Source organism: Venturia canescens, chromosome 4 (genome assembly GCF_019457755.1).
Source record: "Venturia canescens isolate UGA chromosome 4, ASM1945775v1, whole genome shotgun sequence".
Lineage (NCBI taxonomy): Eukaryota > Metazoa > Arthropoda > Insecta > Hymenoptera > Ichneumonidae > Venturia > Venturia canescens.
In genome coordinates this window covers 5,978,222-6,050,310 of record NC_057424.1, presented here as the reverse complement: position 1 = coordinate 6,050,310, position 72,089 = coordinate 5,978,222, and the positions used below count along the sequence as shown (strand labels likewise).

Genomic DNA, 72,089 nt, shown 5'->3' with positions numbered 1-72,089 from the left:
TTTTCAAGCCATAAAACACTCTGATTTTGATTCACGAGGCTACTCATACCTGGAGCTATGAATAGAATCGGCAAGAGGGTCTTCGAGACTCGAGCAATTTCATCCGAATGGCTAAATTTATTGCTTCTCCATGAATCAAGGTTTTAATGTTTGACAATGTAAATATACGCTGCGCGGGAGTGGGGAGACGCGTACTTAATTAAACACCGGTACACCTGGACTACCACCGGGAGCGTTTGCTTGCGCAATTTCTCCTCGAATAAGTTAATAAGTGGACGTTAGTCCGGGAGAAATTATTAGCCGTCAGAAATTTATTGCTCTGCATTATACCGTGGTACGTTCCGCTCCGAAAAGGAAGAGCTCCGCTGTGAAGAGCTCAAGGAGCATCAGCCAGGATTCGAGAGCAAGGGATCATCCTTCCCTAGGAGCTTCCTGAGCAGGCGAAACGACTGTCAGCGCCATCGTGATTGATGCTTTCGAAGTTCAACGTACTCGGTGGATGAAAGAGGCAGAAAACTGCTGTCGGCAAGGCAGACATTTTGGCTTCCTGTTGTCGGTTGCGGGTAAAATTCTTCTTTAGTTACCGTCGGTAACTCATCATTTGAACATCGGGAAATGGCAGCAGCGTCATTTCCCTTCGTCGGTAAAATCATTTACCGATCGAATCGTTTCACGATTGGCCTCTTTATCATCCGAAGCATCTGTAACAGGCCCCCCCACCGGGTCTGTCGATACCATCGGGAAGCAATCCACCTCACAAGGTACACATTTATCCATTCCAGGCAATGGTTTTGCTCGACAGTCACCAAAGCAGCGATCCAAGAAGGAGACGACGGGTGTGATGGCCTTCCATCTCCAAATTTCATCATCGTCTCTCTGCTGTATCATGAAAAAAAAAATGAGAATTCAGCAAAAAAAAGCATAGCTGTAAGTAAAAACATGCAAGATTTGCATAAATGTGATCCGCGTTGTCCTCCATCGAGCTAATCACTATAATCGCCTCCAGTGAATTACATTCAGATCAAACGAGCTCATTGAGCTTAATTTCCCTGTGACAGCTCGCAGAGTCATCGATAAAGTGGGTAAAAATTGGTGGCCTTGTGTAAAGAGTCTCATTTAGGCGAACACGCACGCAGACGCTAAGTCTCGCTCGAGTCCGGTCTCTTTCTTTATCGTTGGAATGTTAAAAGGCCACCTCTTCGTCAACTTGAATTTATACGAATTAAAACGGCGCGCGGGGCCGTGGAGACTGACTCTTTTAAGATAAGACGGCTTGTTGCAAACCGGACTGTGAAGCAACAGCTCTTGTGGCTCTCATGGTCTTACCTGATCGCCTTTTCTTGTGGCTTCGTTTTTTTTCCTCTTCCTCCTCTCACTCTGTGCCTCTGGTCCTCTTTCACTCTCACGCTTGTTCACGGTCTCGAATGCCCCTTCGCATGCTGCCCCCGTGGTGGACTTTGCTTTATGCGGACACTTTATGCCCCCGATTGCGAACGACACCGGAACCCTCTCAACCCAATACTGATCGCCGGGATCCCTTTACCAATCACAAAACAACGAGCAAAACAACGTTTAATTTAGGGTTCCACGAAGCACGGGTATTTTCTCTCGGTCGGCGATAGTAGCATCACCGCGACTGCAACGGCATCACCAACAGAAACTAAAAGAATCCTTGCACCTCTGTGAAACGTTTAGTAATCCCGTTACACGCGGTCATCGTGCGCAAGAATGCTGCATTGTATTTCGCGTTCAACTCGCTGCGCACTCATTGAACCTTCGCAAAATGGTAGTGGAGGCGACTACCATCTTATGCATTAAAACCTTCCACGCACCGCGAGTCCCCGTTTTTTCCTGCACTCAGAAAAGGAGAGTTTAAATCAGCCGCAGTTCTTTTCCCCCCAATAATTCATTGAAATCCAGCTTCGAAAGTAATAGCACGTTTTTTTCACATCGAAACAAAGTTTATTCTCATATGCAGTAACAATGCGAGCCAACCCGAGCTGCGCTCGCTCGTAGCGTGCCAATTATTATTTGCCTTAGTAAAATATAAAATAAAGAAATTTAATAATCCCTACCGTACTCGAGTACGTCGATACGTACAAAAATAATGTAGGCCGCTGGTTATCGATAAGTTACCATTATAAAATCCCAGTCTATTACCAAACTATATTATCTAAGGAGAATCGTCCAATGAGAAAACGTTGGCAAGACTGTTCTCGGCTGTTTAAAGAACAAACGATTACTTCAGTTTTATATTCCGTATTTTGCTTGTTCGGATAATTATTCGCATGATTCGAGCAGACGGTGTAGCGTAGTTTATTACTGTGGCATATGAGAATACTACAGTAATAACACAGTACAACAGTATGATCCGTATATATATATATACATATATATACACGTATAAAGGTAGGAATTATACGTTCACGAGACTCTTGGATAATACACAATTGGCTACATGTACGCGGCTATATGGACAATACAATAAAAAGAATAAAATAACCATTATGTACCTACCTACCGCTCTATCTTTCGTTCTCTTTCTCTCTGTCTCTCTCTCTCTCTCTTCCGCGTTGCAGCCTTTAAAACGAAGATCTCGAAGCCTCGGTGTCCCTCTCCTTCTGTCTCTATCTTTTCGCCGACGCATTTCGATTTAAACGTTCCGTTGAAAAGGGCTGAATGCGATTTACCTTTGATTGCAGACCCATGGGGTTCAAAAGTCATCGGGGGGAGAAATGACTATCGACTTTGTATTCGTGTCTCTGTGTGTGCACATCTATAAAAATACACTCTCGAGCATAAATATAAATGCACGAATAGATACATAGGGAATCGAACGAATCGGTATTATGGATAATAATATGGCTCTGGTCGATGTCTCCGCTTAGCAACTGCACACGAAGTGGACAAAATTATCCTCCACCTTTTATCCAAACGCGGAGGTATGAACCTGAACGGTAAAATTGTGAAGAATAAAATGTGTAACGATCTCGTGGGAAATGATCTAGACGAAAGGTTTTCTTCGGACAATGACGACCTTAATATTTTGGCTACGACTATTCGGCACTCACTATTTTTCTGTATAACGAATCAGCTCCGCTTGAAATATGCACGAATCCATTTGACTGATTAGCAACATCCAGCACGTGTGTATTCCTCTTTACAAATGCAACATTATTTTATCACGATATTATCCACCTCTCGCATCTCTTACGGATGTGTGCGTTCTCGCCACGAGGCTGCATACACGTATCCGTGGTATGCATACGTGCTATACGCATCAGGGATCCTTTGCTTTTTGATACAATACCATATTCCAAGATGGCCGCGAACCTGCACTGCCTCATGGAGGCTGGCTCAGAAAAAACGATGAACGTAATAACGTAGTATCGCTAATGGCCGGGCAATTTCAGCGGATACGAATGCGCCACGCTTTCGATCCTTTACTGGTGTTTCCTCCCTTTTTTTGGCATTTTGTTTCTTTTTTTTCGCGACTCTTCCGAACTCACCTCTCGTATCTCCGCCCTGCACTGATCTTTCTACGCGCGTCTATACTATTTCATCGTATATTATACCGATCCCTTTGCCCGTATCGCATCCTATCTCTAGACTCGAACGAACCTCCACAAGATCCGGCCAAATCACAAAACTTAAGCGCTCCTAAATGGGCCTCAAGTGGCGCGCGCGCGTGCTTTTTTTATCCTATTATCCACTCCGCCTGTCTCTACTTTTCGTTCTAGCAGACTCTCTATCAGAAACAATCTCCTTTCTCCACCCCGAATATTGTCTCGATAGGATATTGTTTTCTCGAGAGGAGATGACCCGGCGACCGAAAATCCTCCTCGGACGCACATTCAAAGATGCCAATCTTCGCTAATCCGCGAAATTCGTCCCGCGGCAAAAGACAACGACTTAAATGGAGCTGAAATCTCACTCTCCGAGTGATCTAACTCTCCGTGCGGTTTTAGGGATGCTGCGGCGGGAGGCTCGGACGTGAAAAATTAAAAGTTAAAAGTCCTTGAGAAATTCGATAAAAGAAGACGCACGGTCGACTCGAATGTCGTAAACGGAATCAAGGGACGATCGAGATGCGCGATTCATGCTTTCATTGTTCTCGCATTAATGATCGGCATCGCTCATTTATTTTTCTTAACGTCACATTATTCCTTACATAATAAAAAGAAACACGACGGTATAACTGTTTTTAGCAACGCTGCAGCGTGTTTCGGTTCGCTTTTAAACTCCGCTCGGCTCGAAATAGCAGAAACTCATGAAAATAGGGCCTTGCGGTCGACGATTTAAACGTCCGAGAGTAGTCCGGACTGCTCGGAGTTCGAACGATTTTGAAAACGAGTCACTTGCTCGGACAGCCGCGCGACGTCTCGTTTATAATCACAGAAAATAAAAACCGACCGCAGATCCGGGGGAAATTGAGACGAAAGTTTTAGAACGACCGATGGGAGTGACAGATGTTCTGGAAAACGATTTAGAAAAACGAAAATTTCATCCGCGGTGGCCTTGTCTTCCGTCCCCACTTGCTTTGATCTCCTTTGGCTAAACGTCTATATAATTTGAGAAAAAGGTATTTTCACGCGCTCTCTATTTTCATAGAGTCAGCGCGGAAGTGGACTCGGGCAACCTGCTCGATCTCAAGACATCTGGGCAAGGTTCCGACAGTACGGCCGAAACTCGGGTGCGTTTTTCGTCGATCTCCTGCTAATATCCCGAAAATTGAGATCGGCCCAACAAATTTGTGTCGTCCATAATGCAACCTCCAATTATAGAAGACCGTTGATCAATCGAGACTTTTATATGTGGCCTGAGCGGTCCTCAGAAACTAATTCTTTCAACTTTTACTCCTGACCTTCTGTAGCAAAATTTTTCTATCGGTGTGAAATAAACTTATATCGAGGCGTGAATTAATATATTTTCGTCGAGGTAGGACCGATTGTAAAATTTCGTACATTTTTATGTGTAATTTTTGCCTATAAAATGAATTGATGAAACTACAGGATAAACGGTTTCAATGTTATTGAGAAAATAAATTAAATATCCTAGTTCTATGAGAGTATCTATACGATTTTTCACGAATTTCATCGTAAATATACCCAAGAAAGAAAACACCAACTTATGATATTGAGTGCACGAATAAAGCAGTGGACGATGTGAGAACAAAAAAGTTATTTTAGTCTTGAAAAATATGAAATCCACCATCCGAAGACTGGGTTATGTGAATCGAGTGTGAAGTTTGGCCTCTCAAAGTTGCACAAGCGGAAGTACGAGTCGAGAATTTGTCTGCGACATGTGTAGCAATTTTTAATGCAATCTAGATTTACCTCGAGGACCGTTTGGAATCACCCCGGAGGTTCGGGGTAAATCCGAATTTACGGAGTGTCTTTTTTTTTTTTACTAAATATCTAACAATTTTCTTTATCTGTCAGTTAAAATTTACATCGGAAATCGTAAACAAGATATCAAAGAGTAAAATTCATCGAAAATATATTTTGTAATTTCATCAAACTGTTCGCTATTTATCGCATATTTTGCCACACGGAGGAATGTATAAAAAAGCTTTGTCATTGATCCAGGAGAGTGCGAATCTCGAATGAAGGATTCGAGAACTCTCGAGATGTTGTTTCCGCTATCACAGATATTTCGTCACGCTCGTTAATGTTTCATCGAACCTGAGCGCGCGAAAACAGGTGTATGTGTTACGAAACACGCCTCAAAACGTTCGGAAATGAATTTTATATATGTCTGCTGCGTATGTGCGATCCTCTTTCGTTAGCAGTTGAACTAGTGGCCCATCTATTGCCTGCCTTGAATACTTAATGGGTTACAAATTCGCTGGATGTTCGTTCAGGATTTTCACGTTGTTCGAACATTTATAGGCTGTACGAAGCTTGGCGTATATCGTGATGCGAGCGGACACAAAAAGAAGGTACACGAAAGGCAGAATAAAAAAGGCAGGAGGGAAGGATGGAGGGGTGGGGAGAAAGATGTACGCAGAGGAGTTACAAGTATTAGTGGTTCGGTCCATCCTCACGTGGCTCTTTGTACTCGCCGCCTTACCTCCATGCAAACACGTTCGATGGTTTCAGCTCTTTTCTCATGTTGCACGCTCGCAGATTCACGTTTCGCGCTTTTACCACGCTCATAAGAAATGAGCGAGAAAAAATATTCCCTTAAACCTCCGAGTCTCGCTGCGGGTCTTATTAGAGAGCAGTTGCAATTTTTTATCGTCATTTCATGCGTCATTTTCATTCATATAGGACGCCAGGGCTTTAAAGGATTTACGTTTACACGAAAAAAACACATTTTTTCGCGAGATCTTAGCCAGGGGGAAGCGGTTTAATTACGTTACAAAAGACCTTTTTCAAGTGTTTTCTCTCGCAGGAAATGGGTTTGGGAAACAATGGATGTTGGCGCACAAATTACATCGGCTATACAATTTCCTCAATCTTCAATTATCTCATTCTCGGCCGTTTTTTTATCAGGCGAGTATCTTCCAAATTGTGGATTGAGCTGAAAAGTAGGCGTTGTGAAAAAAATGAGCTCGAAATAGGGGCGATTCTTATCAGAAGAAAATGTAATGGACGGTCCCATGTTGGTGGCTCATTCGGCCACGGGAGATAATTGCTTGACTTCAATTTTTCTTCATTTGAGCAGTGAATTTTTATACATGCCTCGAGTTAAAAACAGCCACGTCTCCGCCGTTTCGATTTCTTCAATCGCGTCCTCGTGTTTTCTGCTCAAATAAATTTCATTTCTCACATATCGCGAAATTGGCTCTGCGGTCACCGGATTCTTCTCGTAAGAGGTGCAACCACACACGCGTGCGTGTTAGTTCGCCATGCGCACTCACGCAATTGGGCTCGTTGCATCACCAGCCTCGAAGCGATATGCGCCTCCGACTCTTCGACGGTATTCATCAGTTTCGATAAATAAAAATTGCTCAATCGTATCATTACTGCAACTCCTTAACCTGCGCGTTTCTCCTCTGCCCGAGCAAATTAACTCAAGTTACAGAGACTGCCACTTACCTTTTGCCTGAGATGCCAACCAACGGGAAATATCAGGAGAAAAAACGTCCCACTGTCTCGTGTCATTTAGATTACGAACGAAGATCATTTCAATTTCCTCGCACTCACCCTTTTCCGCGTCTTCCACATACATTTGAATAATTTTCACATGCGCGAAGCTCCTTCATTTCGTGATGCCTCGCGTACAAACCCCTGCAATCATGTAATTCATCAGTTGAAATTGAAAAAAATCGAGGAATTACCATTTCATGAGATCGTCACGTTGCGTCCGTTGCTGTGGTGCTAGACTACAGTATACAATTTATAACGCATCACATTTCTCGAGCGTATGAATTAATCAGTGTCTCGTGTTTTGGCGAATCTCAAATCAAGCAACAATTTGGGTCATGCAAATTATTTAATTCCGAATTCAACGCAGTCGTGCACCGCATTTTAGCGTTGTATTCCTGTGTAGAAATGAGTAGAGGAAATACAGCAATAATGTAGATGCATTTGTCTCGCCGGCAGAAAAAACAGGAGAACGAAACATAACGAGAACGCCCCACTCTCATTCATGAATCTCTTAATACGCGGATTCCCCGCTCGCGTTCGCCCCGAAATTCTCGGCGGATTTCTATCGCGCAGACAATCAGCTCGAATCCTAAAAATTATGTTCACACGATGAAACTCGTGCGGTACAAAATTTCGTACTTTCCGCAATACCATTTTCGTCCGCGACCGTAATTCCTGATTTTTCGATTTAATGCTCCAATCCCGGAGCACGTCGTAGTGACTTTCCAATCGTCGTACGATTCGATAAATCACAGTGAAAAAGGATCGCTCGGAGCGTGCGCTTTTGTCAATCGGACGAGCAATCATTCTTCGATATCCATAAATACACGTTATGCTCACAGTTTTTGATTCATCCCGAGAGACTCTGGGTAATGGCATCCCTATAAATTCGAGTGAATAACACATTTCCGAAAAGTAATCAATCATTTGACAAGTTTATTGGGGAATTTAGAAGCAAAATCGTACCGTCTCGTCGATAGCTGCAAGTCGCGATTCAAAATTAGCTTTCATTCGAAATATAATTCAACACGATCCGGATACATAATGCATCTCACTTCCTGCTCGATTCCACGAATACCCGAGTCAAAGTTGAGCTCGAAATAATTTCGGCATAAACGAAACTCCAAAAAAAAACTCTTTTCTCGTCTTTATTATCTAGCAAATCATAAAATTTGGTAGACAACAAATACTCGGAAATGGTCGAGCAGACGAAAAAGAATTTCATTTATTTACGAAGAAAAAAAAGACCGACACGGAACCACCCACACTAATATGTACGCAGAGATTGCTGCGCGACCGCTGGAATTGCACAATGTAAGAGGAGAGAGACGAAGACTGGAATCCCGGTACAGCAATCCAATATCCATTCTCCGAACGATTCCGCGGCCAACGAGCCGCTCGTCCATTTCAGATTCGTTTACTTACCTCGTCCGTTGCTGCTCACCGCTAACAAAATCGTGTTTGTGTATGTGTCTGAGCACAGCCGTGTGCCTTTATAGCTGCGGCGATGGTGAAATAACAAAAGCGCAAGCGCGCACTTTCATCCGATTCTGTGGCCATTTAGAGCCGCGAATGCAAGTGTTTTACCGGCTACATCGAGGGACCGATCCATCTACATTTTTCCGAAGTATACATTTAGCCGACAGGATCATTCGACGTTTGAATTCGGAGTAGAGATAAACTTCTTGTCTACTGGTGCGATTGTGTATTCAATTTATTGAATAGGAAATAGGTAAGCCGCAGGATATGCGTAAAATTTCAATAACCGTGGAGGGTTTCCAAGGGAGAAAAATATCCGATGAAAATTGATTGCAGTGTCGCCATCTCGGCAACTCCAACGTTCCCATTTTCCACAATTCCAAGACCCGAGGAGTGTTGACGTCGATAGTATTTGGCTGACAACCGTACGACGAAAATTTCTCACGGGAATCCCTCGGCAAAGCCCTCTCCTCGATCGCCAAATTAGGAATTGAACTCGAGCTAAGAAATCGGTTGGGATTCGCAGAGCGAAAAGCATCCGTCTCAGAGGCCCGGAGCAGTGAGGAACGAAAGAACAGAGACAACCGTCAGCACATATATGGAAGACTCGTATTAGCTCGTTGTGGATATGTAGTTAGGAGCGCTGCTACGAGGTGAGCCCGCCAAACGAAGATTAAAACGTGGAGGAACGATTCCATTTCAGGAGATTCGGATTGGTCGGGTGAGCTTCGAACGGCATGGGCGGAGCAAACGTAATGAGTTTCTAGCTCAGTACCCAGGTCGGCTTCGTTCTACGCGGCTTGCCACGGCAAAGCGGCTGCCCGCACACACTCGATCGCTTCGTGTATTGTGCACATGCCGGACTGGATGTGTGTTCAACGGCGTATTACGGCTCGTCATTCTTACTGGCCGTACGGCTTCGAGTGTCCTGTCGTTTCGTTCAGCCCTCTTTCGTCGTTCGACACACGCTCACATGCGCCGCAGCAAATCCTCACGTAACTACTCCACGTCACATTGATATAAGTGCGATTATGCTTGAACATGAAATTCTGTGTAGTGGAGCATTAGACAAAACCTTAATCTTGTGTAGAAAATAATTGCGGGCTTGAACCGAGCACACGCACGCGGCCCAATTCTGTTTGTTCAGACTTTTGATCTCATTCAGCGATAAACAAGCATCGTGTACAGTTGAATCCTAATTATTCAGCAATTACGCATATCTCGTAATCACTGACCGCCGTCATCTCTTTCGATGGACGTTCTCTTTTAATGATGATGATGATTTTTTTCCTCGGTGTAAGCTTCGTATTAGGCGTTTAACGAGCGTGACATGTGCCAGCAGGTTGACATTAGAAGAATGGCGTCGTTAGATGCGCCTGGTGAATGTTCCGAAGCTGGAGGCACCGTGTTTTCTTGCGTGAATGTCACCCGAGCTCTTCGATTGCTTTTCGTCAACGATAATGGAGCTTTATCGCGAATCCGCATTGAACGTTTTTTGTCAAGACAATTTCAAGAATGATCCCATCAGAACTCGTTCTTTGTACATATTTACAAAGCTGCTGCATCGAGCCCTTGTGAAGCTGCTCAGGAACGCTGATGAAGATGACGAGCCCCGTGCATCGCGGGCCCGAAGAAATTCAGACGCTAGGAGGATGCGCTTTACTCGAGGATATTACCATGATGAATACTTCGATGTACATGGCCTCAATTCGGCATCGTAACTATAAAGCATGAAACAATTCTGTATCGCCGTACGTGCGTGTGCAGGTTCGAGGGAGACGGAAGAGAAAAATGCACAAAACGTCGAGAGGGGGGTCTAATCGCGTTAGCCGGAGAGCGAAATGAGCAGCTCTGGTACGAGAAAGAGAAAGAGAGACGAAGGAGGAAAGGGCGTCGCGAGTTGTGCCGGCCACAGGGCCAAAAGCGCCATCTTGCTTTCTGGTCACGTACAATCGTAAAACAAAGGAACATCAAGATAAGAGAGGGCAGGGGGCGAGAAGGACGGAGAGCGTCGGAGGAAGGATAGACAATGAGGCTGGAATATCGCGGGGAGCGCGAGCAGAATACGCGCTCACCTTAATATTTAATCCCTCATTATTGGAGCCGTGCGCTCGAGCTTTTGAGACAATTGGCAGTTTTAGTGCCCAATAACGTCTCGGGGCCGCCTGGGAGCTTCGCCGCCAGGATAAACCGTAAACATGTGTATTCGTACTTTCGTCTCGTGGTCATACTCCCAATCTAGTCCTGCCCGCTCCTTGCACCGTACACGACTCACGTGCCCCCGCCAACGAGACCGAATAAATTCTCATTCTATGAAAAAGAAAACAACTGCGGGATCAGCATTCGAGAGTTGCATGGATAACTGCATCGAATTTCTAACTACTCCGATCCCTGCATTGGAAAATTTGAGTTGCCACGAGCCATCGCGAAGTTTGGCACAGTCGGTTATTATCTCGTCACTTTCGTCTTTTAGTGAGTTTTTTCTGCATTGCAGAAATTACTTTATATAGGACAAACATCATTGCAGACATTTACGAAAGTAAAGAATCGAATTGCACGTTATAAATATAAATGAAGCGAAAAACTGGAGAGCTCGTTGGCCGACGCTCTCACCGATAGTTAACAGGCGAATGAAACATTTTTTGTCCCATATCCCCCTCGTTTTTTGCCGTCCGGAACTGGCTGAGCTCGATAAAACCGGAAGTGAAATGGCGTAAAGGAAGAGAAATACGGAGATACAAATAGAGGACCGCGGGGCGATGCTGGAAGAATCGAGGATATGAGAAGCACCAGGAGAGAGGGTGAAGAGTTACCCGACACAAATGAAATTAGAGTTGCCACCGGTCTAGGGACTCGAGTGCCCGACAATGTTCGTGGCCATTTCACTGCCGGTGGTTATCCGTTTGAGCCGTGTGTTGGAGAGAGATAAACTTACTGCCGTTGAAAAATCACTGCGTTCTGGCCAACGAAACTACCGTGGCAATGTCTCGCGAGAGTGTGAGCGAGAGCGGAAAACCAGGCAAGACATTATGATCGAGTGCGGGACATTGCGGACTGTAATGAAAACATGGCCGCCATCCGGTCGTACCTCGGATAAACCTGGCTCAACCTCTGATTCGTGTTGACTTAAATATTTGTGTTGCTCCTCGCTTGTTACAGCGCACAAATACGGACCCATTCCGATTCTATTTCCTCCGTATCTTTGCTGTGTTTCCTGCACTCTCGTGTGTATTCTGAAGCTTCGAAAAGTTTGCTCATTGTGCTCAGGTCATTTGTTTTCCCACTAGCGACGTTAACGCTCAACTCTCCGTGGTCATTTGTTTTAATCTGGTAATCAACTTTCCTCTTTACTCGTCTTATCTTCATTTCAACGACCAAACATCCGGTGGAAATATGCTTGATGGAAAGAAACATTGCCCGATCCATTTTGTACGTTTCTATACGAATCGGGGATAAAGCGGAAGATTGAGATTGAAGCGAAGAGACCTTACTTTTAGAGCGTTTAATTTCCTACGAAAATACGCCGCACTCATTTGACAATAGTTACTTTACTGTGCAAATTGTCGTCGAAACTTCAAAGCAGCTGCAAAGTTTTGATTGATAACGAATGATCATTTTTTCAGATTTGAGATTTGACAAATATTCATTACGATAAATATTTTTTCATTCGTGTATAAAATTATTTGTGTGAACATAATTATGGCGCTGAATGAGCAACTCAAAACATGAAATTTTTTCTTGAAAATATGAAACTCAATTGCTTGTTCTTCAATCACAGTTCCAAGCAAGCAACTTTCCAAACTCTTTTCAAAATATTTAAATGAACTTTTTTTTTTAGATCGCTCTAAAAAAATGTTGAACATTATTTCGATTTCTCATTACAATAGAGTCCAATAACGATTGTCAAAAATTCGTGTCTGCAGTCGATCGTAGTGAAGGTTCTTCCGCTTATTTTCGTTGAAACCGCCCTGGGAGCAGGACTCGTTTTATCAACTAGATTTTCGTTGTGAAATCATTAAATTCATGACGTTAACGAAAGTTCCGTTTATTCATCCGCCACACCGCGAATAGTAGATTTAACAAACTTTTGTTTTTTAGTCCATACATTTTTTTAGCGTCCATCGAAAATCGGAGTTGCCACAAAAGTAAATTCGCAGGGTATCATATAAAATAAGATTCTCGATGGAAAAGGTGTGCTCGCAGGCGGAGACACCCACATACAGAGTCTTCTGCACGGCTGTGAAAAATCACCAAGCACCGCGAGCCGTTCATCCATTATTAAATCGATAAAAACCATCGCTCCCCCCGTCCAAGTGCGGGCACGTATATATTTTTTCCCTTGCATTGTTAAAGTCCCTAGCCAATAGGCCTCGAGCGGTGTGGCGGTTTTGTGCGGCCTCGGAATCTCCCCGCCCACGCTATGTACACATGCGATAAGTTTGTATTGCGAGCCGATAACTTTCGGCCCTTTTTTCCGATTTTCACGATACACAGGGGGGATAAAAAGCGTGTGACTTGCCGCCTTAAGAGTGTGAGAGAATGAGAGGTACGCACACCTTAGAATTTATTTATTCTAATAGCACGAATCGCACTGGGATTGTTTGTATGCTGAAATTATTTCGAGGGTAAAAACACAGTGGCGTAATCGATCTCTTGATCAATACATAAAAACTCTCTCCAGACGTAAAGCTTTTTCGACTTTCTCCGCGAACTCGAGCAAATGAATTACCGGTCAGAACTTTACGATCACGACGAGATGGCCAATAAAATATACATCCGAAATCTCGATTAAGACACACAGAACCAATGGCGACTGGCATTGCTCCGTTGGGATTTCATCTTTTCCGGAATGGATTCGTGTGATTCGTGCCACCGTATCAACAGACCGAAATAGATACGTTCGAATCATGAAAAAAGTATAGATCAGTTCGAACGAGTCGACTAAAAAGTGAGTAGTTTTTATGTTCGTTCATTCGTCTTTTCGAGTTTTCACTTCAATATTTGGGATTCAACAACCTACGCTGTAGACCTCAACGTATTTTCCAATGTTTCTTTTCAGAATATTTTATTATCAAGTATTATTTATTATCCTAGAAAATATCGTTGGAGAATTTTTATATTGCATCTGTCGCGTTTTCCGTGGTATTCGAACTTAGACGCAAATTGTTTTTTTTATATACAAATTTCCTATCCTTCAACATAGAAACTGAAGATTCGTTTAAAGTGCGATTACATATTGAATCGAATTTGACTAAACCATTGAATCGCGTAACAGAAAGTCGTGCAATAAATAGTTCCCCGAGGAGGCGAACCGCAGGAGAATCCTGACTCCAGATACGTACGACAAAGCCGTTAGATCGATCGCGTCGAATTTTCCGGAGTCGGAAAATTAAATCGAATTTAATCACGGGTCGGAGAGCACATGTAGAAAAGAAAAGAGAAAAGAAGGATCTGTGAGGAGCGTATCCCGTAGCGCGAGTCTGGTTAACGTCGAAAGCGTAACCACTTAGCGTATTGGTGTTTGATTTATTTGTCGCAGGTTGAACTGCCGCCTAGGGAGGGTGCTCGAGCCCTGGCCTTTTTTCGTCCTCGCCTGCCATCCATTCCCTCGTTTCTGCTCGCCAGCATGCCATAGAATTAGGCCAATAGACCCTAGCGAACTCGCACGCGCACACACACACTCGTGCAGCTGACAGACTTCATCTATTGTATTTCTATTAAGTTGAGGACTCACACCCCTGCTGCGACCTCGGGTGTTCCTGTGGGATTCAGCCATATTTCCTGATTTGTCTATCCGTCCTTCCCTCTCGTTCAAATTGCTCCCTGGCATGAGCACGTAGCAAAAAAGTCTTCGGAACAACGACGGTTACACGATACACAATAGGGGTCGCGTTGTGTATGATTCAGCGATGAGTAGAGCGAGTGTTCATTCGATTTCGTAGGATATGAGATCGTTCGTTTATCGAGGAGGTGCGTGGGGCTGGGGAAAAAAGCTGAAAACAATCTCGAATCAGAAAATATGAATATTTCAAAGCGGAATGGCAGATGTCAGCGACGATACGACGATGGTTCATGGCTAGCGCTAAGATCGAAGCCAGCACTTTCGGATCGATTCATAAGCAGCTTTCTCAAGGCTAATCATGAAACTGTAATGCGGCAGGTTCTCAGGAAAACCGAATTTCGTGTGGCCATTACTTTTTTTTTGTTCTCGCCCAAGCCCCAAACCGACATCAGAATAATAGCTTATCAAGGCTTTTATTAATTATGATGTCTCGTTTCGGGCGGGGATTTTCCGCGTCCGCGTCTCGACTCGGTGAAAAATTTCCAAGCCACCGTTGTTCGCGAATTCCCGCGCGATATACACAGTCCTCGACTGGTTCGCAAGAAGAGAGGAATCGCCGGCTGGGGAATCCCGGGTCGTGGCCGTCGAGCCGTAAATTTACCGAGACGGATTAATTTCGTCGTAACTCGAGAGCACTGATTATTTATGCCTGTTCCCCGCAGAAGCTAGAGCACTTTTCGACTAACTCGCGCAACTCCGAGGCGACGTGGCGCTTGCTTTTTTACGCTACGCTTCTTACGGTTAACCATTTTTTTTTTTTTTTTTTTTTCAAGCACTCGCGAGGTCTTTTTGGCTTTGAGCCAAAAACTTGAAGAAAGAAGACGAAAAGGGGGAGCTAGAAAGTAGGGCTTTGGAAATAGATCGCAGCTGAAATTACTTTTTTAAAACGGAACTATTTTCCTTATCAAAGGCGAATTCGCTCATCGATACAATAACTCACTTGTTTCCATCGGAATGAAGAGTACGAAAAAAATTGGTTCTGGTATATTTCACTCGTTTACTTTCCGCTTCAATGAGCATGCCGTAAATTACGTTTTGAAGCAGGAAGGGAAGAAGAAGGGAATTGAGAAGATGGTAGTCCACGGTTTGATCTTTATGTGCTTAAGTCATTGCATGGTGGTTCAAACTATGTTCTGTTACGAGGAGAAAAAATCCGAGGATTGTGCGGAGCGAAAGAGCCGGAGAGATAAAAAAGCATAGGACTACATAAAATGAAGAAACTGGGGTCGTCTGGAAAGGAATGAAATTTGAGGAGGAAAAAGGCAATAATCCGACCTCGGATAAAGAAACGACGGCGAGGATAACGATCGAGAGTTCCTTTTCATAGCGCGAGACGCAGCGGGGAAATTAATTTCTCTGGAAAAGTGGAAGATCGCAAGGCGAGGTGAGGAAGTTCCTTCTCAGAATGAAATATTCTTTTATTTTTCGTTCCAGATATTATGCTTGGTTTTTCGTAGCTGTCTGAGCACAAACTAGCTGTTAATCAATCAAAAGATTGAACGCTCTCCCCGTCTGCCAGGATAACATGAGCGTATTTCAAAGAAGAACTTTCATATTTTATCAACTTGTTCAGTCTGAGAAAAATTCTATAAAATTGTTAATCGATTTTGAAGGCGCTGCTTATAACCAAATGCTCAACCGAGGATCGAAAACCTCCGATAATTTCGGAGCTTCTTCTTCGCATCTTTTGAATTCAATTCGACTAGAAGCTCATGCATACAGACCAATGAGATTCGTTCGATTGTATCGTTCACCTGTACTTTCAATCCGAAAAACGATACCTTTAAGAGGCGGTAGACGGAAGCGACTGAGAGCGTGTACAGCAAGCCATGGCGAATCGAAAAAGAATTGAAAAGGCAGGGGAGAGAAGCGAAGGAGTCTCTCGGCTCCCGGACAAAACAATACGAAAGCGTAGCAGTGTAATAAACTCGTCGGTAGACAGAATACAGATCGGAAGTCGGCCGGCTAACCGAGTTATCGCGCCCTCAAGAATACAGCTTCGAAACCCCACTGTGAACGTATATACAGTGGCAATGCGGGAACATCCGTTTACCTCCCATCTTTTTCCCTCTCCGGCTCGTTCTCCATCTTTTTCCAGCTCCCCCTGTTCCCAAAAATTCTCTCCGAGTGAATAAATGTTTCAGGTCGTATCACCAACGACGAAGTATACGAATAAACTCTCATGCGGTGAGCGGTTATACCACGCGATTCCTCTGCATGCTAAATTTGTCGATTTCGATCCTTTGCCATTGCTACAATGATCTTAAATCAAGTGGCATTTATTCGTTGATTTGGCCAGAGGAATTCATTGGCAGGAAAAAACATGTACACTTGCAAATATTCTATCTAAAGTTGTTTATTTTTTATAAATAAATATTCGATCGAAAATAGTTGATACTTTTCTTCTGATGACAACGTTTGCAGGGATGAGTTGAGAGAAGTTCCTCGGAATGGTGGAAGGAATGTGCAATCGATATAATGTTTTTGTTTTTTCTTTTTCCATGGTATTCATCAACTATTCGGTTCGGAGAACGATACATAAAGCATTGAAAAGGACGAAGATGACGAGTTTATGCGGTGGCTTATCACACTTACCTCAAATGCATTTTTATGTAACTGAATGATGCAAGTGATAAATGCGCTGGCTGGGCAAGGGTAGTTTCTTCGGTGAAGCTTCGATCTCATCCACACCTGAAGCGTGCAGACTCCGATCTACGTGCGGTATCTCACACGCAAACATACATTTTACACTCGACCTGTGGCCTTACGGAGTTGGAATCCCTCAGGGCGATCCAAGAACGTGCCTTCTGTGGACGCATGCACACACATCCCGAGCATCGTGTCACCAGAAACTATACGAAAGCGTATACACGATCACGGCATCTTCCATTCCACGGGTAGAGCATGCCACGAGTTTAAAGTTTCTTCAACGAAGAGATTCGCGAACGATAAACCACTGGGGAGACGAACTTGGCTCTTCGTTTTCTTGCCAATCCGAGTTGTTCGTAGAAAATCTCTCGAGACCACTGCCACGAGCTTATTTCGATATATAAGCTCTCGGTACTCCCGCCCAGCGAGAGAGAGAGAGAGAGAGTTTATCGTGTCAACTATTTTATTTTACCGTCCACCCATTTCGATCCTTTCCATTTTTAACTCCCATACGATGGCAGCCCAAAAGCAAATATAAACTTCAATAAACGGTGGAATTTCGGGCGCTGGTTCAACTCTCCTCAAGTGCAGTTTATTTTAGAGTTTCAGGTATTATCTTCGTTTAATTTCGATACTGAAATGAGTACGCAGGCCCTGAGGACTCGCGTCTTGGAAGGATTGCTGAAGTTCCCTGGTCCAACTACCTGAAAATTCAAAGAAAATCGATTAACCTAAATGAAGCATCTGAAAAATCATTCGTTTTAGTTAAAGTCTAAGATTCATCTAGAAATTTTGAAGTGAAAGAACGTGACGAAGGTTTTCCACGACAAGCAACGAGGACGAAATGTATCGCGTACATACGCTGTTGAAAGTCTTCGTAGGATGGTGACTGATGAAGATCGAGGAGGCTCAGAGTTCTAGAATGTTGTTCACACGAGACGAGTTGTGATTCCAGTTGGTGGAGTTCGGGGGTAAATTTGAAGCATAAGAGCACGGATCTCATATTAGATTCTCACTCGAGCCAAGGTTGAGTTTTAATGAGAGTTTAAAGCATTTATTCCAGAAAGATGTAGACGGAGAGAAACTGCACGAGTGGCGAGTACACGAGGCGAGAGCACCACTATTATATTAACAGCATGGAAAAAACAGATTTAACGTCGACCGGAGGTCGCTACTTTCACACATTATGCGTCTGGATGTAGGTTAATCCTTGCAACTCTTCGGTACGCGTTCACGGGCTGCTTACCCGCGCCCATCCGCGTGGGAGTTCGCGTCGATTCACGTAATTTGAAAGAGCACTTCGCCAGCGCGCACAAAGACCGGTAAAACACGTGTAACAGCAGAATTGATGGATAGTTACAGTAACACAACGGATCTGGCGATACGAAGATCGTGCGAACATTTTTTTCAAGCGTTTTAAGAGTCTCTTTTGAAAGCCTGTTAGATGCTCGATTTGGAAAAAAAAACTGATGAAAAACGACGAGGAAGAAAGTTCCGAGAATATGTCGCAAGAAAGAACAGTAAAACTTGCAAAAAACTTGGCACCGACGTTTGTTTGAAGAAGAAAATGGTGAGAACAGAGCCCTTATCAGATGGATCGTCAATATTTACAATTTAGAGAATAAGATAATCGCTTCCGAGAGATTAATTCACCCTTGGAAACACGCTCCTCGGGGGATTACTTTTCTATCGTTCCAACATTACTGATCATCTCGAATAACAAACAAGTCACCTGTAACCGAGACCCGTGGCATCCGAAGCCCAGCAGTCGCCCCATCCATCGCTTCTATTTTCATTCACATTTCATAGTTCCCGCGCACACTCACCCTCGTGATCGTACATCCAAGGGTGTTACGCGCCTTCAACGACACTTGCCACCGTGAAAAATAGCAATCGCCTCTCCCTCCACTCCCCGACCGATTCAATTTCACAACAAGCCAATCGAGCCATCTCAGAAGGGCCCTTCTCCGTCAGCAAATGCTCTCTGTTTCAAACAGCAAGTGAGATCACAAATATCCGCAACCCTCGATACAACCCAGATGTGAATATTATATTAATGTATAAATGAGAGCCTCAGACGTTCCAGAGAAAAAGCGATTGCACAGTTATTGGCGACAGCGAGGAGTCGATAGCAATTCAAGAGGCTCATTGGATCTAATTCTTTATTTTTGTACACTCGAATCCTTGAAATGACAGAATAACAACCATCCTTTCTATGCCTCTACTCGAAAACGGCTCTGCTTTTAGAATCTTTATTCCGAAATTCATAACGTCTTTGCGTCTACTCACGTACAATCCATGATCTTCAATATCTTCACTCACGATGAGAGAATGTTCTGAAATCATCACGAGTAGAGATACTGAGGATTAAATATCGCACCGGAGTAGATGTGTTAAGGTAGACGTTCTCTACGTAGATCCGCATTTATTAAGGAGCGGAGTTGTCATCGAAAATGGCTACCGATAGAATTGTTAATTAGCAGCAACGTATAGCTGTACTCGTCACAGCTCTACCCGATAACAACTCAGCTCTGTAAGCATGTATTTAGAGGAGAACTGTTGTTGAATAAATTTACTGAGAATAGAATTGTTGACTTGCTGCAACATAACTCGACTCTTATAAATCTACTCGATAACATTTCCACTCTAAAGATTTTTATTTTATGCGCGAATAACGTCTCTACTCTTTAACGTGTCTAGGCGGATAACACTCGTTAATAATGACAAAAGAGGAGACATATTGGATTGTATTGATTTTGCAAATTTGAGAGTAGGCCTGTTTGGAGCAGCGTTGTTTTTGAGTAAAGCCGCAAAGAAGACGGTTGTCATTCTACCCTTGAAATGAAGCAACGATCCAACGAACGACAGGGACTGATGATAATGATTGTCGAATGGCCAATAACTCGACCTCCTCTACGAGCCATATTCATAGATGCGCATCCACGTTTGACGGATATTTTATAGAGCACGCCTGGTGCAAGTGAACAAAAGAAAGGGATGAAATAGTCTCCGGGGGATAGGGACTCTGGAGCGCTCTGATCCGTTGAGAAACTGGGAGCCTGGATATCGCTTGTAAGCTATTCATACCGGTCGCACGCCCCCGGTTTATTCCCTCGGGTTTGTCGTATCGAGAATTATGAAGTTCTCCGTTAACACGCGGCAACGACGAGGTGTGTCCTGCAGTCATCGAGGTTCTCATGAGCGTTACTGCCATGTACGCAGAACGACAAACAAGATCCCAATGACCGAACTAAGCGATGAGAAAAATATCGATCGCTCTGATTCTCGTATCAGATAACACGATCTCAACTGGACCCTAGCCTCGGAGTACACTTTCCTGAGAAACTTGCTTATGACCCTTTCGTTGCCGCGATACGATCTCGCGCAATGAACAGTACAATCTCATCTCTTTTTCTATTAAGGGATCTAATTTAATTAGACGGGCAAAAAAACACTATTTTCACGAATTTATTTTGACCGGTATAAATTATAAATACGTATATAAAAAGTGTTAAGGATAAAAAATACACTCTTGAAATACAGAACAAATTTTTTAATATTTATTTTACTCAGTTTTCGAACAGAAAAATGGGAGAGATGACAGGTCCAAAAAAAGATGGGTGTGTAAATAGCTATAGCGCATATCGTACGATTTTTTATTTTTTTCAAAAATGTCAAAATGGCGGCTACTTTTCTAAAAACTCCCACTGAAAATTTCAAAATTCGTATGATATGCGCTGTAGTTTTAGTCATAAAGACTATGTGGTCAAATTTTGGTAAGAATCGATTGAATAGTTTCGGGGATTCAATCAACGAGCCGTCCAAAAACGTAATTTTGAGAACAAAGCGTTTAAACAAAGGCACCCCCGAGTGAACGTCGCTCAAAAGTACACTTAGACTGCTCAGATCTTTATAAAATTTAAGTACGATACTTTTAAATATGCAATTTCGAAAAGTGCAATAAAAAACATGGATTTTTCGGAAATTCTAATTAGGGTAGATCTCTCAAGGGAATTACGTTGAGAGTGTGGAAAAAACTTACGCGATCGATTGGTACAAATGAAGATAACGAGAATGGCGTTCATTGCTGCGAGGCCTGGGAACGAATCCTCGCATATTCCAATCCAAGATTTATATCGGTAAAATTAGATTAATCTGATATTTTCTACTAGAACATCATACTAATACAGCGACAAATGGATGTCACGTCTAATAAGTTAAGCGTGATAAATAAATTCATAAATTCGAGGCAAAAATACGATTTCATGTAGACACGAGCTAATCCATAAGGCAGGCGTTCATGCGTGCTCTCAACGTGCCTGGTAGGCTAAGTAGCAAGAGTGTAATGAGTTGACTCCATAAAACATTGAGCGCAGTCCTCGCTACTATTGGAAGGATATTAGTTGTATACTCTACATAGGTTTTCTGAACGTCAGGGGTTCGTAAAGTTACATGCATGTTTTAGTTTTACTCGTAATTTGTACCTCGCGTGATAACTGCGGTAAAATTCATGCTAATATTATGGGTGCCTATCCATGCTGTCATTTCATCGTTACCCCAAACGCCTGCTCAGTTATGCTCTGCTCAAACAGTTGCGAGAATAACTTTGTTGTTGTTCGAAGTAAAAAATTCACCGATGAGAAGCTTCGTGGAATAATGACGGATCCGAGTGAACAAATACTTTGGAGAAATATTGAAATTTGTGTAAAATATATGATTTTTAAACACGCCCACCAATCCACACATGTCGTCCCATCCTGCCAGAGGATTTCAGCACCCATCGCATTCTCGTTCGCCGGAGGGTTGGTGTACAAATACCGGGGGATGGAACAGACCGAAAAGCTTGAACCAAGGGGATTTTTTGCCACTTCCGAGAATCACTCGTGCCTCTCCTGCCTGCGAGCTTTAAAAAAGTCGCAAAGCTCTGAATAAATAATTATTTTAACGTGCAGCGAGCATGCGAACGGAGGGACCTGCTGCTGGCGAAGCTCTGTCACCACGTCTTTCGAGATTGGTCAACTCTCAACCGACTTCATTTATTCTAGTGCTCCTGATGAAAGTGGAGTTTTCTGTGTATCCTGCTGTGACGGGGGTCCGCACCGGTGAATCGGCTCTTCCTGTTCCTATGAACGCCGTTACTTTGCTTTTCGTTTACATTTTTATCAGCCGCGGTAGGAGCGGCGTATACTAAGAAGCCAACCTGTCAGTTGCCGAGCCGACATAGCTACATCACGACGTACATGAACGAAACATTTACATCCACGGGGTGCTTCCCCTTCAGTTTCTCCTCCGACCTCCCACACAGACGTACGCATTTTCATACAGTTCCTCTGCCACGTTCCGGATTCCCAGAGCAACCCAAAGGGTGTCATGAATTATTTGGATCACGGTGAAAACGCCTAAGTGACGCGGGGATTACTGACATCTAAATTGATCTTCGATCGGGGACGAGGGAGAGCTTGAGCGAATCGTCAAGGGCTTGGGAATCGCAAGCCGATTTTTCATCAGGACTCGCACCACTTCAGAAAGCCACGGCGTTACCCGTTGAGGACATTAACCAGAGGATGAACTCTCTTGCATTATTCCAAAGACTCTGAAACTCGATGTAACCATTATAGCTGGGCGAGCGCTTCACCGCGTTGAGGGGAGAAAACGACAGCGGTAGTTGGCTCCGTGTCGTTTGAAATTGAAACAGGTGCATCCGCTGAATCGACTAACTGATGATTCGAGGGTCTCATTCCGTCCGCGTGGCGGATGAGCACCGTGTTTGCATGTTACTTTCTCATCCGCTTAACTCAATTTTCCACATGCATTCCGAGCTCTTTACCATATTCCACTTGATTGTGATTTGCGAATCGCACCATTCTCCCCCTTCATTCACTCAATCACCTCGAGTCCGTATATTTTCCACGTGAATTCTCATTGGATCCTCATTGCGAATTCATTGTACGTTCCAACACGTTGCGTCTCGATTTCCAAAAATAATTCGCCATTTCCATTTGAAAGTAAACAAATACGTAAGTTCGAAGACAACGAACAACAACTTCAGTCTTTCATCTTGTTGTTCAAACCATCGGAGATTCTATCTATCCACACATTTTGGTCAATCGACGTTGGCTTGGTATCATCCGAGTAGGTTTGGACACGGCAGCAGGATGCGTGTCACGTCGCCATTCTGTTGCGGAGGGCGCGAACGTGGCCGAGATTCTGCGTGCGATTTAACGAATAAGCATACACGATTGGCTGCACAGAACTCCATTAGCTTTTACCATGAAAGAATCAAACTCATTGGTCACGAAAGCTGAGTAGGATTTCGGATCTTGTGCACCGTCGAAAGAGCTTGCGGAATCGTTAGCAATTCGGGACTGAATTTTTCATCAGTGAATACACAAATCGAAGCAAAAGTCCGAGTGTGCGTTCAATGAAAAACAATGAAAAAAATAACAATATTCTATCGATTTCGTCAACGAAACTGCACAAAGTAGTGCGCTGTTAGGAGAAAAAAGCGGCAATTTCGAGGGTGTCTTGGTTGTTTTTATTCGTGTGAACAAGAACGAGGAAAGAAGAAAAGAAACGTATACGAGCGGAGTGAAGCGGCGTGCGCAATTGCCCTCGTAAAGTCCCGCAACAATATATCGTCCAAACGAAATGAAAGATAAGATGGCCGCTTTTGTAGCTGTTCTGTGTGGCTTGTTCGTTTACACAATGGCCATAACTGCTTTTACCGAGGAATGTTCGTTCGAGCTCTCCCCTGGCGTTTTCCTCATTGGTCAACGCGCTTGAAATCGTGTATTCGTCGCCGTAACACTTGAACGCTCAAGTACGTACCTAGCCAAATCTATTACTACTCGTATTATCCTATACACAAGCATCAATACGTGCCTCATACGAACGGTATATGCATGGACTCAAGTGTAATACGTTTAGGAGCTCCGTTCGATGAGGTTGACCGACGTTGAGCACGCGGTTCGCAGGGTCTGCTTAAGAAGACGCGCCGATGGCTGGTCAGCTTCACAGTTCTGTACGAAGCTATAACTTGATAGCTATAGCCAACAGTTTCCACGTATCGTCCGCGCGAACATTACGCGGTAACAATTGTTGAGCAGTTACCGCAGCGTCTTTATGTGCAACGAGGAACGATATAGTTTTTCCGGGAAAGTACGGATCGAAGATGGTTAACGCGAGGAAAGTTTTGCAACTGGCCACGTCCAGGGGCATCTTAAATGCCTTTCTCCTAGGCTGTAATTGAAAAAACTAGGGAACAATAAAAGCCAAAGATTATCACCAGTTCCAAACGCTGTTGTTAATCAGAGCTCTGCATAGTCGATCATATTGGACCGTATTACACGAACGCGCTGGAAGTAGAAAAAACGGGTATTACCGGAGGAAGGAAACGTCGAGGGAAGAGCTGGGACGGTTTGCCAATGTGCATACTGGACGAGCGCACACATAATGGCGGCCGGATGAAATTCATGGTACCCGTCTGATCACCACCCAGCAGCAGTTCATATGATGCTGTTGCGCTTGTGTTATACTATAAACTAACTGCGGTAAGAACGCTAATATAGGAGAGTCGAGAAGGGGTCGTGCGGTTCGTTCGTCAGTCCGCTCGCGATTACGGGGGTGAAGAAGCTGCAGCGATTACGCCAGCGGGCACATTCCAGCGGTGAAATTGTTAATGCGAATCGTACGCCCGTTCGCCTCAAAGTGGTCATCTCGCATCGTTCGCGTCCTCCCATTACTCGAAAGGCCAAGAGCGTGTGTGAACGCCGTTGTGGATGTGCAGGACGCACGTGAAGGTATCAGAGGTACCGAGTTGCGATAATGCCCGTGTATGTACTCGGGTGAAAAGCTGCTAAGCTGGAGAAACGGCGGAGCGGACGACGGTGTTGCGCAGACACACACGGGATTCGGATGGACACTGTACATATCGCAAGTGGAAAGGGTGATTCCTCGATTAGTGCGTCGCGCCAAGATTGGAGTCTCTTCCCCGGCCATAGCAATCCTCGATATTCCCATCGTCGTCTCTCCACTGCTTTTCCGTGTTGCTCTCCCTCCCTCTTTCCAACCCTCTCCGATTAGCATTTCATCGGAGTGCAGAATGGTTTGATTGCTTCGCAAGCACAATTAGCCCCCATGAAAACTATCGGTACTCGGTTATCCTGCTCTCCGTGATTATATTCCGCAATTCGCCATGAGACGTTGATCATGCTTTGCAGGTATTGGATGCGATGCGATGACTCGATGTTCGCTCACATATCCACGTCCTGATTGCCATGGCTTATAATCATTTCCGCATGTAAATGGTGGTGGCCCGCAGCCTGTATGAATCTCGGGGCTCGACGAATCGAGCTGCACTCTGTTTCAATACTTTATACTGGCTTTCAAATATCGGTTGAACAACAATTTGAGAAAGGGATCGAGGAAACTAACCCACTTTGAGAATACGAGTCAAAACTGAGGCACGTCGACGCCCCCTCGCATCGACCATGCTCTAAAACAGTTAGCCCATAAAAAATTAACTGGAAATTAAATCATCTCACTGTGCATCGAGACCGATCGTGAAAGTTTCAATTTCACGGTCAATGCGCTTTGCAACAAGATAAATATGCAGATTGAATCGATCTCGTACTGTAGGTGAATGCTAACGAGGTTAGAAGATGGGATAGTATTATGAGCCGTGTATAATAGTCGGTGAGTAATGAAACAAGTAATTCGAGATCAACAAAGAAAATAACAGAGAACGTTGCTGTTTATGATTATATTTATTTTTACGGGTATTCATTCGAGTAAACGTTGACTAACGAATTCACAGTAACTCGAGCAACGGTGAATCGATGATAGGGTATTTTGAACGGTACTAAAGTTACGATTAGTTTGAGAATAAAAAGAAAAACTGAAACGAAAAAAAAAAAAAAAACCAAGAAAAGCGCATTCTCGTTCACGCACTGATTACGAATTTCATTCGATTAGTAGAACTTTGAAGTATTTGAAGATTGATCGATCTCATTAAGTACTCAGGCGCGATGTGTATCCCCGTATATTCTGAAAGTCTGTATACGAGAGTATATATCCTGCAGCCATTCCCGTATATCAAGAGTTCGCGGTGCAGTCGAGGAAAAAAGAAACGCGTTACAGAAAGGGCAGGGGAAGGATCGAGAAAGAGTCCGAAGCAAAGAGAGTCGAGCGGAGAGTATTCGCGTAATTAAGTCTCATAGCTTCCCTGGCGCGCTGTGGCTCGCGATGAGGATGAAGTAGTAGTAGAGAACGAGAGGGGGCGTGGGAAGGGGTCGCGGGGGGCGGGGGCTCGATGCTTAAGCCAGAGTACGAACGTTTTCAAAGTATAGTGCACTTCGCGATATACTCCGGACGAAGAAAGAAAAGAGAAAAGAAATGAAGAAGGAGCAAGATAAACGGAGAAGGCTAAAAAAGGTGAGAGACGGAATCCTGAAGGATGAGGTTGGAGGTTACGAAGGAAATACGAGTGTGAGAAAAGCAAAAGCTCGAATAGAACGAGCCGGAGATGGAGAAGGAGAGAAACAATGGGGGCGAGGGAGGGGAGTAACAGTCGGCGAGAAAAAAACGAATGGAATAACAAAGCCGATAAATAATACAGGCAAAAAAGGCGATCGCCTGCAACATTCTACTCAAATGTTAAATAGGTATCAATTTGCGAGTATCCAATGGTGAACGGGATGGGCGTGTCTACGGGATGTAGGATTGGTCGGAGGAGCGACGGGGGCGTGCAGACAACCCAACGCGGGCTGTTCGATGAGGCCGCGGTTCTCGAGGCAGTGGGGATAACCACCTGGTTTTCATGGAGCGAAAGAGTCCAGCTGTCCGTTTGCTTCGAGCTGATTCACTCCACCACGACGAAGCGAAGGCGTAGGGCCGCGCTGAGATTGCCGTCAAACGACGTGATTTTGAAATTTTTTCTTTCGCTCTTGGCGTGCTTATTGCGTGGGTTACCTCTCGTTTTGAAACTTTTTATGAAACGACATTGGCAGCTGGTCTCAAACAGTTTGCCAATAACGTAATTCGTCGCGATCCGCTCAGTACTCGCCCCTCCATCAGCGTAGATGACAAGAACGAGAGAGATATTTTAGTTTTGTGATTACAAGTTGGATCTCGGTGAATGGACAAGTAATTATTTCATCGAATATATAAAAGTGATAATTCCAGTGATGAACATCGTCGAGAGATCGCCACCAAACGCGCAGTGATTATTAAATTATCCACTAATTCGATTTGTGTCATTTAATTACGAGTGATTTACCAGTCGGCCATCTCGATTGTGAGTGCATGCAAATAATTATGAAGATTGAACAAATTCTTAGTGAAGTTAGAATCTGCATTAACTCCCATCGCAATACCACATGAGCCGTCATTGACCCGGAGGCTTTCTCGGAAGTTGTCAAATGTGTCATGAAAATGAACTTGAGTCAGTGTGAATACAGTTGCTGCGGTTCCACGATTCTAATCTCTGACGACCAATAAATCGCGTAGCATTGAAAAAACGGATCGGAGCCCTCGTATTTCCTACTTTTTCTCCTCGGTACGAGTTCAACGTCAAAAGTGGTTTTAAAAGAAGCAGCGAGCACGGCTGCTCATTTGCTCAGTCACAAGAGCTGCGAAGAGCTTGAAAATTCAGGCCAATTAGACGAGTGCCGGCTAACCGATCATCCGGATGATAGCATGGTGTGAGAGAAAGTGAGGGAAAAAGAGAAGGAAAGATCGTACACGCGGCAACAAGGTAGCGTATATAAGCATACATGCTATACCGATGTATTTATTTCCATCACACACGGTGAGGGCCCTACCTGGAAAAGCTGCCGCAAACGTTTATGGTCCATAAAATGGCTGACGAAAAACGATCGCCAGGCGTATCATCGGCAAAAAAATCGGGACAGCAGGGATATCCGAACGACTGTAAGAAGGTGCTCGCGGCAATATCGGGACTCGTACCCGCGGCTCCCTAATTTCGAAATTGTTGTCTGTATACGAAAGCGGTACCAGTAGGAAGAGAGGTAACCACGAACGGGTGCCGTAGGATACACTTATATCCGGCCCTCCCAAATTTCACATCCGCGATTTGTCGGCCATTGTTGATGCAACCCGGCCAGCGTATTACGGTTTTGTACGTATACCAATCAACTCTCAGCAACTAATACTTAGAATCGCCCTAAAAAACCCTGGCCCTCGGATCGCTTGGATGTTGAATTCACCTAAGAAAATACTCCGTGGCTGTGGTATTGCATATGCGATCCCTCGATGTGTCAGTGGTACGGAACCGTCATTCTCATGTCAGCGAAGTTCAGAAACTTTAGAGACGAGAACAATAGAGGCAATCGGTATATAGTCGCGTGCGCGGAGCCCTTGAAGTAATAAATCGAACGAAAGAGTTCTAGGTACTCGATAAAACGAAACTTGGAATCCTTAACATGTCGGACCGCGGGGGTGACAGTGACATAGATCCATCGGAGGAGATAAACGTCGATGACCTTGATTCGCGAAGCTGCAGTCCTCGGAATTACGTGAATTCATCGTCGACGAACAACAACGGTAACGCGAACGAGCTACCGTCGGAATGTTCAAACTCGCCACCACCAAGCGGTCACACGAAAGGACACTTGCAGAACGATGTGTCGCCGCGCAGTCATCCGTTCAGTATAAGTCGTCTGCTGGGCGAGAGCCGAGGGGATCAGGGCAACAACGCGAAGAGTCCGGCGCCATCGGATGATCTCGACAGCGACAAGGAGAGAAGAACATCGTGGACTTGGGAGGACGCTAATAACAGAAATTCGAACATCGAAGATGGAAGAAGATCGTGGGGCGTGGAGCTCGAGGAAAAAATGTCCGAGAAGGACGACGACGACACGGGAAGTACGCCGGAAATGCACTCGAACAGCTCGGTCATGCATCCCGCTGATCTTCTCGCACCGTTCCGAATGTTCCCTGGCGGATCGGGATTGATCTATACGGGTGGTGGCGTTATCAGAGTCCCGGCACACAGGCCACCGGGCACAAACGGCGGTCCCGGTGGCGGGCTTCCCGGGCAGGGAATTCTGCCACCCTGGAGCCTCCAGGCACTCCAGCATAGTCAACAGCAGGCGGCAGCAGCGGGTCTCCACAGAGCCAGTCTCCTCGCCAATCTTGCTGCTCACCCGCTCCAAGCCCATCCTCATTTGAAGGATCGTCTTGCAGGTAAGTCTCCGTTGCTTTATTCCAGTAAATATTTTCATAACTCGTTTTAATCGCACATGAGCAAGCCTCGCTTCTTCAAAGATCTTCCAATCACACTACAATAATGCTACTGCTGCTGCTGATTGCTCATGCAAATAGTGGATGCCGAACAACAATGATGGCTAAGCTGTTATTGGATAGGCTGGAATCTGATGATGGCAGATTACCGATAATGAAAATATAATTGTACCCATGCGCATTGCGTGCGCTAGCTCTGTGTTTAGCGACCATCATCCTGCCCGAAAGCAGCGTTAAACCAGCGCTTCATTTGACAATGTTACTGCAAGGCCTCTAATTGCCTTTGAAATGTGCGCCTATCATCGATCCCCATTGTTCCAACAATGAGCGCTTTCGATTTTGTATTCTGCACTTCGAAACGATAATAAGAAATAAAATCGGCGCATTTGTATCGGCACATTTCCGGAATCATGTTCGAGCATCCCGAACGCGTACAATGTACACGTGCACGAATGCTCTTCGCCTCAACTGCGATCTCATACGATGGTAGACACTCGCACAACTCCGTTGAAACGATCTCGAGATCGAACGGGGGTACGATCTACCAAGACACACGGTGTGAAGTACGCAATTAGCGTATATACTTAAATTGCAACGAAGTAAACGAAGACTCTCGCGCGGTCTTCCTCTCACTGCTCTCAGGCCTGTATCGTTTTATTTTATTTTTTTCATTTCGTACGGTTATAATAAAGCCTGGAATTACACATCGTGTGGCGTGAGCAAAATCTATTCCCTGCTCTCGGAAGGGAATACGAGAGTATAGGAGTTACAATATTACTTCTCTTTGCTGTTACTATATACTTGATAATAATTCACGTGATGATCCTCTTCGCATCAGGCCTTAAAATTTCCATCCTTCTGCTTGGTTCGTACAGCGCGGACTTTTTGCGCCGGCTAAAGGCGTATGTTGGATTGCCTCAGGCCTGGAAAGATCCATTAATAGCTGTGGGTTTAGTTTGACACGCTATTTCATATGGCAAAGAAAGTATGAGAGCTGTAAAGACGAGATGTGCGGTGCTCTCCTTATTGCTGTTTTTTATTTACTTTTACTTTGATAATCATACTGCCACATGGAAACTGTGTGCACGGGGATAACGTTGACGGAAGAACACCAGTTTATCAGGGGCAATGAGAGTTTTGTGGCTCACTGCCACTGCCACTGCATACAAATGAATATTTTTATAAGAAACTTGCCACCACTTTCTTTGCCCCGACAATTTTGCCAATCTCGTTTGATCACTAATTTGTCAGATAGTTTGTAAGCACTCGCGGTTGACAACCGCTCGCATACACAGAACGTTTTATCCGCGCTCAAGCAATTATTCGATAACGAGTTGAACACAGTGATTATCTGATTTACTGCATTTGTATTTATACGCAGATTCATATGTGACTCGATGCAGCGCAGTGCCAAGTTGATAGAGTCAATTTGTAAATGATAATCACAAAGCTCGCTACAATCGATAGAAATTAAATACGATCGAATAGCGCTCGGAGGAGATTAGTGACGATGCGATAACTTATTGGTGGTAAGAAATGTTACTGGGGAAGAAAGAAAAATTGTCGTTTTCTCGGACGTGCATAAATCGATGACACGAATGATCAACTTATCTTGAATTATACGATATTATGACCGCTGACCAGAAACGTTGAGCAATCGTTCATTTCAGCTGTAACTCAACACGGAGCAAAACCTTTCGCTCTGGCCACTTTGAAGGATTGTGCAATCCTTAGCATCGGTTCTCCTAACTCGAGTTTCTACTTGCACCAGAAGCAAACTAATACGCGAGCGATTCCTTCGCTGCAGGTCCGCCGATTTTCCTTTCTACAATGAAATTACCCGAGCGGACATAATTCGAGCAATGGAATCCGTGTCTGAGAGTAACTCTCGATGGAGATGACACCAAAACGCATCCGTAACGCGCGCAGCCTGCGAGTTTCCATTTCTTCGAAATGGCTCGCTCTTCGTCCCGATTACTTTCGATCAGGAAATACCGTAGAGTCGATTAAAACTCTCGCATGTAAGAAGAAAACAGGAACCGATAATTGACAAATTAAATTTTGCACTCCACGCACCGTTATAAAATAGCAACCACAAAAGTAATAAAGTTGCAATTTTCGAACCATCGGACTTTGAAGATGAAAGTAAATTAGGCGTCGTATTAACCTCCGATCGTAGAGGAGAGGAAGGAAATGTACAATTTCTCGTCGTTAACTAGCGCATGTTGTACACCTGTGTGCTTGAAGATGCGCTCAGAGCTCATTTAAGGGCAATCTAAAAATGCTGAACGTTAAGATCTATTTCCGGCAGCAGATGCGATGGAAAGCATACATTTATCCATCTGCAACTAAGTTTCTACGCTAATCCAGAACACAGAATTTCTTACTAGTGTAGTACATCACTTCTCGGTGGCAAATAGCACGAATGTGCCTTTTAAAATGACATTCTAGTGGCCTGCAGATCCCCCCTTCCATGTAGAAAAATGCCTCAATCGATAACGGACTCGGTTGTCGAACGTGCCATTTTTCCGTTTTCTTTTCTCTCCCTTTATTTTATAAATTCTAATATTTACTGTTAAAAACATATTAATTTTGCAACGGTGATGCTGTCGACTCGCTCAAACACCATCGTTCGTTCCGGCTATTCAGAATTCAATGCCGAAGCACACAAAGCGTGACGTTTTCCGATCAGTTTTTGCTGAGATATTGCTGTTCCAGGAAAGATCTGAAACGCGTTGTAGATCGGAATGCGCCGGACTTGGCCTGCGTCGGAATCAGTTGATTTCGCGATGAGAGCACGTCAGTAAATGAAAGACATGAAGATCCCTCGGAATCGTGGTGTTTGTGGAGAACTAGAGGAAGAGAAATGCGCGTGAAAGAGTATGCAAGAGCGAATGCCGCAGACGCGAGAGGAACGACGTATTCGAGAAGCGCATGCAGTCGACAAGAGACTCGTATTGGTGCAGTTCTCCAATGGATTTGTACACACGTATAATATAATCTGCATCACAGTGTTAGTGCTCGTACACAAGAGCACACATCTGTAAGAAGAATCGAAGAAGCGAGGAGTAGAGTATAGTCCGTTTGGTAAGTTGCCTCCGGCGAGAGATAACCATGTACCGGGAAGCAGAGAAAAAAGGCATCGCGTGACCAAAACCTGAAACAGTCCGATGGTACTGCTCTCGTCTCGCTGCAACTAACTCCATACACATCAGATGAAATTCTCTACCTATATATTAGTCGCAGTATTGGAGAGAGACTTTGGCTTGACCACGGCAAAGCAAACTGTTTATCTGTTTTTCTATCTCTCGTCTCTCCCGCCTTTCTTCCTTCCTCTCTTTCTCTATATTTCTGTATGAAAACTACGTTTTGGGATGCTCTCACAGGCGCTTACCTCAGGATTCATTTATCACACTGCTCGATCCCCAGCTACGTATGGGATGGTGACTTTGATAATCGGACTTCTGTCCTCCTGGCTAAACCAATTCAAGGTCATTCGGAGCGTCGAGTTGTGGCAAACGCAGCAGTGCGACAATTCTACATTTCGAAAAATAAGCTTCGCTTATTTTTTTTCGAGATTCCGTTCAAAATTACCTCCCCATTTGGATGATATTGGAAGCGAATCGAATGTAACTTTCGTCACAAATGCCATTAATTCTTTCCGTTAAAATCCAACATCCTAGACTCGGATCCAACCCCACAAAACGTCCGACCATCTCACTGTTTCATACACAACTAAATTATGATGAGTTATACGATATCGTGCGTGTCTGTGCGTAAGCATGGAGGGTTCTCCACATGCCGAATAATTCGTAACGGCAGAGCGAGCAAGCTTCACGCCTTTATACTAAGTAAGATGCTGTCACGCTCACTAGTATTCATAACGACGACGTGTGCAATTCTGTATTAGATAGTATGGAGTTATTCAACGTAGGTGTAAGTGCGGTAGCGGCCACGCTTCCACGCTAATTAGTAGGTGTACTACCTAATCACCTATTAGCGAAACATTGAACCGCCGGTTCTCTTTCGCTCCCTGCTCTTTCTGCCTCCTCTCATACATCGCTCACTTTTTTCGCTCGCACGGTCCGCACATACAGGCGCTGCCTGTCTTTCTCCCCACCAAATGACCTTCCTTTGCACCACTCGTACTTGTCGGAACGAAAGTAATTGTTAAAAGTGCCCATCATAATTAATCGTAGATATTATTAAATAAATACAGTTCTCAGCTGTGTTGTTCGACCAACGATTATTCGAGCTCACTGCATTTATTTAATTTCACTTAAAAAGGACCAAAAGAATTAACTGCAGAACTCGAGCATCCTTCGCTCAAAGTTTGCACTCTCATCCAATTATACGGACTCGACTCATCATCATCGTAAAATACCAATTGCACAATTCATCCTGCGGTCCAAAAATTTTGGAGATATGCTTTTTTTTTTTTTTTTTTTTTAATTGAACGAGTACAACAGTCCCCTGCGAATTGTTCTCCACAATAATATACGGTGAGGCAAAAAAATTAGGAATAGAAACTCTGCTCCCGTTTCGTCGTAAGGTATACAGAAGATGGTAAAAAAGCAACACGCCACAACGTTTTTTTCTTGTTTTTACAACGTATAGTACCGTAGATGGATAATTGGTATCAGGTATATGTATACGTATCTACGGTCAGGCTATATATTTAGGATTGTGTCGTTTCTAGCTAAACTTTTCCGAGAATATAAGAGCGTACAATTTCTACAATTCCCTTCTGTGGAGTTGTTTCTCTCTCCCTTCTCTCGGGCCTCGCACCGTTCATCGTAGATCGTAAAGTAAAGAGCACCCCGTCCGGAAGTGTTCTCTAATATGCTGCGGTCTTTCTTCGTAAAAATATGTATATAGAGAGAGAAAGAGAGAGAGAGAGAGAGAGAGAGAGAGAGAGAGAGAGAGAGAGAGAGAGAGAGAGAGAGATGTTCTCGTGTGCAAAAGAGGCCGCTGTTGGTGCTGCGAGTGTCTTATTTTTCCGGCGGATTCTCTAACACACGAGCGTGAATCGCCAACAAAACTAAACTCCCGGATGAAATCAAGCAATTGGTGTGTACGATAAAACAGGAGCAAATCGCACCGAGAATGTGAAAGAGAAATAGCCCGCTTCCCAGCAGTCAACACAACCATTTTCTTTAACTCCCTTTCAAAGAACTCAAAACTCCTTGACACGCGTTTATATATCCTTGCTAAGTTTCCTACGAACCTTTATAATATTTCTCTTATTATGTTGTATACATAAACGCTACGATTTGGCGAATGGAAAAATGTCGGCTTTCCTCCATGTGGAAATAGATCGTAATGAAGCATTTTCACGTTTTATTTGCCAAACCAATTTCTACTTCTGATGCAGATTTACTTGATTTATGGTAAAAATTGCAGAATGTTCCTCGGTTTTCTCACAGCAGACATTCCACTAGTGATATTTTCATTTTTTCGATTTTATATCGACGAAATAAGATAATGATAAGCATTATTTATTTTATGAAACCACAATACGAATTTGGTGGATGGTGAAACTTCTCAAGATGGATTGGTCGTATAGTCTTGTACAAAATTCACTTAATGCTTTAAATACCATCCTTACAGCTTCTCACGAGGAATCTGCTCTCATTATTTTCTTTCAGTATCAATAAAGATACAGTCGATTGAAAAAAATATTTGTACCTGTTCACTGCTGCAGTGATTATCAAATGAATGAGATCGAGTGGCAAGCACCGAAGGCATTTAATGCATAAATCAGCTCATACATAAATCGAGATATTTGGTCGAATACATGTGGAAAAAAAGACATAGAAATAATATCAACTTTCTAGAAAATGTTGAAAATCGACGAAGACGAAAAATAAAACTTTACTCATTATTTTGAACGCTCTCCGTGTATATCCTGCGAGCGGCTAATGAAAAAACGAATGAGCTAAAATATTGAAAGTGAGGTGTCGTGAGAGTTGAAAAAAAAAGGAATTGCATTTTGGACACGAGTGTACGGGGGAGCCAGCACATGCTTAAACTCGAGCGTTTAAGAATTCTTGAAGAAAATTGCTTTGCCGGTGGAGAGAAACGGCGAGCAGCAATATCGTTCGGCGTTTGAATCATTCGCAAGCTCATTCATTTTACGATTTTTTAAAATATCAATCATCTTAATTCATTCAAGGAACTGGAGACTCATTGCGAATGAGTTTTCGCGCGATAACAATCGTTCGAAACATTGTGAACTGTCATTAACGTTCTTTGACTTTTATTGTTTTTATATGTTCCTTTGTACCGAGCTGCACATATATTTTCCGCTGTTTCGATCAACGATCGCTAGCTCGGTTAAGAGTCTTTGCGGTGTAGCCGCCGCGCCTTTCATCAGCATCCTCGCATAATCCGCGGAGTCTTTGGATCATCGTGTTAAGCCGATCGGAGCGCGGGTACGTCGTTTCTTTCATGTCTCAAAGCCTGCTCGGTGTCCCCGCTTTTCCGTAACGGTAATCAATAGCAGCTGCGGAAGTTACCGAACAATTTAACTTTTATATCGCGGTTCGGAACTCCAACCGACGTTTTGTGGGTTAGTAATAAATTTCTGCTTTCCGATAAAACTCTACGGGACTTCGGCTCGAAAAACAACGCCGAAGAGAAAGGTTCGGAATAAAATAAAGATAAAAACGTGCAGTTCAGATGCACACAGCATGGCAGATGAAATGGAAATAAAAGAGAAAAAGTGAGGCAGAAAATCATTTCCGCCCGAGACATTAGTCGTGGGCATCGCTCCCGTACAACAATTCCATTCCGTCCTTCCGAAATTCATTTTCGTACAAACGCATCAATTTAATTTCCGACACAGGTTCAATGTTTTTTTTTTTAAATCCGCTTGAAAATCGGTCCGAAATGATGGGCCACGAGGCGAATAATGGTCTTTATACGATCAGTTTGTACCGTTTTCTTCTGCACCCTTTTTCCCCTCTCGAGCAATGTTCTCTCCCGCTACTGCTCCACCTCGCTACGAAGTACCAACAATTTCTCCTCGTCACAGTCTGCGGTATCACAACGACGTACCAATCCAACGGTAGCTCACGTCCGTACACAAAGAAATACAGACCTACACATGCCCTTAAAGTTCTTGTGTACTAATTCAGCGTGTATAAACGCAAGTTTTTCGTGCCACAAGACTCTCTCGCAGGTTGCCTACACAGCAGCACACTCTACAAACGACGAGGGGAACTGCGAAACGGCCACCTCGTCTCTCTCTGCTCACGGCTATGAAAGCGTTTCTCGGTATCCATCATCGGCCCCGGCAAAACGACTATACACATACACTCCTATGTAGCATATATTTTCTATATACCAGCGGTTGTTACTGTTCTTCGTTTTGCGTCTCTCGCGACTTTACGTGTTATTAAAGTAACGCGTGCATTTCATACATGTACCCTTTTTTGCCGAATCGCCCCTGCTCCGAAGGAAGCCATTTTGTGCTGTTAGACGTTCTACCATTTTCCTCAAGAGGCCTCACCGCCACTCGAGCATCTTGCGATCATCGGTCAATATTACCAAAAGACTCTTTCACTCTTTCCTCTTTCCCGAAATCATTATTGAGACATTCTTTCCAGAAACTTTGGCTTCGTGGCTTCGGATCCCAAATGCCGCGATTTCCAATTACAGAACCAGCACCTTTTGCTATCGTATGGGTATCGATCTAGGGGTCTTTACTGATCGGAGGAGTTCAGTGAGGTTTTCGCTCTCCTAACAAATTCTATTAGAAGTGACCATGCAGAGATATTCTAGCAACATTTTTTCTAGATAAACCAGCCCTGGAACGCGTTTGTTTTCTTATCGTAGCTCCTCCTTAATCTACCGAGTCTAAAATTCGCTTAAAATTTAAGGATCCCTTCAGCTGGCGATCACATATATTATCGGAGTGTATAAACACGCTTAGAATATCCACGTAGATCGGCGAGGCGAAGACGCGGCGTACACGTAGACCGTGTACTCGGTTTAAGCACATACGTGAAGCAGGGACAAGTATCAGAAGGAATATAGCATGCTTTAGGCAATACCTATTAGCTTTACTGTCAGTACTGCGAAATCTCTTCATTGGTCTTCGTGACGAGAACCCTCGAGAGTCTCCGGTAGCTGAAGACAACTTGAAACAGGTTCTCTTTACCGCGATTATTTCTATCTATTCCCATTCCGAAGTAAGAAAACGAGGAAACGGTGCACGCTGCTGTGGACGAGTGTATGCAAGACAGATTATGAGTAAATGATAGATACATTTGACGATTGGAGAATATCGAATAACGTTGTGTCAGGAAAACAATGGATCCACTAAAATTGCCGGACCAACTAAAAACGATCTTACAAATTATTTAGTCAGTTGACAGTTTCGACAATTTGGAATTAGACGAAAAGTAATGTTCGTGATCGAGTTATAATGGGACGTGAATTACCGATAATTCGATATTATAAATTTCATGTGTCTCGTTACACGATTTATCAATATTATGCATATTTAATCGTCCGTTATTAGACCGCAAGCAATGGCGTTGGAGTTTTGTCGCAGCAGGTCCCTCAGTTTCAGCGTCCAAGCGGATTTTCCATTACGATCCAATTAGCCATATAATTTATGCGAACAGGAACCACTGGCGGAGGCGTTGTCGATTTTTCGCACGAAACGATAATTGCTCCGGTGGAATATTCCGATGTAATTAATCTGGAGAGAAGCGACAGGGTGTGAGGCGATATAAATACGATGCTGGATACATCTATGACGTATAGCAGATGAGGAGAAAGACAAATACAGTGAACGTTTGAGGGTGGGTGTTGACTGATCGCGTTAGCACCGAGTTAGGGATTTCTCTGCTCTCGAGGATGGCAGACGTGTATAAGGTCGAGCCGTGCCGCTCGTCCATCATCACCCTACTGGTTATGCACAGTTAGCCCACACACAGTCGCACAAGCGTGTCTACGTAGCTGTGTATATATTACACACTCACAGCATCTCTCTCTCTCATTTCACTCGGAGCGTGGCATGTCGAGCTCGAGAATTACATAATTAACGTGACTTCAGTTTAATTTTGCTGCAGACAATTAGCCAGTGTGTAATCCCGTCGGTGCTGCTTCTATCCACAGATCTATTTGCAGGAACACACGTTTGTACCTATTCGTGCGAGCAGCTTTACTTATCTCGATCGAAAAGTTGGCTCGATTTTACGAGGATGTTATTTCTGCTTGGCAAATTCATTTGATCGCGATAAAAATGCGCTTATTTTCAGAGATAATTTGAATCCTGAGGCGCGCGGTGCCTCGAGGAAAAACGGGAATAATTTATTGAAGCGGGCGCTTCAGCTCAATCTGGACTTGTCTAATTTCTTTGAATTCTATCCAATCCTCTTTTTCGTGTTGGAAAAACGCTACTGGGAGTGGCATTTCCCGTGAATATCGAACCGGCTTTTCCCATCGGATGTGAAAAATCGGCGAATCCGCTCCATCGCGGCACCGGAAGCATCCCCGGGGAAGGACAAACTCTTCTGGGGTAAAACAACTGTCCAATCGTGCGTTCACCGCAACCGCTGAGCCAACCCGATCGACTCCGCGCGTCCAAACTTTTCCGCGATCCCTCCCCGAAACTTCAACTTTTTCGGGGTATTATTCACGCGATTTTTCCGAATCCCCTGGAGAAATCGTGGGATTTGCGTCGAGTCTCTTTATCTCCGGTACAACGTCACTGTGAATTTAGGGTAAAAAGCTCGAAAAAATAACAGCGATCATGAGCCGCGTATAGGAGGTGAAATACGTGTGTCGGATCGCACGATTCATATTTGGCAGCCCTAAAAGGTGGGCACGGCAGCTCGCTCGCCTTCCTTCTCTCTTCCACATCCCCATATCGAATTCATATTTCATTAATGGCATCGGTTTGTGTATAAACATACGCGCCCACGTATATTATCGACACTCCGAATCCCTTTTGCGATCGTTCGCTGCTGCCTCGTAGCGCTCCTAAAATGTTTTTTTATTCCACCGGGTATAATCAGCGACAATTCCGACATAATCGTTAACCAATTTTTTCGCGTTTGATCGATAATCCCCGCTGTCGTAAAATTAGCCAAAAAACATGCTCCCTCGTTCGGAACCTATTGGCTTATATGAATTCATGGATTTATATAGCTGCATATTACATGCAACGAAATGGACGTTTAAATATAAATGCGAATGTATTTCGCAGTGTAGATGAATGTGTTCAGATAATATACATGTGAGTCTCACTATGATGTGGCTGCTGGCAGTATTTGCAGCGCTGTTAACCTTTAAGCGTACACACGAACGTGCTCTCTCCGTCTTCGTCTCGCCCTGGTTCGAGGGAGCGAGAGAGCCGCAGTGGAAATTTGAATAAAACAGGAGATTCGGTGGTACTTGAAGCGAGATGAAAACGGGGAATCGTGCCGGGTAGGAAAGTACGCTTCGACGACGCTTTAAGCCAGCTCTCGAAGGACCCTCGTACACGCAAATATATCCCGAAAATTTACCATACGAATTTCCTGGCCTGCCAACTAAATGCCCTTGTTTTCTTAAAACGTAAAATTTAACTCCCTCGAGCTGAACTCCCCGCTTGCGCTTCCACGCGTCGAGCTTCCACCCCACGAGCTTGCAATTTGCGTTCACTTTTAAGCCCTCCGTTGCAAAACGATAATTAAAGACTCTGAGCAAACGAACATTCATACACGCGCGATAAGCGAGCTTTCGTTATGAAATTATCACGAGCTACAAGATTTTCACAGCCTCTATCAGCTCGTGCGGTAAACACCAACGATTCTTCGCTTTCCCACGGGTTTATACCTTTATCCACTGATTAATGAAAGTTCGTACGAGTCGGAGGCTCCGTTAGGGGCGAGGGCTCAACCGCGACAAAAGCATGACTAACGATCTACCTCGACTGAAAATATTCGGGAATGAGATTCAAGATTTTCTAGTCATTTTCAAACTAACTATTACTGAAGATTCTTTGGACCCCATCGAAATTGGGGCATTCAAATATCCCGTTGAACAGTGAAAAAATTGACGAAAAATTCAGTAAAACGGATATATTTTTCTTACTCGAGAATTTCGCGGGGACGAAATACGTAAAATATGGAATAACATCGTAGCAGGGTAGTCGCGGAGGGGAAGAGGGAGGCCGAGTTTTATCGGGAGCACGTGGGGTTTGTTTAATTTTATGCGATTTTTTTATCGGCGCCTCGTAATATCGATAATGTAAGCCAGCACCGGTGTGCGAAGGTTCTATGATACGATCGTTGGTGAACACGCCGATATCTCACTTTCGTTGCGCGCTATAAAAATATCTCTATATCACGTGTGTACTTAATTCGCCGTATATTGTGCGGTTCTGCACACTCTTCGCCCTCTGCGATCCTCCCCCATCCTGTTTTGTTGCTCCACTCCTATGAGAGGCTGCGCATGCTTATATCAAGTTATACTGAGTTTGAGAAATGATCGCGGTGCAAACTCGTCTCTCCTCGTACATTTCCTTTGCTTAACGCTCTATCGGCTGGCTGCCGATCGAATTCCCATGGCGATTATTCTTTATACGAGTTCACCAGTAGATATCGATATTCGAGAGAACATGTTTCAAGATTTCGCAATGCCGCAGCCAAAATAATAAGCAGAAATTTTTTATAACTTTTATTTAATTCAATTTTTTTTTTCAATTTCATTTATTTATTATTGAATTTATTATTATATTTAAAATTCAATTATTTTGATAAATTTAATAAATAAAAAATTTAGTTAATTTAATTAATTTGACATTTGAGATAGTTAAGAAACAGAGTTTTTTAATGAATTCTTACATTCCCGGGGAGTTTCATCAGAATGCAAACAAGAGTCCATTCTAAAATGATATCGTTTCAACGAATTCATCATCCGCGCTCGCGATCGTTTAAAAAAAAAAGTTGAAACTAGTGCTTCGGGAAATTTGCCCCTACAACGTGCATGCCTGCGCCGAAGCCCCTCTCGTTCTTCTCGCTTGAAAATAAATTTCATAGCAAAATGGCAAGAGTTGCAAATGCATGTATAACAACCGCAGCAACGACGATGATTCGGGATTGAAGAACCTCGAAAATTTGTATCGCTCACAATTAGAGCTCCGTTGATTCTACGGTGGCAGGTTTTTATCACGAAACAGGTTTGAAATCCACGGGGAAACGAGATCCCTTCGCATGTGTCTGATAATCGTTGAAGCCTGACGAAGGTGCGCGTATGAAAAATGGCAAAGTACAGGAGGGCTGCGCGAAGATGGTGTCTCTGGCGTCGAGTTTGTATGCACGGGGTTCCTGAGAACGCAGCGAAGCTTGAGGGTAATTTTATAGAGCAAAATGTATATGCATGCTTTCTACGAATCGTGGCTCCGAACAGCAAACTCCATGGAGAAAATGTTTTGCTTTTGCTACCCGAGCTCATATCGTGTACGTGGCTCTGTATGTGGTGAAGCAGCTATATACGTACCTCGTTCAATTACCACCAACGTTTTGTATTGGAGTTTCGCTCACGAAGCTCGCACTATTATTCTCCGGAGATACGGGCAAGTCTGCGAATCTATCCACACGTACACTCATTTAGGTTTAGGTGCTTATACAGGATCATTTACCCACTGAAAGGGCGTGATTCATGCGCACAAGTAAACGCGCTAACAGAGGCTTGTACACATTGATGTAATCTCGATATTCAATGCTGCATCGAACCGTAAAATACGAGAGCAGAAGCTCTCGAACTTCGCTGATGCCACAGCTTTGAGCTACTTTTTACCATTTTCCTTGTTTTTTTTTTTTTTTTTTTTCTTCTTTTCTTACTCGTAAAGATTTTTAGCGAGGATAAGATCTTACAAATTACACGTCCGCTCTGCCTCGACAGGTTTTCTTTGTATTCCATCTTCCGCAGGACGATCGTATATAACGATCGTCCACGTGGCGATCTCCTTTTCGACTGCAGAGTGTTTCTCAGAGTTTCCAGAAACACTTGACTCCGACAATCCCACACCCGCGTAACCGCCATGGCGCGCATACATTTTTGGAAGAGCGTCGTATTTTTCACTGCTTGTTTACTCAACGTGTACTCCAATGCGCTCGTCACTTTACGAGCAACTTTTCAACCGTAAAATCACTCGTTTTAAACATGCCGCCCTGCTCCGCAGTCGGAAAAAGAGAAATGGGGAACGGACCGACCACCGCGGAGGGAGGAAACGCTCCTCGTGCGTTGATCCAACCTCTCGTGTCAGAGCTTTGAAATATGAGTCGCGCAGCCAGAAAATACGAGGCATCCTGCTTTTCGCGATGAACACACGAGGCGAAATTCCCTCAAGTTGGACAATGAGGGTAGCGCTTCTTGCTTGTTGTTTTATTTTACTTATATGTATTCTAGATTCACTGTCACTGTGTTAATAGTTCTTTTTTATCCACATTAAGGTGGTTCCTCCACGAGACAGTTAAATTAGGAAATTATTTAAATTTGGCATACGTATCGTTTAACATATGAACAACACCTCTATAAAATTTTAACAAGTTTCACCATCCCGAACCCGAGATATGTGTAATTGAAGTTGACTCAATTAACACGTAGCATATGGACCATGCATAAGCAAACGGCACATTATTAATTCTACCGCTAGTACCAAAATTAGGAAGTTTATAAAAAACGAGGAGGAGCTAGAGCAGGATATCACAGATATTGTGAAAAAAAATCAAGATGATTGACCATCTAATTTGACAGATACAGTCCCGAGAAGTACGAAGATTTAGGCTGCATACGATATATTTTGCAAGCGAACAAGCGAATGTCGTCTGTATAGACAACCTTTTCTGGTGTGTTGAAGCGTAACCTGGATAGTTCCGTCAAAAAATTTACTCACGATGTCAGATCAAAAATACTTTTAGAATAAATTTTACGAAAGCAAATGATATTTGTACAATATCTGCTGGCACCGAGTACGTATATGTAGGGTCTTTACAAAGTTATTGATTACGATCCGAACGAATTATCAAGCCTTTTAATATGCAGACAGTACATAACTTTTGGTTGGGGCTGTCGCAGAGGATCAACCTTAAAGATCGTCTCAGCAATTGCCCAAAACTCAAGATAGAAAAACCGAAGCTTCTGGAGACTGATATTCGGTAAATTTTTTCACTTGATCCCTGTAAACGTCTCGGTGCGAATGCGGGAACACAATTTTTTGGAAAAGTACTTAAGGTAGTTCATGAATGAAACGATTTTCTTAAGAAGGTCTTGAAATTTACTCAGAATTTAAATCGGCAGTCGACTGACACGCATTTCAAATTTTAAAGGGTTCGTCTCATTGGTTATTATGAGACGAACGTGTTTGGATGTGAAAAATAATACACGCAGGGCTAAAGGGACTATGCGTAAAAAATCGTTTATCTTTCCATATGACGAATGAACGCTTCTTACGAAGTTTATGAAAAAGTACACAATAACAATGAAGTATATAACGAAGGTTTGGGAAAAAATTCAAGACTATCGTCTTACCAGTAACAAAGATATGTTACCTTAAAGATTGAACGAAATTGGTAATGAGCACATCCGCCTATTTCGGCATTTTGTTTCTTCTTGGCTCGGTGATTGATTCAAAGTAATTATGTCTTTAATTAGGAAGTAAAAATCGATCCAATTTAGACACCCATAAAATACGGTACTTCAGGCATGATCTACCTTAAAGTCACGGACACGTACAATGACTGTAAACGAATGATTTTACCTACAAGAGCGCGAAGTCATTTTTCGTAAAAGCGATCATGAAATTCAACAATCTGCTAAAACTTCGTAATTTACGTAAAAAACTATTTTTTACGAAGATTTTGAGCACAGAAAATCTTCAATCAAAGATCACAACTCACGAATGCAAATGAGTTTGAAGCGATTGAAATCTAATTTGAATAATAATGTTATCAGTGGCGAGTATTTAAAATCGAGTGCGGCCTCGGCACGTAAAATTCAAAGAGACACGTGCTCTCGTCAGCAGAGAGTGACACAACGACGAACGTGGTCATAAACGATTGTGTCTTCGACACAGTTTCGAAGAGGTGTTTTGTGGGATGATAATCTTAGAGAGAAGACAGTTGTTATATGACAGTTGGTAAAATAATACGACGATCATTCATGTTTGCTCCTAGTTTTACATTATTCCTGTAGAAGGCCAAGACAAGTGGAAGGCGCGAGTGTGTTTGTGCGGATAGACGTCGAGGCGCGGGTGCAAAATGGAGGAGCGTTAAAAGATTCTACAGGGCCCTCCACTGCCATGGCAAGAAAACCGAGCTCAACAGTCCCCATCTGTATACGTGACTCTGTCTTTCATACCTAAACCTCGCAGAAAACAATTTACTTTGAAGGCCACAATTTCCATTACAACGGGTGAGCGTGAGTGCACAAGCGAAATAATGACTTTCTCTAGCGGTGTCACAGATATTAGACGCTCTCGTCTCACTTTGGTGCGGAGAAGACAAATGTTGCATCATTGGAATCACCGTCGTCCACGACCTGACTCACTTTTAGTTGAAATACTTCTCGTTCCACCGTGCTCTCTTTCTCTTATTGCTTCTTTTTTTCTATCCTATGAACACCGACAAAGGTTATGTCTCAAGCTCAGTAGGTCACAGCGTTTTACAATAACTAGCCAGCTCCTCATTCCATCTCGCTCACAATGCCACGTTTAAACGAATGAATAAGTATATGAGCTCTTCGGTGGTTATATTACTGCGAGAACAATCTTCAATTATTCAATTCGGTATTAAATTGCGATTATTACCTTACGAAATTTCGTTTAATGGCTGAAAAAATGTCGCGGAGACTCGAAATTCCTCGATTTATTTATGATTGCATAAAATTATGGAGATTCGATGAACTTAATTGAATTCGATACTGACGGGGCGACACTTTTGTCGAGCTTCAAAATCACTTCCTCCGCAAAATTCATGCTCTTCGTTCCCTCGAACGTGACTCATTCTCTAACAAATTAATAAAAAATATGAAAAAGACTTGCGAATTCATTGTCGAAGCGTGTTACGTTACGCTTCCTGTCACTTTTCCGTGCAGCTAAATAACTCCGCAAGATTCTACAATTACTCGAATCAGATAACCAATTAACTGTTACGCTATTTTAAAAAATATATCGACTGAAACGTTCAACTCCATAATTATGCAACTGTTAACCTGAACTCATTCACGGATATGACTTCCGTGTCTACTTTTTATCGTAATATTATTTTAATCAAGCATCGTGAATCTGTTAAATAATTAACTCTATCGTGAGTTGTCGAGGTAATCTCGACAGAGTGGCCGAGATGAAAAGAGCGTTCGTGCGTCGTCGCGGCTCAATGCTCACGAGATTGTGCGCTAAGTATTATAGCATGTGAAAGTATATCTATGTATAAGATAAACAGTGAAAATCCTGAAGGGTAGTTGGCTCTAAAAATTTATCAGTTCGGAGCAAGAGAAGTGAGGCTGCTTAGCTGTCGATTTTTTTCAAATTAACACTAAATTCCAAAACCCCGAGCAGGGAGAGTGCAAAATTCTCAACATTGTTGCCTTGAAATTTCAAATTCTAATCGCAACGAAACTGCGATACCCAGTGAAGTAATTCGAAGATGAATTAAAAAATTTCTCAACAAAAATAGAATTGGCCCGGCAGCTAATAATTTTATGGAATCCATTCATCATCTCCGCCCAATTTTTCGCAATGTTTACGTAAAAAAACGCCTTGCCCCAGTTCCAGTTTCGACTACAATTAAGGCCTTGCAACTCGGTCTCGTAAATACTTATCCGTGGATCCCAGTTCGCCCGGTTCGAGCTTAATTCTCACTCCCCCGCCATGTTTTCACCCTAAGAAGTCACCCGAGAGACAAAACTTTAGCAGGACACGTATATAGATAGGAGAGTCCGGAGCATCGGATCGGCGAGCGCAGCTTTAGTTCACCGGCTTGACGGTTGTGCGGCTTTTCTCATCCCGTCGGCATCGCTCGCGCGAGTACCGCACGCCACACGGCTCGTTTATTTATACCGGCCATTTTGCGGCTCCTACGAGCTGCGCGCCATCTTGTTTTTACGACCACCCCCGTGCGCGACGTCAGCCCCTGAGGCGTTTGCTTCTCCTTCTCATACTCTCCCGCCTTTATTGCCTCGGCACCCCATCCACGCGGCGTTGAAACATGCAGATGCGATTCTCTCCCGTCGTTCGCGCTCCTCGTTCTCATCGAACGCGTCTATCTCGAAGCTCCTATTCTTTGCATCTTCGCACGAAGCTCTCATATCGCATGACGGTTCGAGTTAGAGGCTGCGACTGTTTTCCAACGGGTTAATGTTAATCGGAGAATTGTTCTCAGAGCAAAAAACAAGGGACGCGACCCTCCCGGAGCCGCTTCTTTCAGCCCTTACTTCCGTGACTGTTTCTCGTTGAGGTTCGACGTCACGACGATCCTCTGAGGCTCGTCGTCTATTTCAGGGGGACGTTTTATCGCAACGCTGGAACAAATGCCGACGGCACGGAGGAATTCATCGACTCGATTCTGACACTCCCGATGAGCAGGGGATCGTCAGGCGAAAGTTGGAGATTCGCGGACCTGGAAGAGATCCGATTCGCAATTCGACTCAATTCTTGGACGAATTCGAACATTCCGTTGATTCACAGTGGTCTGAAATTCTCTCACGCGACGAAATAGAGGAACACCTCGAGCCTCGAGCAAGCGTATCAAAAATAAGAAGCAAAGAAGAGACCGAAAGTTTCGACATTGTTGATGAGTTCTTGAAAATACTCGCGCGTCAGCCCGCGAACCTGCTAACGATTCTTTTTTGTAATATAACGGGCGAAAGTGTGTTTTCGTGCAGGATATACGAGGGGTGATCGTCGACGAGCGTCTCGGTCGCCAGAGTGTCGTTAGACACGCCAACCCCGCCCGGCGGTTTACCAACCTCGAATATATGCGGAGCCTCGCACCCGCAAGCTTCCGAAAGGGGGTGGTGGTACGAGCCGCGACGTATAACGCGAAATTACGACGGGAGCCTCGGAGGAATATATTTCATGTTTATTTTGATGGTCCTTGGCTTTTTGTCTGCGGCTCAAGTAGACCGCGAGCCACAAAAAATCAACGCGATCGAGATCTCCTCATTCGACAAAGTGTCGCGCGAAGCGTGTACGCTTACAAGGGTCACAGGAAAAAATGGTTTTTGCTCATTCGAGCGTGATCAGGCCCGTGAATCGATGAATCAATGGAGGAAGCGACGAGTGCGCGGAGCACTTAAAATGCTCCCGCAATTCCGAAAGGCTCGCGGAAACGCCAATTTTTTTATTAGCAACTTTTCGTTCTACTGCTCTCGCTCACCTCGCCGCATTATCGATTAATCCCATCAAACGATAAAAGGCGTGCTCGCACATGAGCAAACAATGCCTAACCCTTTGCCTGTCAACCGGCCATCGTGCCACTTTTTTTAGCGGCGTCGTGTTCCCCGAGTCACGCCAACTCCGGGGCACACCATCGCTGGAAAAAGCATCGAGGAGCGCTCTCATGAGGCGGTTAACCAAACAAGAGCGTCACGGGACCACAAAAACCATAAAACACATAAAAAATAGAGGAAAAGGTCGAGAAAATAAGAAATTGCGAATCACGTATTACGCCTTATGCTCGAGCGTCACGCGCTTTTTGCTTGACTTACGTCCCGCTATTCGTTCCTTTCGTTTCGTACTTATTACGGGGCCAAATGATTTCGATGAATCTTTCAGTGGCCACGAACGTCGATAGCGACACAACGAAGCAAATCGCACGATTTTTTTATCAAAACTGTAAAGTTCTTCGACAAAATAACAACCGTCCTCTTTACGGATCCAGACAAAAACGACGCTGCTCCAAACACGGCTACTCTCAAATTTGCAAAATCAATACAACCCAATATGTCTCCTCCTTTGTCATTAATAATCCGTGTTATCCGCCTAGACACGTTAAAGAGTAGAGACGTTATTCGTGCATAAAATAAAAATCTTCCGATTAGAAATGTTATCGAATAGATTTATAATAAAGTATAACTGTACACGTTTCTGCTAATTAACAACTCTATCGGTAGCCATTCTCGATGACAATTCCGCCCCTTAATAAATGCGGAGCTACGTAGCGAACGTCTATCCTCCTCAACGTATCTACTCCGGTGCGGTATTTAATCCCCCCAATATCTCTATACTCGTAGAGTGGAGTAGAGGCGTAAAGGGGGTGGTTGTTGTTCTGTTCCAAGTGCTTCATCGCTAAACTCTCGTCGAACACTCACTCGAAGGGTCCAAAAACTTGCTGTTCGAAGAACTCCGTGTGTTGAAAAATCACAGGAATTTGAATTGCGAGCTCGCATCATTGGACGATACGAGATTTCAAGAATGTTTATTCCCAAAGAATAAGCAGATTGTCATACGATTTCGAAGAAACGACGAATAATAGCAATGAATGCTGGGTGAATCATCGAGAAAGTCCAACATTTTGTTGAAGGATCAGTGGCTCATGGTCCAATGAGAATGAAGTCAGCGTGTCTGCTGGGATCCGAGCCGGTGCATGTGCAGTGTATACAAAATGGAAATGATTTTCCATCGCCCGAGCAGGCATAGAATCTCTGTTTCGCTCCCGCTCTCTCCCTCCCTCTCTTTATCTTCTTCCGTTTATAGAGAGTGGGTATATACGAAAAGTAATTACGAATGAATTATACACGAGCGAATGGGGTTACGAGCATGATAATATAACGGGCGTAATGGCCGGTACGAAGAGATTATCGTCCTAATAAGGGAGTGACGCAAGTGTTTTGCCACGAGAGAATATAGCTTGGGCAGACACGTTTTGCTGCTGCTAAAGGCTCGAACTGCGAGCGTTCAAGGAACGAAGATATATGTGCCGCGAGAAAAGCCCTCTTGTTCATTCGCCTCGGCGTTTCAGGCTTCAGTTGCGAGTACGACCACCGCTCGTATCGGTACTAAGAGCCTCAGCGAAATTATTCTCACTAAGGAGTTTCAGTTGAAACCTTCAACGAGAGGCGAAGCTGCTTACGAGGGTGCTTATGCTACCGTCTCGAAAGCGATGTGCTCCTCAGAGAAGAGGTCAAAGAGAGATCATCAACTGTTAAGGGGATGGAGCATGCGAAAGAAACACCAGAGCGCGGCGATGGCCGCGGATACGAGCGAGAGGAAATGGAAGAAAAATGAGCGTCTTAGAAAATGAAATAAACACTGAATCATCATTTTCATTTTGACAAGAAATTATTCCGTCATACTGAATCCACTGCGGAAAATCACTAGAAAATATATTTTCCGATCAATTTTTTAATTTATTTTATAAAATACTCACTTAAGGGGAGCGATCAGTCGATCCGTCCTCTTAAGCAACACAGTCAACGACGAAGTTGCGAAATTATTCGTGCCCGAGCAACGTTGATAGCCGGGCACTGGCAACCTCCGCGCGTGAAGGGGTTCGCCGGATCGTTTGCCGAAGGTGTAATGATAAAGTGAGAGGCGAGAGAGAAAGAGCTAGGAAGATGGTACAGCATGCGGTAAAAGAGATAATGGTCGATATTCACTGGATGGCTCTTTTATATCCTTTACGATAATTACACGACGTCGTTGTTCGACCCCTTGCACGTTCTGTGGGGTCTGTCGACCGTCAACTTTCATTATCTACGAATATTTTACACGGATAGCTACGCCGTATAACCGTCAATGGAGCCTTATATCCGGACTTCAAAATTTTCCTGTGAGCTAAACGATCCACTAGATTCTGAGGAGGAATCTCGTCACTATTTAAATTTTTTAATGGCCTGAGCTCCGTCGATAAGGTTTATGCGTGTGCTGCTCGCGTCGATTACGTGTTTTCATGTTTTACAGTATTATTAATTATATCATTGCTTTAGAAACGCGTGAGCAGAGATCAAGTAGATAAACATTCAACGAACAAGTGACACGCGAAAATTTTAACGAATTCAATTAAGGGGATCCTGCCTTGGAGAGTCAAAAAATCGATTGTTACAGCACGTTGAAGTGATGCTCTTCTTCTTTAAAAGCGTTTTTTTTTTTCAAACTCACTAAAAATATAAAATTTCACAATTTTTTCGGGTTTTTATAGATTCGTATGGAAGAAAAATATGTGAAAATGGAAAAAAAATTTGTAATTTTCGTTCCAGACAATAATTACGATCTCTACATTGTACGCAGCTGAGAAATTTCTACAATGAGACTTTGCGCATGTACAAATTAGTATTTCTTGGGTTAAAAAAATGTTTTTGTGCTCTTGAAATATCCTTGAAACTACACCGAATAGTTCGCTATCGTGAGTTATCTCCGTCTATCCAAAAACATTCCCGAAAACAATTGATTTTCGACTTTCTAAAGCAGGACCCCCCCTTAAGACTGCTCACGCTAGTTTCATTGAAATTGTATGAGAGCTTGAAAATCGTAAGACGAACGAATTAATCGAAACGAAATTCCAATGAATCAATGAGCGAAGCAAGGACCCGCCTGCCGTAACGTTGAACCAAGTAGATCGTATAATCATTGTGCTCCTTTTAATTCGCAGTAGCCGGAGCATTTCCGAGGCGGATCGGTCATCCTTATCAGAACAGAACGCCGCCAAAACGGAAGAAGCCGCGAACGAGTTTCACGAGGCTCCAGATAGCCGAACTTGAGAAACGTTTTCACAAACAAAAGTACCTGGCATCGGCGGAAAGAGCAGCACTCGCCAAGTCCCTGAAGATGACGGACGCTCAGGTGAAAACGTGGTTTCAAAACAGGCGTACGAAGTGGAGGTAAGATCCAATATATGTTGATTTATGAAGAAATTCAAAAATTTCTAGCACCCTTTCAATTAAGAATCGATCGTTAAAAATTGAGTGTCATTCAGAATTAACGTATATAAATCAACTCGATAAAAGAACGAAAACGACTCGAATATAATCACGCATTAACTCCAAGTGTTAACAAGCTCCTCGGAATTTCACATTACGATGGAACATCGAATATTCATAAGTTTTTAACTCGACTTGTCATTTGAGACTTAATAGTTCGTGTTTAACTACATACTTGGCACGAATACAAATCATTTTGCATGTTAAATTGTACGGCTTGTACAAACGTTTAAAAATATATGTAAATGTGGGAAGAGTATGAATTGAGGTATTGATGTACGAAAAGAAAAAAGGTATAAAATGAAAGTGTGATTGTCATGGTTGTTGCGGCACGAAAGCGAAAACGAGACAGCAATAGAGTGTATAAAACGATCGTTGCGAGCCCGACGATCGAAGCCGAACGATTAAAGAGCGAAAGAGATCGGTATGATAAAGTCAAAAAAACAACAACAACGAGCCGGCGAGCAGTCATCGTGTTTTAGGCATTTTAATAGAGATTCGCTCGTTAGCTTCGTGACGCTTTGATAAAAGCCCAAATTTACTTTTCATCAGCGACTTTTTATGGTGAAACAATCATGGGGAAGAAGATAAATCGACGAATTATCTTGAATTTACGAATGGGATAAAATGAAATGAAACTTCAATACTCTTCGTATAATTAATAACTTCTTAACATTTTAAATCTCGTATTTATTACAAAAACTTACAGCCAAAAGTAATTTATTAGAATAACGATAACGATGAGAGAAAATTTTTTAATGAAGATTTTTTTATTCACTTCAATAAATTTTTCTTCAGTTCCTTCGACTTACCTGACCGTTTCGAGAATCCAGTGAATAAAAAATCTCAGTTTACGTTTTAATTATCATTTTTACGATTGAATGTTTTCTCTTTAATTGTTTTCATTCAATCCGCATGTACTTTAAACCGGCGCGAAACTTTTCAGTTTCTCTTTCCCTCGTTCGCCGTATCGCTTCGTACCTTTTTTCAATCTCTCTCTCTCTCTCTCGACGGGCTCGCTTTTAGATAAGCTCGAACGAAAACACGTAATTTAGATAAGAAGTCGGGTCGAGGGCGGCTCGTGCTTGGCCTCTGCGGATTCCCCGCCAGGGGCGTCCGACCGGCGAGACACTGCGCTGCGGACATTCTTGAAGGATATCTTTCGACGACGACGAGACGTTTTCTCATCGCCGCCAACAGAGATTTCAAACAAGAGGAAAAAGTAAATAGATACATATTTTCGGCGGCCGGGACAGGCCACTGATCCTTTTCAACATCCGTCGCTCCTCGCTTCTATAAATACCGAATTACGCGACAGTCATTCCATCGGGAAAGTCATTTGTGCCGCTCCAACGGAGCTGATTAGGAAACATTTTTTTTGAAAGAGCCTTCTTTAAGGAGCAACTTCGATGGACTCTGAGTACGTGTCAACTGTAAAAGAGAAAACGGAAAGAAAATCGATAGCCGAAAGTCATTTTCCGCTCACCGACACCAAACGTCCTTCCTTTTTCTTTCGTCCTTCAATTCTCTGACACGATCAATTGAAATGTGATTCAGTTTATTCATTTAGAGCTACTTTTGTTCCATTTTGGTGTTTTCAATTAGACTAAAATCGTTTTGAAAGATAATTGTAAATGGAGAGAATAAAGTGGAGGCATCTGAGCAACGGTTTTTGCAGGCAATCGAAATTTATTCGTAACTGAAGAAATATTTGCTTCTGTTAAGATAGATTCGTGACGTCTACGTGATCTTTTTTTCTCTATATTTTTCGAGAATTTCAAAAGAGGAAACTTACTGTAGAATAATAGTTTTATTATTTGAGAAATTTTTATTATTAAAAAAAACGTTTGAAGAGTTCATTTTGACACGCTGTCAGTTTTGTTTACAAATTTTATAGGTTACGAAGTGAATTTACTGTCCAAAGTAGTATTGTAGTGGACAATGTAGAGGAAATAGTAGAGGAAAATGAAAACGATTAAAAAATTTACCGGAATAAAAATGCTCGTTTTGTAAAAACTGACAAAAAAACGTGGCGAAGCAAACGAACGACGAAATATGACCGAAAGGTCGAACTGACGTCACATGTAAACGTGTCTTGAATGCAGCGTTGCCGAACGCGACGGATCGATATATTTTTGCAAAATCTTGGATATAAAATGAAAAAATTCAACAATTTTTCATGCGTGTACGACTTTTCATGTGCCGGATTGATGAGTGTCAGAGAAAATTCGATATTCAATAATTCATTTGCTGCTGAACTGCATGGCAACTGGCGTCCAAATTTGGCAAACCTGTCCAGTACATTTTTGCCTACAGAAAATGTCATCGCGTAATCTTGTCTAGCGAATATTCACCCATCTACCTTAACCAATAAGTTGTGTCCCAAAGGCCCCCAAAAGGCATTCCAAATGCCCAAATTTTGAGTGGAATCTCGTTAGAGACGTGTGGTCCAATCTTCCGAGCGATATTTTAAGCAGCAAGGACGACACTCTGCCGAGTAATTGCTGCCGGCGATAGTAGACTGTTTGAAGAAATGTTTCAAGGCATTAAGAGCTGATAGCGGTGATCGGGAGTCCGGGGATGAGGGAAAAACGTGCTTGATTTTTTGTCCGAACGATACTTGGCCGGGTTGACTAGAAAAACATTATTTGAGAGTGAAATACCTGCGAGAGCCGCGCGCAGGTCTGTCGCTAATGCGTGGTGAAACTGGAGCCACCGTCTAACATCCGAACGATCAGAGAGTGTTGACGAGAAGGCCAGACGCGGTTGGTGCAAGAGCTAGGTCGCGGCTGGTGATGAGTCATCACAAAAAGAGGCTAAAACTACCTGACAAAGTGTCGTCAAACCGCGAGCATTGACGCTTCAGAACAGAAGACAAAAGCAGTCGCTTTTTCTCAAAAATTCTTTTTTATCAACTCTGTTTTTACTGCTCGCCTCAAGTCCTTTGAAACCTCTCATCCAGACATCGCGTCATTATGCTTACCCACACACTTACAAATCTCGAGAAAAACGGCCGAGCGCTCGCCGTGTAGACACGCTCGATCTTCATTAACATACCAAAAACACGTTTTATATCACGAGCGATTAAAATATTTCTTTACGAGGAAGGAATAATCTCGCGTTGAATTTATACCGCTGAAATGAATTCAACGGGTCAATAAATATTCGTCCAAAGTGAACAGCACCGAACCGATATTCACTACACTCTACACTACACTGCGATCGAATTTTCCTCATGACAAAATTAGCCAATCAATCATCGCGTTTCCCAATGGAAAAAAACCGACGATAACTTGGCAATTTTCGAATGACAATTTCGATACCAAATTAGTGCACGATCGATCCTTCATTTGTGTAGGAAATTTCCATCTGCTAATTTGTCAACTGGCTGTCTAAAAAAGGTATTTCGTCGTTATCAGAAGGAATAGTAATCATCGTTGCAATTAACACTAACCCAGAAGAAACGAAGTTTTGTGTAACGTTTTACGTACTTTTCTGTCCACCCCATTGTTTATACGGAAAGAGACACGGAGAGGCAGAACACGAGAAAGGGGCGGGAGGGAGGGGGGGGGGGGGGAGAGAGAGAACGTGTAAAATAACGAGATGACCGGTATAGGCATAGACACGGACGAGATAACTCGTCTTCAATAATTCACATACCTAACAGCTTAGCCCTGTCCTTTACATAATGTAGTCTCTGCCCCTCCCAGCGGCATCGTTTCTCCCTCGCGGTTCCGTCGTTGGCGCTTTTGTCGTTTTCCTTCGGAGGTTGGTATTGGCATTGAGGGTACCAAAGGGCGAAATCGTGGCCTGTTTTACTCGATACCGCGGAGCGTTTCATGCCTCGATGCTTTGACTCGTAACTTTTGAAGCATTGAGAGAGCAGTCGAAAACGGACGTGGTCTCGCTCTTTGGCTTTTAAACTGTCAAAAACATCCGAGGAGTTCGCCATTTGAATCGCCATCGATTTTGGGACGTGAATATGGGAAAAGGGAGACTGGGAAAGGGCAGCTCTGCGTCGAATCCTCGGGTACAAAGTGCCTCAAACTTCATCGTTTTTCTCCCCCTAAAATCACTCTACTTACGCCCTTTTTATCCTCGATCCCCGGCGATGTATATATATACAGCGCGAAAGCCAGAAAGATCCCGGTCCCCTGCCCTCCTTGCCGCTTCACTTCGCGTTGGTGTTTCTACTCGCTTCGTTAAACATTCATCAACCCCCTGTGTACCAGCACCCTCGTAAACTCGCTCCGGAACACGATTCGAGCAGCAAAAGCCTCGTGCCGCTCCGTTGCATCAACGCTTCTCGAGAAACGCACACTTTTGTACACCCGAAAATAAAGAAAAACGAGGGTAAACGGGAATGCAAGACAGCGAGAAAAGATTCGGGTACCTTCGAAGATACTTTGCGTGTTGGGGAGAAACAAAAGATGGAAGAAGATAATGAAATTTCTTGAATTTCATTTAAAAAGTACCTTAATTCGCCGGAATTCATTATAATTTGTAACATTTTTCAAGGGTCTCGATCAACTTGAGAAATATACGGTTTCGTTTGTACATTACATTTATGCACGATCTCACACGGAGAAAAGATTCTCGTAAAAACTACTATGGTGCCATAGGAGTAGGGCTCTATATCGTAATATTTATTAAGGAAGTTCACGCGAATCCAAAGGAAATCGATAATTCCAACTCCAAGAGTTGAAATTTGGTAGCATGCTAGAAATATACAGTGCGCATCTATTACCGGAATTATTATAGGATCTACTGTCTAGTTGTCGAGAAAGAAATTAACGAAAATCATCACATTTTTTGAAGCCTTATACACAGGCTCTTAAGGCAGGCACACTTCCTGTGCGACGATTTGGATTTAATAAAATATCCCAACTTCAGAGCCGAATACGAGAATAAAAAAATATAATGTTTTTAGATATCAATGATGTGTTGAGAAAGCCTTGTTACCGGTGAAAATCACTTGGAAATGGAAAAAGAAATACACTTGTTTGAGGTTAACGAGCAATAACGACACAAACAGTGGAAGGTTTGACAACAGCATGGGCCGGCTGGTTTATAAATAGAAAATAACTATTGTCACATTTTGCTTGACGATTTAGCTACGAAAGTATTTTAACCGCTATCATTGTATTAGAAATTTATCAACCTCAACAAATAAGCTACACATAATTTGAATAATTGCGAGAATAAATTTTAATCGTTTCTTTGATCATGAAAAGAGCAAAAAAGTTTAGTTGCTTTTTTGAGTCACAACGCACGATCTTCCTTAATTCTTACGAACACACATAGTCATTTTTTTATGTGCTGTGTACTGCTATAGTAAATTTCTAAACACTTTGCCGGATCATCGATGCTTGTGTTCGAGCTCCTCAAATTTTACTATGTTTAACTGTAAAAATTTCGATTGTGAAAACGATACTAACCGTGGTAAAAGAGCATTAATAATTCTACTTTAAATTTCATCATCGAGTCAACATAAATTTGACAATGTTTCCTCGGTGAACTGTGCAATTTAAAAGTTTTTATTCGGAATTGACTTTGAAATTACAATGTTTTTAGTAAAAACTTCCAAAATGGGCGATATAGAACCGTATGACGACATAATAATTCTTACTATTTTTTCTCTCCGTGCATATTTATTCAGCCATTTTTTTCAGTTATAAAAAAATGAAGAAAAAGTAATGGAAAACTAGTTAAAGTAAAAAAAGCTTGATTTAATTTGATCAGCTACGTTTATTTTTTACATGAATTAGTGAAAAATTCACACGATTTCATCCCTTTGACAAATGCTCATCCTCACAAATCTTTTCCACAAAGTTCACATGTTTTCAAATCGTTTTTTCCAACGAATTTTCCACAAGTAGCACTAATTGCTGAAACAAATGAAAATCCTCGAATAACTCGTAATCGAATATGTTCGTTTTTTCACTCGATGTCGTATTAGAGATTAAAACACTTATCGAATAATGATGATCCGAACGTTAGTCTCGTTCGTTGTGAATCACGGTATAAATATTGGATAGATTGACATTACAAATAAGAGATTGTCCACTGCCCGGATATGTCCGAAATTGAAGTGACACTCGACATAGTTTCATGACTGAAATTACTTGGGAAGTTTCACTCTAGGCTTATTTCGAGAGCGGAGAATGTCCGAACCACGATTCGATAATTGCTCGATGAAAAATTTATTCCGAGAGGAGATCGAGCGACGAGAAGCATCGAAATGCTTCTGCGACCATTCGATTATCTGCATTATCCGGATGTCTCTTCTTCCTTCCTCTCCATTTTTTCAATAGCTATATACACGCATTCGACAATTTGATCGAACTATACTCGTCCGTAACTCGATTATGAAACTTTTGTCCATCCTCGTGTTTCCCTTTTAATTTCCGCATGTTACCAAATTCACGTTCCCCGTTCCCCACGAAAACTAGAAAACTCGTTTTATCGGTTGATTATACCACATCGAAGTTGAGAATGCGAGCCTTATTCCATAATTCCTATTACGATCGCCACATAGTTTTGTCATTCGGAAGGACACAAATATCCCATAATCGTGTTAAATATAACTTCAGAGAAAACGACGGAAAATCGAATCACCGATAAAATTAGACCGCATATCCTTTTTCGAATGAAACTTTCGAAGAATGTGATTCAGTTTTCACTAGAATCACATTGATCCAGTATATTTGGGGGCGATTTCCGGTGAGAATGGAAAGCAGATTCGATCGATTTTGTTTCTCCCTTGTCACTTGGACTGCATCAGATTTTTCTGTCCACGTCGATAATTAGAAACGAATAGACAACTTTCGACTTCCAACATAAACATTCTCACTGATGAAACATTAGAAGTAGCCCGATGAATCGACGTCTCGTTTATTCGAGACGATATTTTATCAGGCAAACGCACATCCGAAGATTCGAAAATGAGAGAAGAGTGAATGAAAATCATCCTTGCAACTTTTTTCTGTGGGCGATCCCACACATAAAGAGCTCCCGGGTTCGATCCATCATTAGCAAATGCGGTTTACCTGAAAGGCCATATACGCACGCTTGTGAACCGTGCACGTATTTCTCTCTCTAATTTTGCGTGCCCTCGTCCGTTTCGCCATCCAGCCCAGTAATTGCGGCGAGCTCTGTCGCTCCTGGAATTGGACGAAATCGCAGGTGTATAATATCAAAAAGACTTTAGCTATATATAGAAATAAGTCCTTTTGATATTATACGTGTAGATTCGACGCTGGAGAACGCGAATGGAGAGAGAGAGAGAGAGAGAGACAGGCAGAGGCCAGAGCGATAGGTCGATGATTACAGCGAAGAGGAGAGGAGGTTGGAAGGAGACGGTGACGTCGAATAAAAGGATAGATGGACATTTTACACGTCGGAGTGTGAGAGGACTCGGCAAACGTTGGCGAAGAGAGGAGTGGGGGCGAAGGGGGAGAAAGCCACGAGGACTTTGGCGTTTACCGTGCGGCGGCTCGAGCTCGTTGCGGGGCTGCAAAATTTAATCGGCACAGCACCCTCAATTATTAATTACTAACCGCGTTAATTACTCGCAGAGGCGCAGAGAGCAACTTCTGTCACCGTCGCCCACTGGCGTAGCAGTTTCGCCGTTAGGATTTCGGCGGCGTGTTCACTGAAATTGGGACTTGGATGCTGGGCACTTGGGACAGCTTTTGTCAAGCATTTATTTCAATAAAAATTTTATCATTTTCCTCGGAACTGACTGCGGTTAGCGGCGAATTTCAAATTCAAAATACATTCGTTGGCGAGCCTCTACGTTATAAACAATCGGTAGTTTATTTGAGATGTATCTCCAATTTATTGCTTAGCTAATCATTTATTGCTAAAAATATAGATTTCGAGTTTACAATCGACGTACATTCGAGGCTTATATTTTATAGAAATTACTGCATTATCATGATTTTATAAATTCAATGGATCAGTCACCCTTTCTTTTGCTGACACAGGCTCATCAATACGAATTTAATGGTATTCGGATATATCATTGTTTAACTTATTTTTATGTCCTATTTTAATGACGCTCTCGGACTTTTTGACTCGGTCCGGAAGCCGGTTCTATGTCTAAATAACTTGTCAAAAATAACTTAAAAAAAATAACTTTCGTAGTAATAAATTTTGTAATAATAACTCCCGTAAGAACAGCCGCTACAATTATAATTTTATTTCCCTAATATACATCGTGTTGCTCGAATCTTTTTTAGACGATGATCATAATTCTCGTGTCGCTTACGTTTACGAGTAACGACTTATTACGAGTAACGAAATCGTTACACCCAAACGTCAGCGATACGAGGATTATTATCATCGTCCGAAAGTTATTGTTCAAAGATTCAAGGGACCAATGATTGGGTGGATTTGGAGCATCTTCGATGTGGGTTCGTAAAATAAAATCATTATTGTAGATTTAGACTCGTCACGCCGCGAGCCCGCGATGTCCTTCCGAAGATCAAATATTTCGGCACAAAAAATCATTCCAAAGAAATCTCGGATGGCCAGTCCTGGATGCTGGACAACTCGGGTTTCAATGGTGTTTCGAATCGACGCATAAGGTTTTACATTTTCGGAGGGGAGATTTGGAGCGACGAATATATTATAAATTCATCAAACGGCCCGATAGTGTTCCAGGTAACGCTACCATCTCACAACATTACGCGAAAATAAGTTTGTCGTCCTCAATGACGTTTGTAACTCATCAGAAAATAATGTTTTGGGAACCAGCTCCGGGAACACCGCCGTGTCTCTAAAATCTAGCCAGTCCCTTCGCACGTGGAGAAAAAAAGTAGCTGCGGTCCAGTAGCTTCTGTTTTAAAAGTGTACAAATACTCCCACACTCGGAGGGGCTCACTCCGACCGCGATGTTAGACACGAGAGCGTCTAATTCATTGGTGTCTAACGAGGTTTCTAATACGATTCTTAGAAACTTATGGTCAATGGACCGCATTGGGAACTGAAACGCGGCCAAGAGCTCCTCGTCGCCGCGCACACGCACGTAACCTATTTGTGCTCCCGCGCGCTTATAAAATCTCCTCTCGGAATTAGAGACGCTTCTTATTATATTACTCGAGATATCTATCATTATTGCGGCGTGCGCGTGTACCCGAGACAGTGGGAGAGATCGAGCCGACGAATCTATTACGTTTTTACGAGATAGCCTCCTTTTTTTCGTAAATCCGACTCTTAATGAGCATCAGAGAAAGAGAGAGAGAGAGAGAGAGAGAAGAAAAAAACAACGATATATTAAGAGGTCGGAGAAGAGCGAGCAAAAAAACTTGATGGTCCAGGCTCCGTGTGAAATTACAGGAAGTCCAGACTCTCATTCACCCGCGCACCGACCCAGGACGAAGCAACCTTCGACCAAATCACTTTTTTCCTCGAAAAACTTGTTCATTTCTTTTCCACTGCGGATTTTTCCGGTTCTAACGAAACGCGTTTTGCAATAAGTTTCTACCAGAGAAATTCGTTTTGTCGAATGAGAGCTTTTCGTTCCCTTCGAACGATCCCGATGGGAAAAATGAAAATGATTTTGCTGTCATCGAGGAAACGGGCGACGTGACAAATTTTGCAGCCTTAAGGTCCTAACCTCTCTACGGGGAATAAAAATATAGGGAGATCGAGATGGCGCCTGGTAATACCATAAAAAGTGCACCGCGATTTCCAACGCCCGGAACACGCACATAAAAATTCGGATCGGTAATTCGAGAAGAGACAGGACGCTGAGAACGCCACCGGTCTTTTCGTGATCCTCTCCGCTATCTCGCTCGTATTTATAAATACGCAGATACGAATGGAGGTATAGAAGGGCTGAGGGAGCGACTCTCGAAGAAGAACCAGTTTGGCCTAATGATCGGTCTTGGAAAACGTCGAAATTGGACGGAGAGACCTTTCGCGCGGGGCTCCAAAGATACGAGGGCAAATACGGAAACGAGATTGAACGACTGAGAAGTAACATTACGGGCGAACACACACGCATACATTTAGCGAACATGTGTTGAGTGTGTGCGTAGTCAATTCTCACTACTCTCGCGTATCTTCGTTTCTCGGATTTCACAGTTTCGTCAAATTTCTCTTGCTCCCGTTTCCCTTTTTTTGTGTCCTTCTCTCTTGCCTGTTATTATTCTTTTCGTCGTGTGTATATTCCCGGCGATAAGTTCCTCTGGCCGTAAGACTGGAAAGGTCGATGTCAAGAGAGCTGCAAAGAGTCCGTTTTTTCTTTCCCAAAGTAGGCGTTCGTGTTGCGAAAAATTTAATCGAAAAAAAATGAAAATCACTTTTATCATCGTTAACGCGCGTCTCTCCGCGCAACAGAAGCGGAGCTACCAATCGGAACGAATGCTCCGAACAATTTCCACCGCACTAAATATCTCTTATCGAAATCGAGGTAATTAAAATCCTCGGAGGCCTTTCGCCACGCGTGAAAATCAACCTGAAATAACAACAATGCTTCGAGCACCGGCTCCGGATAATCGGTCCATGCGCAGCAACATTTTAATTGGAACTCTCAGCGAATAATATTATCTCTAATGGAGCGAGAGATCGAGAGTCAAGTGGATCTTGCACCGCGAGGTTTAGCCTTGCAGAAATATTCGGTAGGATCAGCCCCGATGCACCTCTCGGCCACTTCGTTTCGAATGTCCCCTCCTTCGGCCCGAAATCGGTGGAGAATCCTCGATTAAATCGCGCAAAATGTTCGTTTCCTTCGCATCGACTTTCGGAGTCAGACGAAAGCCTGTAAAGAGCGTTGCGAAGCTCACTTCGCCTCCCTTTTCCTCTCTCCCTCGATCTCGGCTCGCTCGACGCGCAGGCCCGCTCTCCGGCGATGGTGGTGGATACGCCGCGGTTTCTTGCACCGAGGCGAGAAACGAGAGATAAACTTCAACGCGTCGTGATTCGCTTTCCACCTTTCTCCCTTACGCTCGGTCCATCTCGCCACGCCTCGAGCGTACCCTGCGCGGGCGCGTTACATCTTTCGCATCGGCGCAGGTGCATACGTCTCATTACCTTTTTTTCCCATGCTCGCCGGTATCGAAAAGTTATGTGTATAGGAAAATACGCAGACGCACGCTCCGTCCGTTTTCTTTTGAGCATATACTTCCCCCTCAATCTCCTGGCGACGCTGATGTCGTACATTGATAGCGGTCCATTTGCAAAGTGAAAAAAGACGGCGATCAATTCACAAAAATATGGACGAGTAAACATCTGCTTCCGCAGGTCGTTTGATTTCCTGGATGCGGGAGGACACACTGGTTTTTTATTATGAAATCGATGGAAGTTTTTTTAGATATGCAGTCCCGATGGCGGGGCTGAAGAGTTTTTGGACTACGGGGATGTTTGATCGCTCCAGTCTCTGCGATGAACGTTTTTAGCAGATTTTTGGAAAGTACTAACAGCATTTGCTGTCTCAGAAATATTTAAAAGGTAGCTTTCATCTGCTGGTTTTTTTTTGGAATATTTTGGAAGGAGACTGGGAAGCGAAGGGAAGGGATATAGAGACGTTTCTACCCTTCTCTTGAGGAAGGCACTCTCCGAGTTCTCGATAATGGAGAACGAGCATGCCACAGAATCCACACTTACACATTTGGAGGATGAAGAACAGACGTCACCCCCTGCCAAGTATCCTCAGCCTCGCGAGGCTCACTTCGTCCCTGGTCCCTTTTCTATCCGCCCCTTCAATCGAATTAACTTTATTTCGTTTGTCCTCTGTTTTCCTCCCCAACAACGACAGACGCTCTCGTCCCAAGAGCTCTTCAAGGCCTCCCCTAATTTCGTGTCTGTAAATTCCTATCTTTCTTCCCTTATTCTCGAGCCTCTGACACCTGTACACCGCACGAAACTATCTATGTATATCTCGAATCGTTTATCATGCGTACGATGTAGAGTGACACAAATTTCGTGCGTGGAACGACGAAACGTCGTAGATCGAGTCGTCGTGTCAGAGGGAAAGAAAAGAAGGGACAAATAAGCTCCGGCATCGAGTTTCAATTACAATTACATATCGCCAGTGGGATCAATTTAAACTTCATCCTACTCGGTATTCCATCGTTATTTATTCATACAGAAAATTACAATCGAGGAAAGTGGATTGACGAAAAATTTAGCAACTTTTTTTGTCACTGGTCATCGTCATATGGGTCATCGATGAGAACTTTCTCCTGGATTTCATGACTCGACTTTTTTTTCACGCTAGTTTCGTTGCATTTTGATATAAATAATTTTTGCAATAATCATTCATCTCAATTTATGAATATTAAGGAAGTTCACGCGAATCCAATGAAAATCGAAAATCCCAACTTTGAGAGATGAAATTTGGAAATATGCTAGAAATATACAACGTCCATCTATTCCCGGAATTATTATAGGATCTACCGTCTGGTTGTCGAAAAGAAAAATTAACGAAAATTACATTTTTCGGAGGCTTATACATAGGCTCTTAAGGCAGGCACACTTCCTGTGCGACGATTTGGACTTAATGAAACAGATCCTCCCAACTTTTGAGAGCCAAAAATGAAAATAAGAAAATAGAATGTTTTTAGATACCAACGATGTCTTGAGAAAGCCTTGTTACAGGTGAAAATCACTTGGAAATGGAAAAAGAAAAACACTTGTTTTAGGTTAACGAGCAAACAAATAACGACGCAAACAGTGAAAGGTTTGACAACACCATGAGACAGCTGCTTTTAAATATGGATATGCATACGTATATAAATAAAAAATGGCTGTTGTCACATTTTGCTTGATGGTTTAACTACAAAAGTATCATTGTATTAAAAATTTATCAATCTCACCAAATAAGTTACCCGTTATTTTAATAATTGGGAGAATAAATTTTATTCGTTTCTTTGATCATGAAAAGAGCAAAGAGTTCAGTTGCTTTTTTGGATCACAAGTAACGCATGATTTTCCTTAAAGTTTAAATTAATTAATATATCGTTTGAATATGACATCAATTACTGTAAAATGCCTTCGACTAAACACTTGAACATCATTTATTGACTACCTCTAAGTTGAAAGTCTTTCTATAAGTTTTTTTTTTTTTTCATAAAAGTTTTGATTGAAATATTGAAGAAAGATTTTTGAACGGTTTTTTAAAATGCTCTTGATGCATACAGCGTAGGAATAAACTAAAAAAAAAAATAGAAAATTTCGGAGATCGTTAATTTGGAATAAACAATAAAATGTGTGTCAGTGGTGACGAATTTTCACGAGTTTTAAGTGTTTTCTTTGAATAATGTTCCAGGCGACAGACAGCGGAGGAGAGAGAATCTGAGAGACAAGCGGCGAATCGTTTGATGCTTTCGCTGCAAGCGGAAGCGCTCGGAAAAGTTGGTTATCCGAGTGCGAGCCACCCATCGGCAGGTTCGGTGGCTAATTTGGAGGGTCAACAAGGCCCACCGCCCCTGGCTCACACGGTGGCCCAGTGGGCCTCGCCCTACGGACCACCGCAGCCTCTGGCTGAGCCCATTTGTTGAGGAGGATAAACGTTTCGAGAAAAAACGATATTTCATTCCTCACCTATCGAGGAAATTTCATTGAAGAAAAAAAGAGAAAGGAAAATAGTCCGAATGAATTGTTTTTTTTTTCTTTTTTTTTTTCGAAACACCGACTTTTTCAAATTCAATATTCCCTCGAGATGCATTGCATATCTCTGTAAATAAAATAAAGCGTAAAGATTCTTCTATTGTACGATAATCGTGTGCGTATGAGTGTGAAAGAAAACAAAACAAATTTACTTCGTTTCGTCCCCCCAATTTTTCCTCAGATTCATCCAAAATACTGCGAAATCATCGAAAAATGCTCGAAACTCACGTGCGAATGCGACTTTCGAAAGCGATTCAAATAGTCTCTTTTGTAAATATACGAACTACGTTATTTGATGCTTCTAAAAAGCACATAGCATAATCATAACGAAATTATGAATAATTATTCTATCGATTGATATCATTCGTCGGAAATGATGATTAAAAAAACGACACACGTGCATATACGTTTAATACTATATACAATTATACATAAATATAAATAAATGAATAAATAAATAAATAAATAAATAAATATATATATATATATATATTATATATAGAGATTAATGTATAACGAGCTATGTGATGTTACGTACCTATAAGTGTAATGTTGTATATATTATAAATATTCAGGAAACATAAAAATTATAAACGACCGTATAATCACGTTCTGATGGTAAAAAAATATTATTATTTCTCACATATAAAGTAGTACCCAAACGACAAATATAAAAATTTACATCTTTCTGAAACAGGCAACGAACGAAATCATTTTCTGTGTTGTTTGAATTCAGTTTTTCAAGATGCTATAATATCGAGATAATTGAAGTCAATGCTGGTGTGGAAGGAATATTGTAAAGGAATTAACGTTTAAAATTCTTGGAGTCTGTGAATCCAATTTTTTTTTTTTTTTTTTTCAAGGAGAGCAGCGAGCTTTTTAGATCCACTGTTTTCCAGGTCTCTTGACACTAGGATTTTTGACTCGCCAGCTCATTGAGTCGTTCTGCGAGTGAGAATCTTGGTATTTAATTAAAGAAATATTGATGGCTGGAACGGCTGAAATTTTTTTTCGATGTTTCAATCCTCGTTTATCGTGTCGGTGGGTATTATAAAGAAGTTAAAATGATCCGTGTCCCTCAATCTCTTTTTCTCTCTCTCTCTCTCTCGCTCTTATTTCTCGAATCATCCGGTAACAACATCCGGCGGGCTTTTTGTTCGAATCTTGCCCCATAATTGTTTTATTTCTTCGTAACGATTGCTAGAGTGCGTAGACGGACTTCTCGTGAGCACGGGCTCTTATATATAAATACATTTGCTACCTCGGTGAAGAGAATCATCCTTTTGCCGGATGTGGCCGCGCGTTTACTGCCGATAATTGCAGAGAGAAGAGACGCCCTTGCATCTCTCCCTCTTTCTCACTCTCTCTTTCTCCCTTCCTCGTTTTTGGTCCTGCGACCAATTATTTGGAGACAAATTAACCCCGTGAAAAAGTATAGACCTGCGAGACGCAAGGAGCCCAAAAATAGGGACAAATTCGAAGCCCGCGTTGTTGCCCAAAAATTTATCACTTTTATCACTTCACCATTTATTTCTTCTCGGGCATAAAAAATTTTATTCGTATCAAATTCTCTATCGAACTTTCGATTTTAAACGGGAATTCGATTTATCATTGGAATTTCGATTAAAATGGATTTCCAATGCTTCACTATGCCGGAAACACGATTTATGGCGATCGAATTTACTTCGAAATATAATAATTACATTCGTTTGATTGATGCGGCTAAAGTTTTCCTTTACTCAATGAATTATCAACCGGAAGAGATCGAGAGATCATGGAACCCGAAGAATAAAAGGTCGCACAATAAATAACGTTTCAAATCGATGGAAAAAAACCTGCCACATTGAAAATTTGTCGGTTCCACATGGCCGTTCGAACTTAAGCCTGTAATCTGGAAACACTGGCGCCAAGGAACCTCGCGCAGGACACGCGGTCCCCTTACAGGGTCATTCGGTTTTTTAGTTGAAAAAAACACCCGATCAACTTGCCTAGAATCCTCCTCTATTTGTGTCTCTCCTTTCTCAGGTGTTGTCATTATAGCGCCGCGTAGCCTCAGAAGCGTTGGAAAAAATCGTTGCGGTAACGACTTCGGTCAGCTTACTCCAGATTTTTCGCGTCTCTTATTCAGCCATTTAGAAAATAATCTGCGGGAGACGAACGATACGATAACCGGTTTTCGATTCGCGATAATAAGCGTTATGAGATTCCCCCTCGAACTTCTTTTTCAACGATAATTAATCGAAATTTGAAGATTCTTTCTTATTCTTATTTTTCTTATTTCTTATTTTTGAAAAAAAAAAATTTTTTTTTTTTTTACTTTTTTTCGACATCAATTTCCTCAACGTACTTCGTATTTCAAGAAAGAAAAAGTGTTCACGAGTCATCGTGGGACAATTACGAGTGCCCCGCAGCGAGATTCCTGACGCTTTGAAAGTCGCGAAAATCGTGGAGAAATTATAAGATAAAAGACGATCAAGATGGAACATCGAAATTCATCGACGCGCGATTACCAGCCTCAATAAACCCTCGTCCAACCAAACAATTTTCCGTCCTCTTCAATCCTGCCGTTGGATTAATTTCATTTCAAGAGATTCACTTGCGCAAGAGCACGAATAAACGTTTATAATTGGCGAAAAACGCAAGTAGATTCATGGGTCAGAGGCTGCCTCTGGAACGGCTAATTTATCGCGTGCTGGTGCAGCACGACAGCCACGTGAAGCTCACCGTTAGCTCACCCTTGCTGCATGCTTTATATGGGAATATAATAGAGAAACGGATCCCTCGAGAACGAGGCACACGCCCTCGGAATTAATCCTCGATCATACATCAGTGGCTCGTGTGTGCTGTGCGTATACGCTCACGCACAACTTTATTTCTTCCTCATCCCCATTCAATGATGGAGTGTACGCGTGTACAATCGCGAGCGCATACAAACACTTGGCGATCATACGAACATGACTTTCCACACGGACTGAGCAGCTCGCTCCCTCTCTTTCTCCACTGTGCAGAGTGGATTGTCGTGGCATTCCGAACTCACAGCGCGACACGCGAGCATGTGGAAAATTAACGCTTCTTGCCCCTGCGAAAATCGTTAGCCGCCCTCGGTCAATGGGCTTTCCACTGAAATGAAACTGATCGAATCGAAAGCGTATTTCGTATGTGGGGGATCTTTTCGTCAATGACTTTATCGACAATTTCGGCATTTTTAGCCTCGGTTTTAGGAAAAAAACACCTTGGGAAGGCAAATGAAAAGTGAACGGGGCAGGGTTTGGAAGGATTCTGCTCAAATGAGCTCTTTAAGGCTTCACTAGCTCGAATATTCTACAAATAAGAGATTTTAAATTAAGTAAAGTTAAAGTGCAGGCGAATAGATTGCCGAAATTTCAGGTTATCGAAAATTTACTGAAGAATTAAAATTTGAAAAATCCAGTGCCCCAACTTGCGCCACCAAAAAAGCGCTCATGCGAAAATGTGCTCATGCACCAGACTCTCTCTGCAATTCTAAAGGTGGAAGAATCCAGTTCCCGAGTGACTTTCATCATAGAAATGAAATAGACTACGGTCCTTGGAAAAGCCTATTTTGAGGAGCGCCCGCAGGAATTTGATTTCGGGTCAATCTTTGATTTCGTACAAAATTGAATTCCGGGACGGTGCCAATTACTCGTGCCCTGCCAACAAATCATGCCACTTATTTCGTGGGCTCTATGCGTCTTCGATCAGCCCGCGCACGCATGCACGTGCACCGATGTATACGTACATTTATGTAGCGTAGGCGAAAATGAAAGGGAACGAGAAAGAGAGAGAGGCGCAAATTAAAAAGTAATCCAATATTAGCTCCAGTCTGGTCTGGCGAATGTATACGACCATTACATCCTACGTGTGCTGCTCGCCCACATGCACACGCAGATATAGTTACGCGTAGTGAACACAACAACTCGGTATACACCGCAGCGAATGGTGTCCAATTTGATCCAACGATATTATTTATGATTACCGAATTGGATAACGTTCTCACGTACGATATTACGATATCGTGATATGCACTTAATGATTCGGTGTACATTGACGCGCAATAGACATTTGTACTAATAGTACTTCGATGGGAAAAGCCTGTGGGAAAAAATGGCAGCGAAGTTGCAGACTCTCGTTGAAAAATCGAGGCACGGAACGTGCGACCGTGTGTCGAAATTTTTGTATCTAATCAATTTGAAAACGCGTGAGAATATCGGCTGGAATTTCCATCGATTTTTCGAAATTTATATCCATCTGCCCCAACTATTGGACGGCTTCATTTGCCACGATTAAGCAGGTACGACGGGAAAATGTTTTTTGGGAACAGGATGATTCGGCTGATGATGAATTTCATGCACTGAGAAAAAAAAGCCATTGGAACAACGAGATGTAAAATTCGAGCAACGCCAATAAAATAACAAGGTTAAAAATGACTGCATGACCGCAAAATTGTTTTAGATCAAACCGCAGATCTATTCTCTCCGAAAAGATTGCAGTTGAACGAAGAAACTCCTCCGATAACATCAGTTGCTGTTGAATCAACAATTTTGTTTTCTCAGTGTGGAAATTTAGTTCGTTCGTTGAGTCATTATTTATTTATCTTCGGGAGGAAGAGAAAACGCTTTGCTGTTACGGCACGCGGTGACGACGCGATAATCAGCGGTTACGTTTTCATCCGCACAGGTGAAATTTCGGCGATGGATCGGCCGCACCAATTTTCAAAGCTGAACGAAACGCGCTCGACGAAACCTGCCCCGCTCGAGTCGGCGGACGAAGGACGCACGTTTCTCACAGTGCGAACAATATATACGTACATATCGACAATGTAGCTAGACGACAACTTCGTAGGAGGTCGAACGGAACGAATCAATTTTCGTGGCCCATTAGAGACACCCCGAACGAACGCATTTCGCGAAATGTCTTTCTAAGTGGTGGATCGTTCGAGCGACTAGTCATGTGTCTATTTCCTGCTCGTAAACGAAGACCGCTTCCCAGGAACTAACCAGAAATCGCGAAACCAGAACTTCACCTATTTCCGATAGTTTTGCGGTTTTTCGTCTCGCGGTTATCGCCGGGAATAAAACTTTCGGTCGTCTGCGAGTCTCGCTACTCAGGACCCGAGAATTTTTGACCTCGTTCCGACGAGACTTCCGCGCAGACGGAAACCGTCTGACCCAACACGGGATTGCGCTAATTAAGCCATTGCGTCGTTCGTCATCATAGAAAATTTGAGAATTCGTTGTAATTCAAAGTTCGGACGAAGAAACGAAAGTTTAAGTTTCCTTTTCGAAGGTGGCCGAGCGCGAAGGATGAGCTCGAAGCAAAGCACTTTCAGTTTAGCTGCGCTACGAGTCGATTCAGCTGCTGTCACTCAAGCCGCTAGAAAAAAAATCTTGAAAAAGTCTGAAAAAATCGCCAAATCACTGAAATTTTGACTTTGGAACTTCCACTTTCGCGTCCGATGCGGAGACTCAACGAGACCTGATTTTCCAGATCTTTAAACATGCACCAGGTTTATCAGACCGCAATTTTATTTCTGAGAGTTTTCAGACTCGATATTTCATGGTGAATGGAGTTTTTTAAGGTTTGTCAGGAACGAGCGATCCTCGCACTTGTAAACAGGATCATGTTTGGTGAGTAAGGACGACAAACGACAGCCGACAGACGCCCGACAATTCGAAAAAGCAATGTGGTTTATCGTGCCAGGGGACGAACGAGCGCCAAAGGAAAAGAGAAAGATATTCTCGCTCGCTCTCCTTCTTCCTCTCATTCGGCGTGAGTACCACGCCATTTAGGATGATTGCCCGATTTATGTATTTATACAGAGCGTCCGACGTTCCCATCCCGCCACCCACACTCCGCCCTTTAATCCGCCCTTTTCCTCCTGCTATCGTTCCTAATAACATTCATTTGGAAGTTTTAGGTGCCTCGACTCGGGGAGCCCTCGATGCCCCGCACATCGACGAACCGTCGAGCCATCCAAACTTTCTTGAAAAGCGGTAAAAAGTAAATTAGAAGAAGAAAAAGACGAGACCCGCTCCAACTTTTAATCGAAAATGTCAAATCCGTTTTTTCAGAGTTTCCGTTATTGATATTCATAGACTCCGACCATTCGTTATCTCTGAGAGAATAAAAAAAAACATGAATAATGTTTTTTCCCCAATCTTTTTTCATCCTCGTTTTTCTATTCTGCATTCCAGACCTCGTTGTTGAGATTCACGAATTCATTTACCTCAGTAACAGTCTCCCACCAATCCCTCATTTCCATAGTTATTTTTCACTCACCCGAAAACTCTTTTTCACTCAATTATGCAGTGAGAAAAACGTGAAAAAAACGTCGACGCATCTTCAATCTCAACGGATTTCATTCTTTTCGTAGCTTAATAAAAAACGATAAATTTTGAAGTTTAATATTGCAGCCTTAATTCGAAGAGCAGTGATAAGAATCCACCATAGTAAAAAGACCAATACCCATATCTTTTATTCAAAATACTCTTTTTCTCTATAAGCTTTGTAAAAAATGTTTTCAGTCACTCCAAATGTTTATATTGTAAAATATGCTCGGACAGCCCTGAAAAAAACTATATGGTTGGTAAAATGTCACACGTATTCAGTGTGAATTTGTGCATTTATCATAGAATTTACTACGCTGACAGTGAAAATTTGTGATTTACAATACATTTCCACTTACGAGTAATTGTTAGTCTGGCACGATGAATAACACTCGAAAACGAAACGAAATGTAGTTTTGACGTGCATCACTTTTTGCTATCCACACAAAGCTGTTTAGAATTGAAGGGACGAAAAATTGAAAAATTTAAAAAATACTCTGCTGTTGGTGATCTGTGGTTAAACACTTTAAAAACTCTTGAAAAATAATATATTTTTCAGTGTACAAAACGAATACGTTTTGTACACCGTGTGCTAAAATTCTATTCATAGAATTACGTTAGAATACGTTAGAAGGCAAGCATTTTTGCTGAACAGCGCCAGCACAATTAAGGTTGACGAAAAAATGATGCAAGAACGAGACGCCCCTCTTTGGCAACGAAAATTCGTCCCAGTATGGGGAGATGAGGAGCGTATGCTTTAATCACTTACGAGAGTTGCCACTCGTTGTTCGCTCCAACGCTCGTTTCACTCCCGAGGGAAAAATTCCACCTCAGTGAATAAATATGCCGTATAGAGATACGCGGATAAAAGAGCGTGCAAACGCC

General features: G+C 42.9%; 1 protein-coding gene across 1 annotated transcript; it reads left to right on the top strand.

Moving 5' to 3' along the window:
* Positions 1-26,963: 26,963 nt before the first annotated feature.
* On the top strand, positions 26,964-65,445 carry C15 (homeobox protein C15). The gene is made up of 3 exons (XM_043417154.1): positions 26,964-29,268; positions 50,916-51,144; positions 64,520-65,445. The coding sequence occupies exons 1-3, from the start codon at positions 28,506-28,508 to the stop codon at positions 64,749-64,751; spliced, it is 1,224 nt and encodes a 407-aa protein (XP_043273089.1). The 5' UTR covers positions 26,964-28,505; the 3' UTR covers positions 64,752-65,445.
* The last annotated feature ends 6,644 nt before the right edge of the window (positions 65,446-72,089 follow it).

Excerpts from the sequence above, each read along its gene's own strand:
- C15 (XM_043417154.1), top strand. The coding sequence starts at position 28,506 with ATGTCGGACCGCGGGGGTGACAGTGACATAGATCCATCGGAGGAGATA. Across the intron at positions 29,269-50,915 it reads TTTGAAGGATCGTCTTGCAG|TAGCCGGAGCATTTCCGAGG; the intron begins GTAAGTCTCCGT and ends TTTAATTCGCAG. Across the intron at positions 51,145-64,519 it reads AACAGGCGTACGAAGTGGAG|GCGACAGACAGCGGAGGAGA; the intron begins GTAAGATCCAAT and ends ATAATGTTCCAG.